We start from the raw sequence: 72,089 nt of genomic DNA on the forward strand, positions 1-72,089 counted from the left end.
GCCCCACAATACAATAAAAATCTTTGAACGTTCCCCATCCCACATAATCAGCACTTGCTAAAGTTACACAAGCACACCAAACCTATGCCAAATTTTCCCAGCACTCTCTCCTGAATAACACAATACACACATTCACCAATTTTTATTTATAAATTAATCACAATATACAGTCTTAGTGTGTGTGCACAACAAGTAGTTAGTCATTGAAGAATGCAGACCTGTTTATTGAAGTAACAAAAACAATGAGTACTTTGTCACAGGAAGTGGAATTTCACAGTAAAAGCCACAATACACAGTTTATTTGTGTATTTATTCTGCATTAGACAGAAAAACAGAAAGTGATTTTGTGTTTTTCATCATAGAGCTCTGCTACAAATGCTTTTATTGTCAGCATATAAGTAATTTCATCTCACTGAGTCAGAGGTAGTTGCGATGTTGTCATGGGAACCTGGGTGTTGATGGTGACTCGCTGCCTGGTTTGACATCGAATCATCCCTATGATGGCTCTTCTGAACCTAAGGGAAATATCATATAAGCACCATCACTAAACCATCACTTCACCCTCGCTACTGCACACAACTGCTCATCACAACCCAGCCAGCATGTTTATGTGGGTCACATTAACATTATATTTGGGCTGACAATATAATATAATATGACAATATATATAATATAAAATACAACACTCACTTGGAACCCATATTGTCAGCCCGAATAATCCTTATGAGGCTTACTTGAGACATGTTTCCACAAAATAGTTCAAATGTTTTTGCACTTCCATTAGGAATATAGAGTGTTACCCCTGTGTTAACCCTAAACCTGCTCGGTCGGCTAGACCCCTCTCAAACAGGACAACACCACTGTCAACTTCAGCCTCCTCAACCGTCACTCACTTACAAGCAAAGGACATCTCATCCAGGATCTCCTTAACTGAAACTGGTCAACAGCCTCAAGATTTCTTCCATCTCAATGATTCCATCCCCACTGGGTTTGTTTACATCTGTCAACCCCGTGGCTCTGGCCGTGGAGTAGGTCTTGCCATAATTCATTGCGAGACGTGGAAAGTCTCGCCAGCATCTGTACATTCCATTCATTCAAATTCATTGTGTGTACACTATATGACCCCACTTCTACCATCGTCGCTTCAGTCTAACGCCCCCCCAAGCGAGAAGCTCTACAGGAAAACTGGACTCACTATTCACAAAGAGATGCACAAATCCCACATACTGCACTACTGCACCAAACTAAACTGTGACAATAAACTGAAAACTTGATCTTCTAGAATCTAAATCCAAAAAATCGAAACAGGGTGTACGAATAATGTGAATACACACTGTGCAGTGCATACCACGCACTGACGATGGACACAAGGAGACAAACGACTTAAGAAGGGAAGAGGGAACCGGGACCAGGGAATTAACACCAGGTGCAGACACTCAGAGAAATTAGACAGGACCAAGGTTAAGACAGCAACAGTGCAGACAAAAAGGGAACGGGAACCCTCACCAAAATAAAACAGGAAATGACAAAAACGTGACTCCAAAAACAAAACATAACTAATAAATTTGCCGATGTGTGACACCACCTTCCTCCCTCACCAACTGTATATCTGAAATAAAAGCCTTGTTCTCTTCAAATTTCTTACAATTGGACGGCAATAAAAGTGAAATCATTCTGATTGGTTTCCAAAATCAACAGTTTTCCCCTCTCAATTGACAACGCATCAATTTCCCTCTCCCCAGGTTAAGAGTCTAGGTGTCATCCTAGATAGCAATACAATATTAGCTACAATATTGCCCCTCCTTACCTGTCTGACCTCCTCCACATCACCATTCACCAATCCCTCAGATCCTCCTCCTCCATCCACCTCACTGTCCCCTCATTCCGCCTTAGTACAATTGGGAGCAGGGCCTTCAGCCACTCTGCTCCCAAACTCTGGAACTCTCTCCCATCTGACATCTGCAACATGATCAATCTCCCTCAGTTCAAAAGATCATTGAAAAAATTTTTTTTAAACTGACTTTTAGTTTGTAATTGTACTGCCTGTTTTTATCAGAATAACTGAATATATATTTATCTTAACTGCACTGACTGCATGTGTTTGTTTTATCTGTAAAAGTGTCCGTTTTTGATGGAAACACGGCTATGGGCATGCTGGCTGGGTTTTCAGGAAAACCACTCACTTTTTGTTGGCAATAACATAAATGCAGGGGTTGTAAAAAGTGGAGGACTTGGCAAAAAGTGGAGCAATGATGGCCATGGGGGCAGGTATGTTCTTGGGGTCACCAAATGATGCCCAGAGGCACACCATGCTGTAGGGAGACCAGGCCACCAGAAACATGACAAGCATCACAATGGACATCTGTGGGAAATGGACACAACAGAGTTTGCATATCAAAGTGGTAGAGGGGGGAAATGACTGTAAGAAACTTTTAATTACATTAAAAGAATATAGGGGTCAGTATTTTTGTTTGGTCTGAAACTTGCTAAAATGAAGAAGGCAGGGTTTATAACTATATAACTATGACATAGTTGGGAATAGTATTTGAAGGTTGTGAGGGAGGCTTTTGTTGGCCACCTTGTACATCATTGGTGTTGTGCGGTAACTTATTAAATCATATAAGTTGAGTATTCCTGATTTGATAAATAATTGATTTGTATGTTCTCTGTAATTGGCATAATGTATAATTCTCAGAGCTCTTTTCTGGAGTATTAGCAGTGGGTGTGTGTTCCCTTTATAAGTGTGTCCCCAGACTTCTGCACAATATTGAAGATGAGGAGAGATTAGTGTGCAGTACAACAGAGCTTTTTGGTTTAGTAGATTTTGTGCCTTCCAAAGTATGGACACACTTCTGGCCAGCTTACTTTTTAAGTGTTTTATGTATGGCTTCCAACTTAAAGTGATAGTTTGGAATTTTGGACATAAGACCTATTTTCCAACTCAGCCGGTGTGATGGAGACGTCTGGAGACGTTTTCAAGAAATTTCATTCAGTTCTTCTAGTTGCTTCGAGTTCGCTGATGCTATGGCTAGCGCTAGTCAATGATACAAGTTAGCATGGCATTAAAAACACTCATACCGACTCCACAGTGCACCCGAGGCAAATCGATTGTAACGGCAGACTATCGATGTACATATCTGTGTTGATAGAATGTTTGAAATAAAACCAACCTTGCAATTTGAAGGATTTATGTCTCAGCAGCAGCAGCAGCGTGTCATACTTCCGGCAGCGGAGGACTGATTCCGCTGCCGGAAGTATAGTGCTGAGAAAGTAGTCCCTCAAAAATTCATGCGATGCGACGTTAGTTTTGTTTCAAATATTATTCTATCAACACAGATATGTACATCGATAGTCTGCCGTTACAATTGATTTGCCTCGGGTGCACTGTGGAGTCGGTATGAGTGTTTTTAATGCTAACTTGTATCATTGACTTGCGCTAGCCATAGTCTCGGCGAACTCGGCAACTAGAAGAACTGAATGAAATTTCTTCAAAACGTCTCCAGACGTCTCCATCACACCGGCTGAGTTGGAAAATAGGTCTTATGTTCAAAATTCCTTACTATCCCTTTAACATTTCATCAATAATCACTCCCAACACTTTGTTCTCACCCTTTCAATTTCCACTCCATTAACTTGAATATTCATTATTGACTGCTTGCACTATTTGATTCAAATCATCCCCAGAGCAGAAGATATTTGTGTCATCTGTGAATAATATTAATTTCAGAATATTTGATACTTTGCATATGTCATTTATATATTGTATAAACAGTTTTGGATCCAGAACTGATCCCCTGTGGGAACCCACAAACTATGTCCAAGCACGTTGATGTGTTATCACCTATTTTAACATATTGGGATCTGTTGTGTAAGTCTTCAGTGGCTCCTTTTCCCGAAAAAAGCCGCATTTTCAACAGTGACCCTGAACCGGAAGTACTACAACATGTTACGCAAAATAACATTCACCAAACATACACCTATGGATGTTAAACACACGGACCGTGCGTCCATGCAATGAGCGACAACCCTGGTCGATTGCGATGTTTTGTGCTTTTATTTTCATGTTTGCGTTCTGAGATAATGTTTTTGTGCTGTCTGCTTTAGTGTTTAGTGTTTTTTGCGGTGGGATTCAAACGGGAGCTACCCGTTGCGTGTATTCAACATGGGGCAGTAGCTCTACTAAGTGAGTTAAAGCTTTGAGTTAATGTTTTCATGTTTTCTGCTTTTGAGTTTGCGTTGTGTGATTTGCGTTTCCATTTTGAGTTAAGGTTTTTGTGTTTTTTGATTTGCGTTTGTGATTTGTGTTTTTGTTTTGCGTTGTTTTTGGTGATTTGCGTTTGTGTTTTGCACCTCAGGGCCACCGTAGGTTCCTGGGTGAGCAGAGGCCAAACATGTTTACCTTTTAAAGAGAAATTCAAGAAATTTGTTTGGGAACCCCAAAAAAATACCAATCTGTGGATCATGACTCAGTGTTTGGGAACCACTGCATTAGGGTATATTACATAGTAGTTCATTAAAATATGGTGTTGTAGAGAGGACAAGTGGTAGTGTGTAAGTATAATTTTTTGTGTATATTCTGGCTAATGTCACAACATTTTTCTAATTATTTATGAAATTGGGGTGGCACAATACCATTTTATTGTGTCTGATATCAGCCTGATCCAATCATTGTAGACCGTTATGAAGTTGTTCTCGGTAACAAATTTGTGCTTTGTGATTTCAAACTATTTCAAAGACATAACTCAACTGTGTAACAAATACAGTATTCCTTTCCTATGAAGAAAAAATAAGCAGCCCAAAATATGACTCAGCTAAAATGCTGTTGCTGATTTTTATTTTTACAGTCTGTGCTTATTGAAGCATGCAATACAGTGGTCTACAAACGTTTGGGAACCCCAGGAAATGTTCATGATTTTCCTTTATAAATCATTGGATGTTTGAATAAGAAATGTCAGTTAAATATATTATATAGGGCAAAAGCACAGTGATATTTGAGAAGTGAAATACATTTTTTTATGATTTACAGAAAGTGTGCAAGAATTATTTAAACAAAATTAGACATGTGCATAAGTTTAGGCACCACAAACGAAACATTTTGTGCATCCTCCTTTTGCAGAAATAACAGCCTCTAAACGCTTCCTATAGCTACCAATTAGTCTGGATTCTGGCGGAACCCCATCTTTAACAAGATTCCCAGTCCCTGCACTGGCCCCACAGCATGATGGAACCACCACCAAATTTTACTATAGGTAGCAAGTGTTTTTCTTGGAATGCTGTGTTATTTTTCCGCCATGCACAACACCCCTTGTTTTGCCCAAATAACTCTATTTTAGTTTCATCAGTTCACAGCACCTTATTCCAAAATGAAGCTGGCTTGTCCTTATGTGCTATACCACACCTCAAGCAACTCTGTTTGTGACGGGTGCAGAGAAAAGGCTTTTTCTGCATTACTCTTCCATACAGCATCTCCTTGTGTAAAGTGCACTGAATAGTTGAAAGATGCCATCACACCATCTGCAGCAAGATGATGTTGTAGGTCTTTGGAGCTGGTCTGTGGGTTGACTGTGACTGTTCTCACCATCCTTCACCTCTGCTTATCTGAGATTTTTCTTGGTCTGCCACTTCGGGCCTTAACTAGAACTGTGCCTGTGGCAGGGGCAACAGCTTCATACAATATATTAAAACCTGTCATGTTTTAATCCATACCGTTTACACAGGGTCGCCGTTTTGCAGGCGTTACGTTACAACACACTACACCAGGGGTCTGCAACCTTTACTATGAAAAGAGCCATTTTTGTCCCCTCTCCACCCAAATAAAATGAATCTGGAGCCGCAAAACCCATTTGACCCATAAAATTAAGATTATATCACATATAACTTTTTTATACAGATATGCTACATACAAAATAATGAGTTTGTTGGATTAAGAACTACAAAAATAAAACCGTTCATATTTCATGGCTGTTTACAGCCAACATTTTATTTAAGTGGAGAAAAAAAAATACTTTGGAATAAAACGCAGAATTCCATTCCGTTCGTGTAAATTAAAATTTTAATTAAAAGTAACTCACTTTGAAATAGATAATGCAATATTTGGAGTACAGTACAGATGCAGTAAATATGTGGGTCCAAAGATGGACAGGACATTGGATGTGATGCAAAAAAATGCACATTTTATCACCTTGATTTCTAAACATTAGGTGTTCACTTTGAAAGAAGAGAATGAATATGAAATAAAAATAAACTTTTTTATTCAAAGTTACTACAAAGGAGCCACAACAGAAGGCTTGAAGAGCCACATGTGGCTCTAGAGCCGCAGGTTGCAGACCCCTGCACTACACCGTTGTAGCTAGATGGATCATTTTGATTTGATTAACTAAGCAGTAGTTGCTGTCAAACCACTTACTGTCACCTATCACAGTTATGAGTTAAACTATGGGCTGAAATATGTGCCACCAGAAACTGAATTTGAATCATTTATATTAGATTATTTATATTGCTAAACCTGAATAATTGCATTAAAAAACTGAATTTGAATCACATAATTTGAATTTGTATTGTTTAATTTGAATTATTGCATTGAAAAACTGAATCTGAATAGTATAATTTGAAATTGAATTTTTCAAATTCAACACTCCATATCTTTCACATTCAGTTCTCACATTTCAAATTCAGTTCTCAAAATTCAGATTCAAATGACTGTGACAGACATCTGGGTAGTTCAAGGATGACGTAAGAACAATCGAGCGCAGATACAGGATAATCTTTTTGGTTTTTCGCCAGAACACAGCAGCAGAGAAAACAAACCTGAAATAAATATTTTTATGTGTCCCAGAACGCGATTTTAAGATCGTTTGAGACGAGAAATGTGTCATTTGGAATTCAAAAATGTGATTTGTGTATTAAGATGTGATGTATTTATAGTTTTGGCAGCGACTTTGTAGGAGGTGATCAGCTCCACCTCAGCGGACGCTCGGTGCGTGCAGTGCCCGGCACAGAGCAGCCTTATCTCGGCCTGCCCTGTTGAAACGATCCGCTGGCTCAGATGGCTCCGTCATTAGATATTTGGTGTGATCGATAGATTTGTTGTTGACGCGTTACTTTCTTTTCTAATGTAAACGTTTTGACCTGACAGTTTGAAAGTCTGTATAGTATAAATGTTTTATTTATTTTAACTTTGAATGTCAGCTGAGATAGGCATAGCACCCCCGCGACCCTACGGTGGAGGATAAGCGATAGATAATGGATGGATGGATGTCAGCTGAGATTGGCACAGCACCTCCGCGACCCTTAACGAGGCTTAGCACTGCCACCCACCATTCAAACAGTACAGCATTGAAGTTATGCTGCTGTTCCAATTGAAGAGACGTGTTGTAGGATGTGCCTTACATATGTACGTACATATGTTCCCCAATCGGGGAGCATCGGACCTTTTTTTAAAAAAAGGGTCCGATGTTCACATACAAATCGGGGAACATAGGACCCTTTGGTTGAACAGCGGGGAACATAGGACCCTTTTTTAGAGAAAGCTTTGTATGTGACCGGGGAACATAGGACCCGGGGAACATAGGACCCGGGAAACATAGGACTCGGGAAACATAGATATGGTCCCGTGCCTTAACACTAAAGGCCACATTATACTTCTCCGACTGCGTAATGCGTTATCCGTCTGCGTCACCACGTAGACCACTCGAGCATTTATACTTCTTCGTCGTGGTGACGGATAGGTGCTGCAATTTCCCGCCCGATCAGTAGGGGTCGCTGCGCAAGGTTGTTGTGCTTTTGGCTACAGTGAGCAATGGCGTCCGAGGGAGAAAGACTGTTGTTGTTGAAACAGTGGCCATTTGTCACTTTTCTGTGTCCCGGAACGCAGTTTTAAGAGAATTTGAGGCGAGAAATTGGCCATTTAGAGTCTAAACATGTGCTGTGTGTGTTAAGATATGACGTATTTATAGTTTGGCAGCGGCGTTATCGGCGGGGATCAGCTCCGCCCTCTGTGGACGTTCGGTGCTCACTGTGAGCCGGCACAGAGCAGCTTAGCTCGGCCTGTCCTGAGGACCAATCGCAGCTCTTGCCGTCTCCGTTGTCCCTTGACGGAGTGACGGACACTTAAAAAATATTCCGTGCAGCCGGAGACGACGAAGAGACTCTACAACTGGTTCTGCGTCGATGCAGAGGACTCTGCGTAGCCTACGCAGAGCACTTTACGCAGGAGTATAAATTGGGCTTAATGTGTAACCCAGACAGCTTTGGGACACGGCGAGTGTGTGAATGTGAGTGAGTGCATGCGAGCAGCCAAGGCGTGGCGCGCAAGTGAGCAAGCTTGCACTTGAGCGGAAGTCTGGTTTTTGTTTACATATGTGCCGGTGAATGAAAAGTGACGCCGACCGGAGCAGATAGTGAGAGTGTTGAATGTCACTGTGCAAAAACGGCCTGTCATGTGTGTGCCATCAGGAGATAAAGCAGACAAATTAATTAATAATGTTTTCGTCTTGATTTCAACCTACAAGAGCTGCCACAAACGACTTCATTAACCACTGGCTGTAGCTCTATCCTACCGGTAAGTTTCACTTTACGCTAGTTTGTTTACTTGACTGGACTTGTTGAGGTGCTACTGGTTAGCAGATGAGAGGCTGACAAACTCTGATCTATCTGGCTGCTTCAGCTAAGGTAACATAAATGTAGTATAACGTTAACTTAGCAATGAGAGATGAGATGAGAGTTTGTCAGCCTCTCATCTGCTAACCAGTAGCACATAAACAAACCCAGTCAAGTAAACAAACTAACATAAACTTAGAGCTACAGCCAGTGGTTAGGAAGCCGTTCGTGGCAGCTGTTATCAACATCAAGCCGGCAGATCCTGTTTCTGTGCTCGATTGTTCTTACTTCATCCTTGAACTACCCGGATGTCTGTCACAGTAATTTAAATCTGAATTTTGAGAACTGAATCTGATATGGAGTGTTGAATTTGAAAACATTTTTTATTTCAAATTATACTATTCAGATTCAGTTTTTCAATGCAATCATTCAAATTAAACAATACAAATTCACATTTTGTGATTCAAATTCAGTTTTTTAAATGCAGTTATTCAAGTTTAGCAATTCAAATTCAAATATAAATTATTAAAATTCAGTTTCTGGTGGCACATATTTCAGCCCATATTAAACCAGGTAACATAATTTACTTTTCTAACTGGGAAAACAAGAAATACAATAGCATTAAGTAATCTAAACATTACTGTTCTGTGTAATAAATATCTTCCGATTTTAGATTTGTTGAAGAGAGCAGAACAATGAAAAGGAGAGCAAAAAGTGGGGATATTGAAAGGGTTTTTAGTAAGAAAAGTGCACCTCAGAAGAGAAGGAGGAACATGAAGGAGAAGGTAGTGAACTGGAGAGATCAGGGGCCTCATGTACAAAGACTTGCATGGATTTCCTACTGAAGCTACGCCAAAACCCAGAAACTGTTGTGTGCACAAATAAATTCAGATGTAACAAAGTGTGCGTACGCATGGATCCAAGCACATTTCTTTTGTACATCCCAAATCAACGTGGAATTGAGCGCACATGCAGAGGTGCCAAACTCCTCCCTGTCCACGCCCACATTTACATATGCAAATCATGTTAAACCATTTACATTTGGGGATTCTTGAGTACTGTCCTGCCATGCCACCCTGTCAAGACCTCTTGGAAACTGAGAATCTCTGAGCTAGCTTTCTGTATCCTTCCCCTAAACCATGATGTTAACAATCATTGTTTTCAAGTCATTTGAGAGTTGTTTTGAGGCTCCCATGTTGCCACTCTTCAGAGAAGATGCAAAGAGGAGAAACACTTACAATTGGCCTCCTTAAATACCCTTTCTCATGATTGTATTCACCTGTGTATGGAGGTCATGGGTCACTGAGGTTACCAAACCAATTTTGAGTTCCAATAATTAGTGCTTAAAGGTATTGAAATCAATAAAATGACAAGGGTGTCTAAATTTAAGCACACACCTAATTTTATTTAAATAATTCTTGCACACTATCTGTAAATCATATAAACTTTATTTCACTTCTCAAATATCACTGTGTTTGTCTCCTATATGATATATTTAACTGAAATTTCTTATCCAAACAACCAATGATTTATAAAGGAAAATCATGAAATTTACAGGGGTGCCCAAACTTTTGCATACCACTGTATTGCATGCTTCAATAAGCACAGAAAATCAGCAACAGCATTTTAGCTGAGTCATATTTTGGGCTGCTTGTTAACGGTACATAGGATCTTTGGATTGTATCGGACTCTCTATGACTCTCTTTGTCATTGTGACCTGCCACCACTGTAATGGCCACAGTTAGATGGTGGAACAAATATGTTACAGAGCTTCTGAGTCAAAGGAAGAGCGAGTTGAGTGTTGCTCAGTTTTCACCTTGGTGACGTCCATCTGATCTGACCAGTCGATATTGATGCTGTCCAGGCAGTTGCCATCCTTGTGTCTTGTCACGGTGACTGACACGTTGTAGTAGCAGTAAAACATGACACACAGAGACAACACAAAGTTCACGGCAATCACTGTCATAGTGTATGAGATGAATGAGCTGTGGAGGAAAAGCAGAGTTGGTATCTGTTGACTGTCCACAGTCAGAGCTGCAGGATCACTGTGCTTGTTCATAGCATCAACCATAGAAGCCACATTGGCTGATTGCAGTTATTTGTCAGTGTCACCTCCATAATGGTTCAAGATAGACAATAATGTAACCAAGGAAATGGGGGAGTTTCCTTATTTTGACATAAAAAGCACAGTCGCATCACATTGTACATCACATTTTTAGGTTTGTAAAGTCCCTAACTGTTGCAAGGTTTAGAGTTTAAAGCGGACCTAGACCAGAAGTTCCAATTAACGCTGTTTTTTAGTGTGTATCTGCGTCATTACCTTGTTTAAGAAGCCCTGAAGGTTCTAAACAAACATTTCAGCCACTGCTGAGAACGCTGTGTTTTATTGTAATCTCGGCTCAGCGAGATCTCTGAAAAAACCTGGTCCGGTTACATAAACACCGGTAGTCCGGGTACATCCGGTTGCGTACATTGAACTGCAGAAGAAGAATAACGTCCGTCATAAAAGGGACTGTGGCGGGGAGTCGTGACGAAGCTATTTTTAAACATTGAAAAAACAATGTTTTGATAATGAGTAGCAGTGCATCCACCGTTCCAGAGGGGGGAGCTGTGCTTCTGAGAGCGGATGTGCTGAATAGCATTGGCCAATCACAAGACTCTGTCTTCTGGGGGTGAGAGTTCACTCTGAAATCTCGCAACTCAGGAGCAGCGTCAGAAAAGAGGATTTCTATCGGCTCATTTACAGCAACTAGGAGGTTTTTGGCCATAAAAACAAGTTAATGTATGTAAGTAGACCTCCATAAGTAACATATATGTGCAACAGGACCACTCTATGGGCCTGATTTACTAAAGCTTTGCGCGTGCAAAAACGTGTGCAAACTGGATTGCACACGCAGATTAGCGTTGATGCTGATCTACTAACAGGGCGCAACGAGGAGAGCATCCCTCAGACGGGCAAAATAGCACCCGCAACCCATTTAGCGTTCTTGCCTTAATGCATATGCAATATGGGGCGTTTACACGCTATTTTGCGTGTGATGGGAGGAGAAAATGTAAATATGTTATTTTAGCACGCGCAAAGTGATTTATCAAAACCTGAAACTGATTGCGGTGTTTATTTTTGCGTCTACATTTAGCACGTTTGAAAGGCAGGTCTTAACTGGCACAGCGGTGCGCGGCGCGCACATGGCTGCGGTTATTTATAGTTATATATATTTGTAAATCAGAAAATTACGCGTTTCCAGAGCATGTTCAACTACGCGTTCACAGATGACGCACATTCATTTCTTATTTGGTATATCTGAATAAATTAAACATAGATATCCAGAGGAGAAATGCGTGTTTGTATTGGTATGGGCTTACCTTGGTCTGCAGTTTGTGGTTCAAGGAGGGCTCGTACCTATGTTCCCCGGGTTAAGACCGGAGGAACGGGGAACCCCGCTTTACCTTAACGGGTCCAGCTCTAACCTGGTCTACACGGCGAAGCGCAGGCGGCACAGTGCGCACACGTCACCAAAACCTCACAGGCAGGTTACCCTAACCCTAACCCTTTCAGTTCCAGGCACATTTAAATGCAATAAATAATCACAACAATCACTATTTAATGTAACTATCTGAATCAGCTATATATATATATCATCTATATCGATTGTCCCGTCGCCTCTGACGTCAGATCAAAGGCTGTTGGCACGCGTAATGGAAATTCAGCCTGACTGAATTAACACAGATGAAACCAGGGACGGACTGGGACTAAAAAGCCGTTCTGATGATCCGCTTTATTTATTTATTTACTTATTGACAAGAAAGTCACTCATCCATTAGATCCATAGAAACAGCAGAACTCGCTCCCTGGCAGCTGTCAGTGAGCTGCAGGTGAGTCAGGAGGAGAGCGCAGCACCTTCTTTTTTTACGTCAGGTAATGATGGAGCTGTCCAAAATACCGACGCAGGATTATAATAATAATAATAATAATGATAATATAAAAAGGTCCTATGGACCCGGGGAACAATATGTCATATATCCCTCGATCCCAGTTATCTGCTCATCGCAGAACGTCACTTTCTGTTCAGTGGCTTCAAATTTAATTCAGCGCTTCCGTTGAGTCTGTGGACAACTCTTGACTCGCGCAAAATCCTCATTTAAATAGGGCGGTCTTAACCACTTCTGCGCCTGTAGTCAATTGCGACCGCAATCTTAGTAGTTCACCCGCAAAACGTAATCCAGTAGCGGGCGCAGTCTTTCTGCTCGCGCAAGCAATTTAGCGCTCTCTATTTGGAATCTTAGTAAATCAGGCCCTATGTGAGCTTTAAATTTGCAAAATTCCCCATTTGAAAGGTCAGCCTGTTTCAGGAAGTTTTCACAGGATTTCACTCATTAATCACACTTGTTTCTGTTTTTCTCTGTTTTTTTTATTTTGAAACTTTGATGCAGTGCTAAACTGGTCAAGTGAAAAACTATGGAACTAGATTTTCGTTCATTTTATTGAATATTTGAATTGTGTATATTGTTTTTTTTTTATATGATTTCATTTTATTTTATTTATAGTAAATATAAATATATATATATATATATAATTATTTTAACAACATTTTTCACAAGCAAGCAACACTTTTCATGAAGCAAACAGCACTTTTCAAGAAACATCAGTATTGATTTAATCATTCTCTTCTTTCTGCTCCCTGATTTGTTATTTGTGCTCCCTCACTTGTTATTTGTGCTCTGTGATTTGTTTTTTGCACTCTCTCACTTGTTCTTTGGATTTAAGATTTCCCCATCAATATCTGATGAAATAATTGTAAATATCTAACGTTTGTCAGATTATACAAACATTAGATACACTTACAATTATTTTGTCGGATGTCAACGGGGAACCACTTCCAGACGGACAGCAACTCCGAGCATGTCAGTGACTTTGCTAGCAATCACTTTTTAGATCCGCTTTGGAGAGCTCAGGAAAACAATAAAACCCTGCGTTCTCAGCAGTGGCTGAACTGGTTGTTATGAAACTTTAAGGCTTCATACGCAGATACACACCCAAAAGCAACGTGAATTGGAGCTTCCGTTCTGCTGCCTATAACACATTGAGTTATAGTCATTGCCAAGTGTAAATTAAATCAGTGTATATGACTCACGCATCATTTTGTCTCCAGTTGATGGTGCATGTAGCGCCAGTGGGGTCAGGGGCATATCTAGCCCAGCCCGCTATAGGCATGGAGGACCAGAATACAGCATTGAGCCATGCTGCCAGAATAAGAAAGTTGTATGATCGCATCGTCATTTTCTGCCCTGGATAAAGAAACAATGAACATCTAGAGAGTCAGGTAACAAGTTTTGGAGATTCAAATTTGAGCCTAATGGACAAAAATATGGAGCAGGACATTACACTAAACAAATTTAAATACAATGGCAAAAGGTTAAAGTGATAGAGGTCAATGGTATGGTAGCATGATTGTTCCATGTGGAAACTCTAACTAAAGTTTGTAAATAGCTCACTCCACAAAAATTAATTTGATAAGTTAATGTCACTCTCTAAATCCAAACAAAGGATTTCACCAAAGTCATATAATGGTGGATCAATCACTGAGCACACATCACACCAATGCTGAAATTGCTGCATTGGCTACCTGTGAGCATTTTAATTGATTTCAAGGTCCTATTATTGGTTTTTAATGCTCTTTATGGTCTTGGCCCTTCATATCTGTCTGGTTGAGCTTATAGGACTAGATAGTACAATCCCTTAGATAATCAGTACTTGGTGTAGAGGTGGGGGTAAAGGGTAAACGCTTCACAGGGGTCTTCAGGTGGGCACCCTCATTCATTGGCGTTTCGTTGACAGGCCCATGACACCTCCAAAGGGCACAAAGGCGACACCTGGCGTCCCAGCTGTGCCCCCCTCTGCTTTTACCCCTTGATGGTCATTTTGCAGCTCAGTTTGGGTACTTTCTCTTGATCCATAGCCAGCTGCTGCTTCGTTCGGCAGCATCTGACAGTGATTTGATGGCTTTTCGCAAGGCCTGTCCTCGCACACCCCATTACTTGAAGAAGCTTGGTTGTGGACATGGTAACAAATCCTCTACACCCAACCTCAACAGGAAGCACCTGGGCATGCCAGCCATGTTGTTCTGCCTTAGTTGCTATGTCGCTTACGTTCATACGCTTCACCAACTGCAGCTTCCCATGGTACAGTTAGTTCCACGATGAAAAGTGACTACTGAGAGGTTGACCACAAGACCAGGTCTGGCTTGACAACGCGTTAAAGTAGGTTTTTAACTCCCGATTATTTCACTCAACACGTTTATATTCAACTATAATTCGCGTGTTCATAACATTTAACAGTAACTTTATGAACCGATAGTGACGATAAGACAAACAGCCTCCCCGGGAATCAGTGGTAAAGTGACCGCAGATCTCAGTGCATCACACAGTCACAGTTCCGTAGTCCACACCGTCATCAGTGTCACGATATCCAGGACTGAACACAGTGATAAAGTGCAGCATGTCAGTCTGCTCTCCTCAATGAACCCACAAAGCAGCTCGTTAATACATCGATAATACGTTTGAAAATAACAACTTAAACCTGCTGAGTGGCCTCAGATGGGATCCATTTCCTCCCAGTTGAGGTTAGTTGTAACGATCTCAGGCGGAAAGGTGAGTCTCTGGTCTAAGTCAACCTGCATTCATTCAGTGTCTCAGAGGGTTGCTTCCACTCTTGCAGATGGCTTTGCTGGGAGTTGTCCTGCTCTTACAAATGGCGTGGTGTTTGTGTGCCTCAGCATTGGGGGAGGGAGGGCATTGTTGGTAGTTCGCGTTCGTTCCAGGGTGATCTGCATTTGTTGTAGTTTGTCTTGGTTGTCACTCCATGTATAGCGGCCTTGAGACAAGCTGGTTTTGCAGCCAGTAAGAATGTGTCTCAATGTTGCAGGGGTTTGACACAGTGCACAAGAAGGATCTCCTCCAAACCATTGGTTTAGGTTTGTGGGTGTGGGAAGAACATCATAGGTGGCTCCATGGATGTATAATATGAACTGGATAGAGCACCGCCCCTTCGCTTCCGTTCATTCCTATGAAGCTGCTCACCCAGCGCATATGCCAAATTTTTTTTTGACTTCCGCGTTTATTTCCGGGTTATGGGGCGCATAGAGCATGCGCAGTAGTGTCCCTACCATAATTCCTCTCGGCTATGTGAACGAGCCGTCCGCGTTATCGACTTGCTCGGCGCGTACATGAACAGCGAAAGGCATGATGGGAGTATGCTAATGACGTGAGCTAGTGGATTTCATGAATACTGCCGTCACGTTAACTTCGGCTTTTAACCATGGATTTGTAAATAAATGCAAAACCAACGATATCGAAGTGAATATAGTAAGCTGAAAAGTACAATGACGTAGTTAAAGATTAAAAAATGGTTTATTTGGGTTAGGACCGTGACTATTACTTTATATGTGTTACAGGAATCATGTTGTTTTTGTCTGATTTCCCTTATATAATTGTATAATTATTATTACGAACAATAACAACGCGTTAAAGTAGGTTTTTAACTCCCGATTATTTCACTCAACACGTTTATATTCAACTATAATTCGCGTGTTCATAACATTTAACAGTAACTTTATGAACCGATAGTGACGATAAGACAAACAGCCTCCCCGGGAATCAGTGGTAAAGTGACCGCAGATCTCAGTGCATCACACAGTCACAGTTCCGTAGTCCACACCGTCATCAGTGTCACGATATCCAGGACTGAACACAGTGATAAAGTGCAGCATGTCAGTCTGCTCTCCTCAATGAACCCACAAAGCAGCTCGTTAATACATCGATAATACGTTTGAAAATAACAACTTAAACCTGCTGAGTGGCCTCAGATGGGATCCATTTCCTCCCAGTTGCCAGTCTGGGAGCAGCCACTCAGATCATGGGTCATGTTTAGCCTCATTTTGGTGCATTTAAACTCCTCTGTGAGGCTAGAGACAGTCAATTCCAGGGCACCGTGTCCATACAAGCCAAAGTTGCTGAGGCAACGCGGGAGACCAAGCCATTTCTTGATGTATGAACTGACTGTCCTCTCCAGCTTCTCGACTGGTCATGGGGATCTCGTAGACCAGAGGTCACTAACAGGTGGACTGCGGTCCGAGTCAGACCCAGACACTGTCCTGTACGGACCTGGACCTACAGTGAATAAATTATTTAAGTATTTTAAATGTTGACGAGGTGATTCTATTTTGACCGGCGCAGCTTCTCTCGACTTCACGTTACTGGTTGAGCGAATCCGGAAATCCACTGACCAATTTCATTCGACTTGAGCCATCCCCCGTGATGCCACTAAAAGCCAATTAAATCGGTGCATCCCGCTAAATAGCCAGTGACAGACAGGGAGACTGAGCGATACAGTGAGAAAAGACGGAGACGAGTGAGCGATACAGGTAGAGAAGAGTGTGCCAGAGAAAAATAATTAACATGGCGTTCTCTAAGAAGAGAAAAGTCAACAGCGAAAATAGAGCTTTCAACCCAGAATGGACAGACTCATTCATGTTCAATCTTCCCCCTGGAAGCACAAAACCAGTATGTCTCATATGTTCAGAGACAGTGACACAACACCACTATGAGACCAAACACAACATTTTTGACCAAACACACCCACTCAAATCTGAACTTAAGTCACAGAAAATAAGCACTCTCAGAGCTCCTTTTCCTTTAAGAGAGAAGAAAATAATACATATGTTCAGTGTTACATCTATATAATTGTATAAAAGTGACAATAAATATTGTCGAAATGTTTTTGAATAGTTCTTTCTGTATTTGATCTGACAGTCAGTTGTTGATTACATGCAGACTACTAGGCTACTTCAGTATATATCCCACTACTAAATAATAACGCAAGTTAGACATTATGACATTCCGGACCTTTGCTTGAGGAAATTTTCTCAAAGTGGACCTATTAGAATTTTAGTTGATTATCCCTTTCGTAGACCCTTAGGCACATCAGGCGGGGGAGCAATCCAAACTGCAGGCACCACAGTTTCAACTTGCCAGAAAGCGCGGTCTTGTCTATGCTGACAAGGCCTTTGATGGTTTCCAGCGCCCAAGGCTATTGACTGGCAGCTCTGATAAGGACTGGGTGTATCCCTGATATGGAACCTCTGGTCCAACAGTTGTCCTTTCACAATGGATATTGTAGGAAAGTCTACTGTTTTTCTGTTGTATTATTTATCTAGCCCATTTTCACGTTTGAGTTTCGTTTTAGTTTGTCCTAGTATGCTTGCCATACCTACATTGCGTCATATCCTCTTAACAATGAGGTACGTTGATTTGGAGATGTGGTGAAACTATGGTGGATGCAAGCCATGTGCGTTCATGCCGAAACGTGAGTTTACCTGCCTTGTTGGACAGTGAATACTGTCACTATAAGTCAATGGTCTTGTTTTCGTGCCGCTTGGCGGTTGTATGTTCGTTAGTTTAACTATGTTGATCCACAAATGCATGTTTAGTTTCACTCATGGTTAAATGCCATCTGGTCGCTGCAGGTACTGCAGTGATTTATTTTGTCCACTAGATGGCGACATTGACCATAACATACTGTGTTTTGGGGAGTTACTGAGGGATGTTTGGTTTATGAGTTATTGAAATGCTTTTAAGGCAAGTTAAACTGGTGATTAACCCAGGATGTTTAAGTCTAATTTAATTTGTATATTTTTGGTGATTATTTCAGATTGATAATCATATGCTGTTAATGTAAACTAATTATTTTATAATTCCTTTTCTTTTTCATTTATTTTAGGACCACACATACCTATTCATGTCCAATGACCCATATGTAACTTCAACAATTGATCATTAAAAGAACATAAGGAACCTCTCTGTGTCCTGCTCTCTGACCGGAGCCCCTGTGCTCAAAGTGCTATCAAGCCAGCACATTCCAGAGTACCCACTCTATCACATGGTCCCCCGAGCCGGATCTAGATAGTCACCAAGAGGACAATATGGAGTTCGAGCAACGTGACATCACCGACATGTCAATGCAGCCAAGAACTCAACGAGAGAGGCATCCCCCAGCCTTCTTAAATGATTATGAAGTTGGTCATCAACTCAGAAGAACTCCACAACCAGCATCAGTAGCAGCAACTGGAGTGACTAGAGATCATGTTTTTACCAGCAAGCGCTCATCTTCTCTACGGTCATATGCTTCAGGTTCTCAACGGAGTAAACCAAGGACCCAGGTTAGTCACCGGTCCACATCAAGCCACTCCATCGTTGATGGATTAACCGACCTTCAAGCAGCAATGTTGGAGGAGAGAGTGAAACACATGGAACTGGAGGAGATGAAACGACAAATAGTGGAGGATAGCAATGTTGAGGAGGAATATCAGCGTTTGGATGCTAAAGCAAGAGAAGCCTTGGCAAGGAGGGAAGAGCTTATCAGGGATCAAGAGAGGTCGAGCCGACAGTTGGACGAGGAGGCGCGTGTAGCTCATGAGACTAGAGCAGCACTTACCAAGCAGATAGTGATGCAACGCCGTCTGAAGGAGAAACAAATTGAACTGGAGAGAGCCTCCCTCATCACAACCTTCCTGAAGGAGCAGGCGGACGATCTAGCCTCCTCTCAACCTCTCAGTGACTGTGATTATGACCTAAGGCTCCAGGTTCACCGCAGTGGTGCATGTACACCAACTGATCCAATGGTGCAGCACACCAACCCAGGGGCAGGAGGATTTCCTCACCACTCCAACCTCAGGGAATGCAGAGTAACATCATTAGCTCCACAAATCCTTCTCTGCCACCGCCAAACCCACCATCTGATGCAAGCAACGGAAGTCTTCCTCCCTCTTCAACCCAGGTACCATCTACATCCATAAGCCAGATTCCTGTACCTTCTCTATTACCTATGACACAGCCTGTTTCCTCACATGTGAATGCTGTCATCACTGCAAATAGTCATAACTATTCACAACAGCTGATAAATCGACAAGCTGCCACTGATCCGTCTCCTGCTCCACCGTGGATACCAGCTGCTCCACCTACAGGACTCAATATCCGTCATGCCCCGTTTGGTACACAACATAATGTGGTCAGCCAGACTCCAGCCCAGCGAGCACCTCCATTGAGTTCATATGCAGCATCCAACCCCACAATGCCATCTACTGACCTACAGCTGAGGCAGTACCATTCGGTCAGTCAGCCAAGTCCAGGTCCTGTCTGCCCACCTATGATACCTCGATCTGTTCTCGGAGCAATGCCTGGTAATAACCTCATGGAGCTGCTCATTGCTACCTCGTATGGAATCCCAAAGCCGGCCTTACCTTATTTCAACAGTGGGAAGGAGTCTGATTCGCCCTACTCAAAATGGCATTAGACAGTCTACTGAGTGGCCATACACATCTTACGGAGCAGTTCAAATACCAAGTGCTTCTCGAGCAGATACAGTTACCCAGTGCATACAAACTAGCACAAGCATATATGCACGACCCGAGACCATATACTGCAGCACTTCAGGCTCTCCAGGATAAATATGGTCAACCCCGTCAACTCGTTCAGAGTGAGCTTGGTGCCATTCTGAACAGTCCACCGATCAAAATAGGTGACCCAGAAGCCTTCGACAACTTTGCTCTGTCAATACACGCCTTAGTAGGAATGCTACAGTCCTTAGAAGGTGAAAATGGCTACGAGCTGAGATGTGGCTCCCATGTCGATAGGCTGCTGAGTAAACTCCCACCAAGTTACCGTGACGGGTTCGTTGAGTACAGTATAAGTCACGGCATCCTGAAAACAGGAACTGACAAGACGAACATACTCCCAGACTTCTCTTCATGGCTGCAGGTAAAATCGCAGGCCAAGCGCATCTCCAGTAGAGCTGTCAACATGTTCCAGGATCAGACGAAGCAGGTTAAGGGAGAGAGGAGAACCCATAGACCTTCCTCTGCTGTGTACTACAACACAGATAGCCGGGTGGATAAAGTCCTTTCTCTGGGTCCTGATCACAGTGTGACTTCCACCAACACGAAGACAAAAATAAAACCGTATTGCCCGTACTGCAACACACGTGATCATTATCTCAGTCTGTGTCCAACATTCAAGAATCTGTCCACAACCGAAATTGCAGAGTGGATTAAGGACAAAGGCTGCTGGAGGTGTGGCAGGAATCATGCACCTGAATCATGCACTCTAAAGAAGCCGTGTAACGTCTGCAAACAACAGCACCTCACTGTTTTACACGAAGTATGTGAACGAGTGCACAAAAGGGTCTTGATGGTTGCTGCTGCTCGGAACACCATTTACATCGACCGCCCAAACCGTCCTCAGAGAGTGATGCTGAAGATCGTCAAAGTCCATCTACACAATGCAGAGTTCTCACTAGAAGCCTACGCTGTACTTGATGATGGATCTGAGCGGACTATTATCCTGCCTCCAGCTGTACAGAGCCTTCACTTAGACAAAGAGTCAGAGACACTCGTATTGAGAACAGTATGCCACGATGTGATCCACCTTAAAGGGGACTCTGTCTCCTTTGAAATATCACCAGCGCATGATCCTGGATCAAGGTACAAAATTCAGCATGCGTTCACAGCTGATGCACTAGGCTTATCTGAACACTCTTACCCTGTGAAAGCGCTAGTACAGAAATACCCACACCTGCAGGGGGTACCACTCACACCAGTGGACAGAGTGCGTCCGTTGGTGCTTGTTGGCTCAGATTTTGCTCACCTGCTAGTCCCAATACAACCGGTAAGAGTCGGTGCTCCTGGAGGTCCGCTAGCAGTCTGTTCACGACTTGGATGGACCCTCCAAGGTCCGGCCCCTTTATCCCATCATCCTGCTGTAGAGCAACAGTGTCTCTTTACCATGTCTCCATCCTCTGTTCTTCCAAGTCATGTGGAAAGGCTGTGGAAAATGGACATATTGCCATATGCTAACACTAAGACTGCTATACGTTCTAAGGAGGATCAACAAGCCCTTCAGCTATTGGAGCAATGCACTGTGAAGATCAACGCGGATGGCATAGAGAGATATGCAACACCACTCCTCTGTCTGAAAGACAGTCCCATCCTTAAGGCACCCAAGACAGCACTACTCCCTCTGCTGCGGAGTACAGAACGTCGGATAGCTAAAGATGAGAAGCAAGTAGCAACGTATTGTCAAGAAGTGCAGAAACTTGAGGTAGCAGGCTATGTCAAACGACTTCCCTCTGAAGCAGTGGATACCTCAAGTGAGTCATGGTATCTACCACACCATTTGGTCCATCACAATGGCAAGGCTAGGCTCGTTTTCAACTGTTCATACCAATATGATGGACAAACTCTGAACAGCCAGCTGTTATCTGGTCCGATCCTGGGACCGTCCCTGCTTGGTGTTCTCCTTCGATCCAGGGAACACAAGGTGGCCATAAGTGGAGACATTAAAGGAATGTTCCACCAAATTTGTCTGCTGCAAGAGGACAAACCCCTACTCCGCTTCCTCTGGAGAGCCATGAATAAGGAAGAGGAACCAATAATTTATGAGTGGCAAGTCCTTCCGTTTGGAACCACATGCAGTCCATGCTGTGCTACTTATGCCCTCCAGAGGCATGTAAAGGACAACAGCCATGGCAATGAAGACATCTCGGACATTATCGAAAGGGCCTTCTATGTTGACAACTGTTTGCACAGTCTCACGTCTGATGATGAAGCGAGGAACCTCATTGACCGAATGCGGGAGTTGCTAGCTGCAGGAGGGTTCGAGATAGGACAGTGGGCCAGCAATCTCCCTTCTGTTGTGGAACACCTCCCTGTGGAAGCCAGAGCCGCCAGCACAGAACTGTGGCTCTCCCAGTGCACTCAGGGCCCCGAGGAACCTGCTTTAGGTCTCCGCTGGAACTGCCTTACCGACCGTCTTGGATACAGACATCGCCCTGTTGAGTACTCCCAGCCGACATTAAGAAATGTCTACAAGGTGATGGCATCACAATATGATCCACTTGGATACCTTATTCCATACTCAACAAGAGCTAAGATTCTTGTTCAAGATCTCTGGAAGGTTTGAGTAAGTTGGGACGATCAAATCCAACCCAATACCTTACTGGAACGATGGAGACAGTGGGAGGCCGAACTGGTAGATCTCCCCCAAGTCGAAATGCCAAGATGCTATGTCCCACCAATGGCAGATACTGACGGAACCAAAAGGGAAGTTCATATTTTTTGTGACGCTTCAGAAAGAGCCTACGGTGCAGTCGCATATCTGCGAACGCAGGATTGTCATGACAACATCCATGTGGCATTTGTGATGGCAAGGTCCCCAGTAAGACCACGTAATCAAATATTGGTGCCCCGCTTAGAGTTATGTGCAGCCCTTGCTGGAGCACAGATATCCAAAGTCCTGTCTACGGAGCTGTCACTTGACCCCTGTCAAGTAACACTGTGGGCCGACTCAACCACAGTTTTGACATGGCTGAAATCCAAGTCATGCCGCTATAAGGTCTTTGTCGGCACCCGAGTTACAGAAATACAAGACCTTACTGAAGGAGCCGATTGGAGATAAGTCAACACCAAGGACAACCCAGCTGACGACCTCACTCGAGGAAAAACCCTTTCTGAACTCAGTCAGCCAAACTGCTGGAGGCAGGGCCCGCACTTTCTTCGTCAGCTCTCAGACACTTGGCCAACTCACCAGCTAGAGGCCCAGGAGGAGGATGTGTCTGAATTAAAGAAGACTGCATTTTGCGGAACTGTCACCAGCAGCAGTTTAAGTGCTATGTCCATCTGCAACATTGACAACTGGGGTGAACTCATTAAGACCACCCATCAGTTCCTTCACGGAGCGGCCAATAGCCAAAGTTCTGCAATGACTGCGGCAGATGCTTTAGCAGCTAAGCTACATCTCCTGAAACAAGCTCAAGAGGATAGCTTCCCAGGAGAGGCACAGACTCTGGCTGCTGGTAAACCCATTCCCGACAAAGTCACTTGTTCATGCTTGCTCCCGAATATGACTCTGCCACAGGACTGATAAGAGTTGGAGGACGACTCCGGAGAGCCGAGGGTTTAGACCCAGATGCCATTCATCCTATAATCCTTGATCCAAAACACCAGGTGACTCGTCTTCTCATCAAAGACTACGATTCCAAACTCCTCCACGCTGGTCCTGAACGAGTGTTTGGTGAGTTACGTAGGAAGTATTGGATTCTGCGGGGAAGGGAATCGGTCAAGAAACACCAGTACAGCTGTGCGGAGTGCCAGAGGTGGCGAGCTAATCCAGAGGTACCAAAGATGGCAGATCTACCCCCTTCACGGCTTCGACTGTACAAGCCACCATTTTGGTCTACTGGAGTAGACTGCTTTGGTCCCTACAACATCAAGATGGGTAGACGCATCGAAAAGCAGTGGGGTATTATCTTCAAATGCATGACTACGAGTTGTGTGCATCTCGATCTGCTGGAGAGTATGGATACTGACGGCGACATAGCCAGATTCTTGCCGACCATTTCTGGTCCAACTTCATTCGGCACCATCTGCCTGACCTCCAGAAACGACAAAAATGGCAGAAGGACACTGACAACTTGACTACTGGACAAGTCGTGATGGTGGATTCTCAGCTACCCCGGGCTTACTGGCTCATCGGCAAGATAGTCAAAGTCTGCCCAGGCGTGGATGGCTGTTTCAGAGCAGAGGAGGTGGAAATCAAAGGGCAAACTTATCTTCGCCCTGTTGCGCGATTGGTGAGATTGCCAGCTTGGGAAGATGATGAAGACACTAACCTATGTACTGAGTAGACTTCCCTTTATGTTGTACAAATTTAATGTTTAAATTTTGGGGCGGCTTTGTAGGAAAGTCTACTGTTTTTCTGTTGTATTATTTATCTAGCCCATTTACACCTTTGAGTTTCGTTTTGGTTTGTCCTAGTATGCTTGCCATACCTACATTGCGTCATATCCTCTTAACAATGAGGTACGTTGATTTGGAGATGTGGTGAAACTATGGTGGATGCCAGCCGTGTGCGTTCATGCCGAAACGTGAGTTTACCTGCCTTGTTGGACAGTGAATACTGTCACTATAAGTCAATGGTCTTGTTTTCTTGACGCATGGCGGTTGTATGTTCGTTAGTTTAACTATGTTGATCCACAAATGCATGTTTAGTTTCACTCGCGGCTAAATACCATCTGGTCGCCGCAGGTACTGCAGTGATTTATTTTGTCCACTAGATGGCGACATTGACCATAACATACTGTGTTTTGGGGAGTTACTGAGGGATGTTTGGTTTATGAGTTATTGAAATGCTTTTAAGGCAAGTTAAACTGGTGATTAACCCAGGATGTTTAAGTCTAATTTAATTTGTATATTTTTGGTGATTATTTCAGATTGATAATCATATGCTGTTAATGTAAACTAATTATTTTATAATTCCTTTTCTTTTTCAGTTATTTTAGGACCACACATACCTATACATGTCCAATGACCCATATGTAACTTCAACAATTGATCATTAAAAGAACATAAGGAACCTCTCTGTGTCATGCTCTCTGACCGGAGCCCCTGTCCTCAAAGTGCTATCAAGCCAGCACATTCCAGAGTACCCACTCTATCACAGATATGCTCCTGGATTTACTGGGTTTAAACTTCATGCATGCCCTTGCGATGTTGGCCTGAAGCTTTCCCAGTTGATGTTTGGTGCATGCAACGTTGAGGTCAAGGTGGTCATGTCATCCATGTAGGCACAAATAGGAGGGAGACGATGTCCAGATCGCAGACTTTCTCCTCCCACAACCCACTTGTAAGCTTGAATAATCACTTCCATTGCCATGGTGAAAGTTAGAGGGGAGATGGTACATCCAGCCATTATTCCCACTTCCAAAGATTGCCATGATGTTGTGTATTCTGTTGTTTGGATACAGAATTGCAGATCTTGGAAGTAGTTTCTCACCAGGTTTGTGATGGTATTTGGCATGAGGAAGAAGTTAAAGGCCGTCCAGTTGAGAGAATGGGGGACGGATCCGAAGGCGCTGGCTCGGTCCAGGAATAATACGTGCAGGTCTCTTCCTTCCTTTTGGCAGATTGGACTTGGTGTCATATTATGCTTGTATGCTCAAAGCATCCTGAGAACCTAGGTATGCCGGCTTTCTGCACAGATGTGTCAATCAAGTTGATTTTACCCTGTGAGACATCAGGTCCTCTAGTTGCGGCCTTTTAATCATCCCAGGAGTAAAAACTAGACTCTTAGAGCCGGCTCTTTGAAGTGAACAACGGGAGCCGGCTCTTTCTTGGGAGCAGTGTTTTTTTTTGTTTTTTTTTTGTCACTCACTCACTCTCACTCTCTCTCTCTCACACTTTTTTTTCTCTTCGCACCGCACGTGATTGGTCAATATGCGTGAGTGTCTTGTGTTTGCGCTGAGCAGCGGGGGGAGGGGCGGTAGTTACACTTGCAGCAGTAACACACGAACAGAGCAGGAGGGAGAAAGAAGAGACAACATCGACACATTAGAAAAGGTATAGTAGATACCTTTACCATAGTAAGAAAATGAGTGACACCAGGAAAAGAAGCAAAATCTGGAACCATTTCAATTTTGTTGACAACACAGTGGCAGAGTGTAGAGTCTGCAAGAAAAGAATATCCTACAGAGCCGGCTCCACAAACAACCTGCACAGCTGAGGCACTTGGTATTTCTTAATGCCAACCTCGACCTTAATCAAAGATCTGGGTGTTCATTTTTTTTCTTTTTGTTTTGCATATTTTAATCTATATTTAATTATGTTGTGGTTTGCAGTGTTTTGTGTTTCACTTTAAATTTGTTTAAAAGGAAAAAGTTGAAAATTGAAATAGTTAAAAGTTGAATTGCAAATAGTTGTTTTTGTATTTTATAATTTATTTTTTACATTTTATGTGGAGTGTATAAATAAAAGCATATTTATATAATAAACCTAAATAAAAATACACGTTTTTTTACTTTAGTAATTAATTTTGTGCATAATTTTATATTGTTGTTGATAAATTAATGAAAGCAATAAAACAACCTTAAGAGCCGCTTGGGAGCAGAAAGAGCCGGTTCTTTTTAGTGAGCCGAGCCGAAAGAGCCGGTTCTCTAAAAAGAGCCGGAATTCCCATCACTAATTCAACTACAATTAAAAATCCTGTGTTTGTGGATTTTCTCCCGGTTGTCCGGTTTCATGAAATCAGGGGTGTCCAAACTTTTTGCAAAGAGGGCCAGATTTGGTAAGGTGAAAATGTGTGTGGGCCGACCATCCAGCCTGACATTCTTTGAACCAATAACTGGCTCGCTGCACTGCCGTAACGCACCCCGTGGGGATTGACGCTGGGTAGAGGACGTCGCAAAACCGTGGTGCTGTTGCGCCCGGTGGAAATTAGATCTCATCTCATATCCATAATACATTAAACCATACCAAAGTAGAGCAAATAAAGCTGCATAGCTGCAACATCCCGAAACAGCCTGGAAACGGCGGTCCTCGCTGTCAATTTTACTTTTTTTATGTACAGTTGCCATGTGAGAAATGGGCTGGGTTGAAATTATCACAAAAGGCCAAGTGTCACGGCGGCAAGGGTGTGGCCACAAGGCTACACCATCCTCTGGTGAAATATAAAATAGTTGTTTTTTGTACACATGGATTTAATACTCAGGTTAACAGTGCTGGCCACATATCACTAATTTTATAACAGAGGCTGCAAGCCGGTGAAAATTTGAACATGGGCCCCAATTGGCTCCCGGGCCAGACTTTGGACATGCCTGGTTTAGAACTATGCATGTGAAAGCAAACTGTTTGCTACATTGTAACATTTTTCTGACCGGTACGAACCAAAGCAAAAAGGGACTTTCACCTGCTTGATGTCTTGCACATTTAAGAAAACTGTTTTTGAGCCAGAACTGGACTACATACTGCAGTCAAGATCTCAGTATCACCCTTCACATTAGTGCAGACATGATGTGTTTAGTCCTCTGAGGTGAATACATTTTAGAATACAATTTACAATTTAGAAGTTTACAGTGAGAATTTAATAGTAAATAATATGTAATATTTCAAATGAACTTAGATATGTTTAATATTCGCTAAAGTGTTTCTTTCCAGACAGACTTCTTCTTCATTTTATGTGGTCTTCAAATACGAAAGGCAGAGTTCATCCATCATCTACTGCTTTATCCTCCACCAGAGGGTCGCGGGGGGTGCTGTGCCTATCTCAGCAGACATTGGGCGATAGTTGGGGTACACCCTGGACAGTTCGCCAGTCCATCACAGGGCCACATATAGAGACAAACAACCATTCACGCACACCTTCGGTCAGTTTAGAGTGACAAATTCTCCTAGTCCCCATATTGCATGTTTTTGGACTGTGGGAGGAAGCCGGAGAACCCAGAGGAAACCCACGCACACACGGGGAGAACATGCAAACTCCTTGCAGAAAGGCCCTTGTTCCAAAGATGTTCCAAACGGGGCTCAAACCCAGGAACCCGGATCTTCTTGCTGCAAAGGCAAGAGTGCTAACCACTACACCAACCGTGGGCCCCGAAAGGCAGAGTGATTTTGGTAAAAATCTAATGGATGTAATTTGCAATAAAAATTTCATAAAATAGATCATTTGGATTTAATGTTACTGGTTCAAAGAATGTCAGGCTGAATGGTTGGCCCCCACACATTTTCACCTTACCAAATCTGGCCCTCGTTGCAAAAAATTTGGACACCCCGCAAAGACCATCGTCACCGGAACCAGGCTAACCCCCGATTTCCACCGGGCATGTCAACCGCTGATCCGCGGTTGCACTGCCGTAACGCGCCCCGTGGGGATTGATGCTGGGCAGAGGACAGCGTAAAGCCGTGGCGCTGACGTTCCACGCCGCTGATGCGGCGGTAGAAATTAGGGGTAATCCCGTATCTCATCTCATATCCATAATACATTAAACTATACCATTTCATTGCTTTCACACCAGAGGAACCGTACCAAAGTAGAGCAAATTCTATTAGCTTTACTTATAAAACTGTGAAAATATGTGTTCCTATTTCTACAATATGTACATGCAGTACAGCAGAAGAGTGCTAAAGATACCTATGTCTGGTCTGCAGATGGTGAGATAGCGGTCGATGGCCACCACAGTCAACAGACCAATACTGGCCATGCCAAAGAAGATGTTCAGTGCGGCATAGATCTGGAGACAGAAACAGACAAAGTGGATTGATTGTACATGTTAATGATCTGCTCGGACATTGTTCTGTAGATAAATCACTAAAATGACCTGAGCCAAAACTCAAATTCTTCACTGTTGTTCACCGCATAGATTAGTGAGCAGTGGCGGTAGTAGAATGTGTTTGTTACCGTTTGATAACTGATGTAAAAAGGCTTTCTTTGTGCATAAACAAACAGAAAGTAAGTAAGGGTAAGTATAAGTATAAGTAAATCATAATAATGCAGTGCATAAACATGTCACATAATTGAAGAGCCAACTCCTTCAACTATGGATCTACTTACATCTGTAAAAATAATAATTTATTATTATTATTTATTTATTTTTTATTTTTTTATTACAAATTATATTATTTTTGATGGTGAGATGGTTCATTAACACCTACACCTTACACTCAGGTGAAAATAACCTCACACTGGGTAAGGAGGTGAATTACCTTAATTTTTTCCACATAGCGATTACAGCTTTCCTTCACTCAAAAAAAGTGAAAGGGAAGGTTTACAAGAAGGAATGAAAATGAAAATGAAAATGAAATACAGCTAATTTGCATCTGTGGTCCATGGGCAGGAAACTAAAATACAATACAAGAACACAGAACAAGCATTGTGAGAGTACTGAAACTCTATTTTTGGAAGAAGAAAAAATCAAACTGAGAAAGAAAATAACTCTATCGGAAAATGATAGATGTTTCTATAGTATCTTTAATATTTTGTGCCAAAATAGCTCTATTGGGCGAGTAATCTGGGCAGCCCAAGGAAAGGAATTGGGCTTGTAACTATAGAGTTGCTGGGTCAAGGGCTGGAGTTCCCCACATGTTTAACACTGTTTCACCCACCTGACAACCAGTATAGCCAAATTTCCAGCTGCCATGGATGTCTGATGCAGCTGACATAGGATAGCCAATTCCAGCCACTCCAATGTCGGTGAAAGCCAGGTTGATTATGATGAAGTTGGTGGCAGTGCGGAGCTCCTTGAACTTCACAAACATGAGCAGCACCACAATGTTGCTTGTCAAACTTATCACACCTGAGAAGAGGGAACAGAGTGTGGAGTTCAGTGTCTCTGTGGAGGACATTTCTTATTCAAGACCCTATTGAGACCTGATATTAATGTCTGTCTTGAGTGATCTGAACTGATCATACAGTACATATTAGGGGTTAGGGATGGGGCCGATCCGATCCAGTATCGGTATCGGGTTCCGATTCAGACGTAATTGACGGATTGGAGAGATTTCCGATCCGTCTGTGCTTTAATGTTGTATGCTGAAATGTCTCCACAAGTGATTCCCTGACTGCTCTGTAAAACATCTACAGTTCAGTCAGGTTTGATGGTTTCTGAGCATGGACAGTCCACTTTAAATCACAGCACAAATTTTCACTAATATTCAGGTCTGGGGACTGAGATGGCCATTCCAGAACATTGTATTTGTTCCTCTGCATGAATGCCTAGTAGATTTTGAGCAGTGTAGGGTCCCTGTCTTGTTGAAAGATCCAGCCCTGGCACAACTTCAACTTTGTCACTGATTCCTGGACATTGTTCTTCAGAATCTGCTGATATTGAGTGGAATCCATGCGACCCCAACTTTAACAAGCTTTCCAGTCCCTGTACAGGCCACACAGCCCCACAGAAGGATGGAACCACCACCAAATTTTACTGTAGCTAACAAGTGTTTTTCTTGTAATGCTGTGTTCTTTTTCCGCCATGCATGACGCCCCTTGTTTTGCCCAAATAACTCTATTTTAGTTTCATCAGTCCACAGCACCTTATTCCAAATGTGCTTTAGCATACCTCAAGCGACTCCGTTTGTGGCAGGTGCAGGGAGCGGCTTTTTCTGCATTACTCTTCCATACAGCATCTCTTGTGTAAAGTGTGCTGAATAGTTGAATGATTTTTCTTGGTCTGCCACTTCGGCCTTAACTAGAACTGTCCTTGTGGTATTCCAATTCCTCAAAATGATCCTCACAGTTGAAACTGAGAGCTTAAAATTGGCCTCCTTACCCTTTCTCATGATTAGATTCATCTGTGTATGGAGGTCAAGGGTCACTGAGGTTACCAAACCAATTTTGAGTTCCAATAATTAGTGGAACCTTTAGCAATACCTTTAGCATTGAAATCAATAATTTCAATGCGAAAGGTATTGAAATCAATAAAATGACATGGTGCCTAAATTTTTGGACATGCCTAATTCTGTTTAAATAACTCTTGCACACTTTCTGTAAACCCTATAACCTTTATTTCACTTCTCAAATACCACTGTGTTTGTCTCCTATTTAACTGAAATTTATTATCCAAACAACCAATGCGAGTAAACGTGCTGAAATCGAGGTGTTGCCACAGGTAGCCTACCTGCCGCTATCGGTTTTGGAGTCTCGGCTCGGCAGGTACCATTCCGGTCCCATTCCGGTTCCCTGTGTAACATTTTTTGTGCCATCTTATCACTGGGAATCTGTCCGGTTGCTGTGGCTGCCTGCTGTCAGCAATAGTCCAGGCTGTGGCCTAAGCTGACCCAACAGGTGTTTTCTCCCCCGACGCGCTTCAGGTGGTCTATCGCTGTGGGTCGTGAATTGCTGGGAGTCGCTTCTGCTGCTGACCTCCGGCGTCTCTGGACGTGTTGGAGTGTTCATTGCCGGATCCCGATCTTTCGATCTACCTGTTGGCCCTGGATGTTGGGTTGGATCCTCCCGGGATTGGAAGCCACCGTTTCACCGGTAGACAGGTAATCGGCTGTCGGTAGCTGATCAGAGAAGCTAGGCTGCTGGTGTCTGATAGCTGCAGGCGGATAGGTCACGTACCACTGCCGATCGGGAGATCTGCCGAAACATATCTGCCTGTTTTGCCGCTGACAGCTATAGTCACTGTCAGCCGATTGCCGATGGAACCTGCTTAGCCGCTGGTTTCTGCTAAGCTGTACGCTGCTCGCCGCCGGAGCCTGTTAGCCGCAGGCAGCTAGCTGGCCGCAAGCAGCTAACTTCCAGAGCCTGTTGGCCGCTGAAACAAAGCTGTTTGTCTCCAAGACGTCTTATTGTTGTTGTTGTTGCTTTGTTTTCCTCCCATTCTCTTATCAATATATCTGGAGTCAGTAACGATGAAGCTCATTTTCGCCATGTTTGTTGTGTTTGTCTCCCGTGGCTCTGTGTTGTCGAGCTGTGGTGGTGGTGTGCGCAGACACGCCCCCTGTCCACCTTCGGATCTTTCCAGGTCAGCAACATGCACCTGGTCATCAGCTGTTGATAAACTGGCACTGCATCCGTTGCTGTCCTACTATACGCCAGGACAAATGCATGTACATTTTCTTCATTTGATGTGTTTATCTGTCTTACAGGGCAGTGTCATACACACAGAAATTTCACTTATTGACCTGGTAGACCCAAATATTGATGACAAGGTGTCAAATTCTAATGTAAAACCAAAATGTTTTATCCTTCTACTTCTTTTATTATCAGGCAATGTTCAGCCTAACCCTGGCCCCTTTCAGAAAAATATTAGTACTAATTAGTACTAATGATTTTAGAGCCAGATCAGGCCTTGGTATAAGCTTAATAATAAGTGTTAATTTTGTATTTTTTTAGATAAATGTTGGCAACCTGGCTTAAAAAGGAAATGTGATTTGGATGACGTCACGATCAGCTGTTGATCAGCTATCCGCTGCTGTTTTGTCTCTCCATTGTCTCTCCGGCTTTATCTCATCCTAAATTCTGCCGCGTCTCAGCGTGACTTCTGCTCCTCAGTGTCGTTCACTGCCGTTTCCATGTACTGCATGGGACTGTCGTGTGCCAGCTTGTCTTAGTTTGATGCCTTAGTTTAGGTTTATTTCTTTATTTTGTTTATTAACTTGGTTTTGTTTGTTCACTTGTCCTTTTGTTTTGATTCCCAATATTTATTTTGGTTGGATTGATCTGATTTATTTCTTATTTTTTTGTTACAGATATTTGTTTAGGTCATATGTTTAAGATTTAGGTATTATATTGGTTATTTCTTTTCTTTAATTATTGTTTAATTAATTTGGGCAATCTTATGTAGTTCAGTTGGCATAATTTGCCCAGTCGTTATTGTAATTATTTTGTTTAATTTGTTTATTAATTTTCTTTATATTATTATATTTCTGTGCAATTTATATGTTGTATAATTTGCCCAGTCTTTGTGAGAATCTTGAGTTTGTTTTCTGTGTGATTCATTTCTTTATCTTGTTTTAGTTGCCGAGACCGGTGGTGGTGGTGCTGGTGACCTGGGTGGCGGTGTTCGTTTTCCCTGTGTGCTGTGGTCCCTTGGGATTTGGGTATTCACTGTGTGTGTGTGCGTGTGTGTCTGTCACATATCTGGGTGATTGAGTTAAATTTAATTTGGACTCCTCCCCTCACTAGCCCCATTTCACCCCAAGCCTCAGTTTAAAACATTTTCTTTTTTTTTGGTGTGAATGGTTAAATTGTGTTTTTAAAAAAGGATTTAAACAATAAATTGTATTTTTTTACATTTCTGAGCCACGTCTCTTGCATCCTGAGTAGAATTTACGCAACGTCCTTCATTGGGGTAAATCTTTGGGTGAAAGTCCCAAGGTGGCGTTGTCAGTCTCCAGTAGGCTACGAACAGGACCTTGTTAGTCCTAATAACTTTAGCTTTAGCAATTGTAGCGCTCCCGTCAGTAATCATAATGAAAAGGGAGGGCTTTTGGGTTCTTCAAATATATTTAACTATTTTTTAACCCTGATTAACTCAGTTTAAATGTTTGTGTTGGATCTCTTTTTTAATATGTCACTCAGATCTATGTCTCTCTCAAAATCAAATTATTTCCTTGTTTAAGGTAAACGGGTTAGTTAATAAAATACACAACACAATGTTTTAGAAAAATAAACTCTCAATTATTTACTATAATCAACTGGTTAGACAATGTGAAAATAAAATAAAACAGAATGGTCTTTCCTTTTGTTAAATCACCAAATGAAATTCCCTCTACTTTAAGTTGAATTATAACTTAACTAAAGATTCCCTTTTTTCAGGTAAATACCTTAAATCAAATATCCTTGGTTGTATTTCTGAACCACCATACATATAAACATCAACACACACAATTTGTGGGCCCACACAACTAATTACTAAAGCCGGCACTCTTACGAATTTACTGAAATAATTTGGGGTACCCCTTTAACTAATCGGCGCAGGCCTGTGTGTAGCTTGGGTTCGTTGAAGCCTAAAACAATATGGCTGCTTCACCCTAACCGGGCCACAGAAAGAAAACGGTACCTTACTGACCAGTGATGTATCCACAAACACACGGGCTGATGGCTGGAGAAGAGGTGAGTTGAGGTATCCACACCCACGGACTGATGGCTGGAGTAGAGGTGAGTTGAGGTACCCACACACGGACTGATGACTGGAGAAAAGGTTGCAAGAAGAAAATCCGTCCCGACGAAACGATGACCCGTCACTCCCAATGTCGCAGTGTTCGCTCGGCGTCTACAGCTCCTTGCTTCTCCCCCACAGGCTCTGCTGCACAGGTAGCTTGCTGCTAGCTTAGCACAGACACAGACACTTTCTGCCAGACGGTCAAGAACTTTAAGAAGTCTTTCCTCGTGTTCTTCTAATGTTCGACCAAATGCAATCAGGTCATCGAGGTAGACAAGGACTTCGAGCAGGTTCATTTCACCCACAGCCTTCTCCATTAATCTCTGAAAGGTGGCTGGGGCTCCAGTTATCCCCTGTGGCATCCTCTCAAACTGGAAAAACCCCAGTGGGCAGATGAATGCCGTCTTTTCCTTATCTCCTCAGCCATAGCGATTTGGTAATAACCGCTCCGCAGATCTAAAACAGAGAACCTCTTGCTCCCAGTCATTGAATCCAACACATCATCAATACAAGGTGTTGTGTACTGATCAGGGATGGTTCGACTGTTCAACAATCGGTAGTCAATGCACATTTTCACTGCTCCATTTTTTTTCCCGAACAATCACGATTGGGGATGCATAAGGGCTACGAGACTCTTTAATGATTCCCGCACTCAGCAGTTCTTGGAGGTGCTTTCTCACGTCCTCCAGGTCAGCTGGAGCCAGGCAACGAGAGCGATCCCTGAATGGCCGTGAGTCGGACATTCGGATAGTGTGCTCTACTCCCTTTGCCAATCCGACATCCCATTTGTGAAACGAGAACACCTGGGACCTGGTGGATAGTCTCTGACGAAGTCTCTGTTTCCACTCCTCCGAGACAGGCGAGTCTCCAAAACTGATCAGGTTTGGATCAAAGTCATTATCAGCTGTCTTGGATGAAGAGAGGTTAGTAACTGCATCCATCAAATACATATGCCCAACAACTGTTCCCACTGGTATGACTGTCTCTGTCAATGACTCATTTTGGACCAATATTCTGAAATGGCTGATATTTACTTCTTCACTGGGCACCACCATTGGCTGAAGTAGCACACCAGCTGGCAGTGAAGATAGAGGAGACGAGTCAATCATCAGGATTTCTTTGTCGACCTGGTGCTTGTATTCTACTTTACAGACTGCACTACAGTCACCAACAGGGGGCAGAGTCAGTGGGCCAGGGCCTTGCCATAACACACAGCCGATATCATCTTTCTCTTCCACGCCTGTGGCGGGGCTAGTCGATGTTATGCGGTTGTCTCTGTAACACTGTATCCCTAATGTCTGTGTGATGTCGTTGCCATTGTCCTTACATTTCTGCACAAGAGGTCTGATGTGACTGGCATTGGTCCCCACAATGACAGGAGTCTGGTCTGCAGTTCTGGGCTGAGGACAGATAAGAGCGAGGACGGTCACGGTCTGATCAGCACCTGCAACCTTTGCTGGATATTCAACATCGACCACTACGTACCCACGGTAGGGACAACTTCTCTCAGATTCGCTTAGTCCCCACAGAGCTAACCCAGACACGGGGTGTATGGGAACATCAGACAGGTATGTTTGATACCAAGACTCAAAGATAATGGTGACCTGTGAGCCACTATCAAACAAGGCATCACAGCAATGTCCATTTACCTTCATAGGTACGATGCTAGGTGGACCAATCAAGCCTTCAGGGATGCCAGCCAGCTCCGATGAGGTAACAGAACGTTTCTTGACCCCACAGACTGCTGTTTGTCTTTTGTTAACTTCAAAGCATGAATTAGCTTTCTGATGACCTTGGCTTGATTTTCAGGATTGTGGCACTTAGTAGAAAAATGTCCACTCTCCCCACACCTATAGCAGAAATTCTCCTCTGACTTTTTAGGGGCTCCTTTTGGAGAGTTGGAGGCTTGTTTTGAAACCTCCATGGTTGAAACTGCAGCACCTTGCTCACACATCTTGTTGCCAGTTTTCTGCTTTAGTCGTTTCAGTTGTTTTTTCAACGCAGCCAGCTCTGCGTCTTGCCGGTTGTCGGAGCCAGGCAGTGCATTGATGGGTGTAGCCTCCCTGTAATCCTCTTTGACGGAAGTGGATTGGGTCACTACTGATGCATTGATTGACTTCAGTTCTTTAATTTCTGCTTTTAAGCTCTGAATATCTGCTTGCCTTGTATCTGCTTCTTGATTAGCATGTACCTGGTGTACTGAGGCGCTGAGCTTCTTTCTAGAAGTTTCATACTCCTCCTCAGCACAAATCTCAGTCAAAAGCTGTAGGAAGTTTGGCGGTGCAGCCTTTCTTTCTCTTAAGCGCAGCTGGATCATCATCAGGTCGGAAACGATAGCACCCCTTAGCAGTTGCTCCAGTCGGGCTCGATCCATGCAGCTAGCAGGAAGACCACCTCGTTGAATCACCTTAGCTAGAGACCTCTCTAGACGTCGAAGGAAATCTGATAATTTCTCTCCTTTTTGCTGTTGCGTCAATCGGAAAGCAAAATAGAGATCATCACCGGACTCAGCACTTCCAAAAGCACCTTCAAGGGCTTCCAAGAACTCTTTTGGGCTGGCGTCAGGATTGGCGTGCCGCACTGCTTTCACAATTTCTAGTGCGGGCCCCTTTAAACTTCCAATAAGTCTCCTTCTTTTTTCTCTGTCCGAGCATTCAGTCTCCTCCACCATAAGCGATGCTTGCTCTAGCCAAAGATCAAATGGTTCCTCACCTGGCGGCGTTGGTAGGGCTCCCGAGAACATGCGTAGTCGACCATAACTTCCACCATCAGCTGGTTTTGTTGTCTTGTCCAACAGATCTCCAACAGCGGCCAGGATGGATTCAGTGGAGTTAGAGGGCGGGGGTGTACTGGAGAATAATGATTTGAGGTCCTCCATTCTTTTTCCTTCAGCCTGCAGCAACCCTTTCAGTTTACTATTAAACTCTTCAGCCGATGCCTGTGCCTTTCCAATGATGATAATAGGCCACGCCTCTCCATTATCAATTGCCACAACTTCAGGAGGAACACTCTCTTCATTCACAGTCTCTTTGCACTCACACAAAACCATCCGTCGGTTTAGTCTTGCACTGTAGTTTCTCCCACGGACACGCACCCCTCCCAAAGACTTGATAGACTCCAGTGTTTCTTCCACATCACTGATATCTACCTCTTCTGCGACAATGGTCATTATCCATTAATGCCGTTTGTAAATTAGGTTAGCACTTTAATTATTTACCTTTACTCTTTATGTTTGATTTTTTCCCTTAAACTAAGAAATCCAACACAATCCCAGCGGTGCCTCCATTTTATGTAGCACTCCCGTCAGTAATCATAATGAAAAGGGAGGGCTTTTGGGTTCTTCAAATATATTTAACTATTTGTTAACCCTGATTAACTCAGTTTTAATCTTTGTGTTGGATCTCTTTTTTAATCTGTCACTCAGATCTATGTCTCTCTCAAAATCAAATGATTTCCTTGTTTAAGGTAAACAATAAAATACACAACACAATGTTTTAGAAAAATAAACTCTCAATTATTTACTATAATCAACTGGTTAGACAATGTGAAAATTAAATAAAACAGAATGGTCTTTCCTTTTGTTAAATCACCAAATTCCCTCTACTTTAAGTAGAATTATAACTTAACTAAAGATTCCATTTTTTCAGGTAAATACCTTAAATCAAATATCCTTGGTTGTATTTCTGAACCACCAATACATATAAACATCAACACACACAATTTGTGGGCCCACACACCTAATTACTAAAGCCGGCACTTTACTGAAATAAATTGGGGTACCCCTTTAACTAATCGGCGCAGGCCTGTGTGTAGCTTGGGTTCGTTGAAGCCTAAAACAATATGGCTGCTTCACCCTAACCGGGCCACAGAAAGAAAACGGTACCTTACTGACCAGTGATGTATCCACAAACACACGGGCTGATGGCTGGAGAAGAGGTGAGTTGAGGTATCCACACCCACGGACTGATGGCTGGAGTAGAGGGGAGTTGAGGTATCCACACACGGACTGATGACTGGAGAAAAGGTGCGTCTAGAAGAAAATCCGTCCCGACGAAACGATGACCCGTCACTCCCGATGTCGCGGTGTTCGCTCGGCGTCTACAGCTCCTCGCTTCTCCCCCATAGGCTCTGCTGCACAGGTAGCCTGCTGCTAGCTTAGCACAGACACTGCAATCTTCTAGCTACTGAATTAGCTGCTAGCTCCACGTCGTCCTCACAGAATGAGTAATCCACTCGCACGAACCTGAACGTCGCTACAAAGTCCTTTGGAGAGTTCGGATTGAACGCCTACACAAACTTGTTTGCAAACTCAACAGTCTCTCTTCGTTACTGTTTTCTATACGTGTATCATCTTCATTTACACGCGGCTCTCTCTCTCTTCCCGTCTCTCGGTTTCTCCCGCTCTACCTCTGTCCTCCTTGTTTTTGTGTCCGACTGCCAACACCTCAGATCTAACGTTCCGGCCGATCACCATTAACCCCATAAATGCTGATACATACTGTTTTCATCGATACATTAAAAAAACAAAAACATATAATATACATTTTTAAACTGCTTTTAACAACATGACATTTACATGAATTTCAACCTTATAACCACTATTTATATGCTTGAATGCAATGATATTAATAGTTTAACCGGGTTACACAATATTACGTTACTTTGTTTGGTTCCTCCTTACACTCGCCACAGTTACAATGTTTTTTGCTGTGATCGTCCCAGGAAAGGTGGAGGTGTAGCCATTTATATCAAAAACAAGTTTCATGCTACTCTCCTCTCCTCTTTATCTATTAGCAAACAGTTTGAATTTCACGCATTAAAACTTCAGTTTAAACAAGGACAGTCCCTTACAGTCATAGGATGTTATAGACCGCCCTCAGCCTGCAGTGAGGCTCTAAATTCCCTAAATAACTGTGTCTCAGGGTTAAACTCTGGTGAGTTTGTTTTAGCAGGAGATCTAAACCTTGATTGGCTGTCCTCAGCCTCAGACGGCCTGAAATCTATATGTGACTCAATAAATCTAAGTCAACTAATAGATAGCCCAACTCGCCCTAATGTTAAATGCCCCTCTAGATAGTCACTCCTTGATCTAATAATAACAAATGCCCCCCACAAATATACTGATGTCGGTGTTTTTGGGAACAATCTGAGTGACCATTGTGCCATTGAAGTGGTCAGAAATGCCAAACTCTCCAAAACTAAACAACAAATTCTACTCAAAAGAGATTTTAAACATTTTCATGAGCAGGCTTTTTTGCACGATCTGTCTATTGTTCAGTGGAAACGAATCTCCCTCTTTGAAGATGTTGAGTTGGCATGGAGTTTTTTTCACTCCGAATTCTTGAAGCTGATAAATAAACATGCTCCATTACGAAAATTCAGGATTAAGGGGCGAAATAATCCTTGGTTTTCCACTGATATTGGAAACATCCTCAAAGAAAGAGATCATGCCTGGGTCAGAGCACGGAAAACCAAGAAAGAGGCTGACTGGATAACGTTTCGTCAGCTCTGCAATAAATGTACCTTCCTCATTAAGAAGGCGAAATCTGAAATGTATTTATCAGAAACTAACAAAAACCTGAATGATCCCAAGAAATTTTGGAATGGTGTGAGAGGTGTTTCTGGTGCTGCGTCTTCTAATGAGCTGCCACCTTTTTTGGTCAAAGACTCTGACTGATAAATGTGCCATGCTAAATTATTTTAATGAACATTTTAGCAGAGCAGGGCACTTGTTTGATTCTTTAAATTGTGATTTTAAAAACACTGTTTTAAATAACAATCCTACTCCAGTAAGCCGTCCCCCTGTTGATTGCGCTTTTAATTTTGAAAACTGTCTATTGTTTTGTTGTTACTGTCTAATAATGTCTATTTCTGAGGTCTGTAGTGCACTGAAAAAATTGGATTCCAAAAAATCAGCTGGTCCTGATAGTTTGGATCCATTTTTTCTAAAGCTGACTGCTGATTTAATTGCTGAGCCTCTGACTTGTAATTTTAACTTAAACCTCAGCAGAAACAAACTTCCTAAAATTTGGAAATCTGCATTTGTCCTCCCATTGCTTAAAGGAGACGAACCCTCAAACGCGAACAATTATAGACCTATTTCTAAATTATGTATTCTGGCGAAGGTTTTTGAAAAATTGGTTTGAGAGCAATTCAAGGAATTTTTGGAACCCAACAACATTCTAAACTCTCTTCAGTCGGGTTTTAGGAAGCAACACAGCACTGCCACGGCTACTCTAAACGTTTTAAATAATATGTTTCAGGTATTGGACTCAAAAAAGTTTTGTGTAGCCCTGTTCATTGACCTGTCCAAGGCATTTGACACTGTGGATCACAATATCTTGCTAGATATTCTCATCAAAAATGGCATCTCCACACAAGCTACTTGGTTTAAAGATTATTTGGCAAATAGGACACAATGTGTTCAGATGGCTGGAGTTAGTTCCACCTTTCTTGAGGTCACAAAAGGTGTACCTCAAGGCTCAGTCCTTGGACCCGTTTTGTTTACAATTTACATTAACGATCTGTGTGCAAACTTGTCTAATGCCTCACACCATTTTTATGCTGATGATACCGTCATTTACTGCTTTTCACATTCAATTGCACAAGCATTCACATTTCTGCAATCAGCCTTTGATACAGTGCAGACAAATCTGGAGAAATTGAAACTGGTTTTAAATGCTGAAAAATCCAAAATAATGCTTTTTTCAAACTCATCTGTTCCCATGGAAAAAATCCCCTCAATTACAACTTCCCATGGCAGAGCTCTTGAGCTGACCAGTTATAAGTATCTGGGATTTGTTATTGATGGGGAGCTATCTTTCAAAGAGCATGTTAGAAATCTTGTTTCTAAATTGAGGGTGAAGCTCGGCTTCTTTTATAGAAACAAGTGTTGTTTCTCCCTCAGATGTAGGAAGCTCCTGATATCTGCAACGTTCTTACCACTACTTGATTATGGCGATGTTGTGTATATGTGTGCCTCTAACAGCTGTCTACGGACTTTGACACCAGTCTATCATTGTGCTCTGAGGTTCATCACTGGCTGTAGCCGCCTCACCCATCACTGTGAACTGTATGCTAATGCTTCCAAGTCTTCTCTGTCTGTAAGACGCTACACACACTGGATGACTCTGGTCTATAAGGCTCTTCTCGGCTTGGTCCCTGCTTATTTAAGCACTTTTCTTCAGAGAACCAGAAGCCACTACGCCTTGCGTTCAAATGACATTTTGCACTTGTCTGCTCCACGTGTTCTGACCGAAATGGGGAAAAAAGCTTTCAGTTTCTCTGCCACCGCTGCTTGGAATACTCTACAAACTGAACTTAAAATGCCAGCATTTATTACATTAGGAGCTTTCCACCCCATCTTAAAAGACAGACAACAGGAATCCTTTGAACAGTGTATATGTTCTTAAATTGTTACTGTGATCACAACTCCTGCACTTTATGTTTATCTAGTTGCAATTTTATATTTCAATGTTTTGTTTTGTAAATGTTGCATTTCCTGCTTCTTATTTAACTTTTGATGTGTGCTGCTGCCTTTCTTGGCCAGGTCACCCTTGTGAAAGAGATCTTGATCTCAATGGGTCTTTTATCTGGTTAAATAAAGGTTAAATAAAATAAAATAAAAACCAATGATTTATAAAGGAAAATCATGAAAATTGACAGGGGTGCCCAAACCTTTGCATACCATTGTATATATGTGTTATGTTTGATATGTATCAAATGCAGTGATTTATTTTGTGTGAGAGTGAGTGAAGAAACCTTTATTTTTACGCCGCGCTCTGTCTCCTCTCTGCCTGTGAGTACTTTGGGAGGGGACAGGGTTCCAGCAGCACCCACTGCTTGTTGAGCATGTCATGAGTATAGTTAAATAATAACTCCATTACCCAGCATGCCAAGGTAGTCATGAGCATGCGCAGGAGCCCCGCCTGCACGTCAGTGGTGGGTTTGTTGACGTGGATAAGCCAGGAATATATACAAAGAAACCGTCTGCTTATTACCGTACAGAGCCAGACAATACATGATGTCAGAAGTGGCCGTGAGCAGCTACGACGGAAGATTTGCCACGGTCGAGCCACGGAAGAGAAAAAGAAAAGTCTCCGGTCGCGTGAGTGCAATGTGCTAATAAAGCAACATGCTAATAGCGTTTGCTTAGTGAAGAGCAAAATTCATCCTGTAAAAACAAAAGTGACTGGATACACTGGAGAACGCATTCCTGTTAAAGGTGGATGCATCGCAACCTTCAAACATAAGGGTCGGCAGATAAGAGCACAGCTACTGATTGTGGATATGAGTGTACAACCAATCCTAGTACTCAGTGCGTGTACAAAGCTCAATCTGGTCAAAAGAGTGTTTGTAGTGACATCACCAGGTACTGCAATGATCATGACTCACTCATGGAGGAGTATAAAGACTGTTTCGAAGGACTTGGATGTTTACCTGGAAAACACAAGATACGTGTGGATCAAAGTGTGTCTCCTGTTGTGCATCCCTGCAGGAAAGTCCCATTCGCACTGCAGGTTAAAACTGAACGAGGAACTAGCACGCATGGAAAAATTAGAGGTCATCAAGAAAATAGCTTGCTGGTTATTGTGCAAAAGAAAACAGGTGCTCTGAGAATGTGCTTGGATCCAAGAGATTTAAACAAAGGAATCAAAAGAGAACACTAAGTTACCAACTAGAAAGAAATCATGGCACAGTTTGGTGGAGCTAAATGGTTCAGTAAACTAGATGCTTCTTCAGGTTTCTGGCAGCTGAGGCTGAACGAGCAGAGTTCGAGACTGTGTACGTTCAACACGCCGGATGGCAGGTACAGGTTTCTTCGTCTGCTGTACGGTATCTTGTCAGTGCCTGAAGTATACCATAAAACTATTCATATGATTTTTGAGCACATTCCAGGAGTAGAGACAATGATGGACGACATTATTGTCTGGGGGGCTACTCGAAAAGAACACGACGAAAGACTGAGACAAGTGCTAGACAAGACAAGAGAAGTCAATTCGAAGATAAATGTGAGTTCTGTGTGAAAACACTTACCTTTGTGGGAGATGTTCTCAGTGAAGAGGGGGTTAAGCCAGACCTGAGAAAAACATCAGCGATCAACAACATGGAAAGACCAAACAATAAAGATGAGGTCAGACACTTTCTAGGGATGGTCACCTATCTCGCCGAGTCTGTCCCAAAGCTGTCAACACGGTCGGCACCTCTCAGGAGTCATCTCGAACAAAAGAATGAATGGACCTGGTCCCATGAGCAAGAACAATGTTTTCTGAAACTGAAAGAGACTCTGACACCAGGATCTCAGCAGACGCGTCACAGTACGGCCTGGGAGCGGTGCTGCTGCAGCGACAAGACGAGCGGTGGCTACCTGTCGCTTGTGGTCAATCTTTTGAAGTAGAAACTGACCATTAACCTTTGGTGTCCATCATGGCCAAACCTCTAAATGACTGTCCTGTACGGATACAGCGCATGCTAATCAGGCTGCAAAAATATGACGTGCACATGATATACACACAAGGAAAGTACACTGCCGACACCTTGTCTAGAGCAGTGGATAAGGAGGAACGTGCTGACTGTGAGAACAGCACAGAAATACAGGCATATGCAGACATGATTGTGACGTCTCTGCCAGTAACTGCAGACAGAACAGCAAAAATACGGATGGAGACTAATGCAGATGAAATAATGAAAGAACTCAAACACACAGTACAGAGAGGATGGCCTGAAAACAAGAAGGATTGCCCTTTGAAAATACAGGACTACTGGAATTGTAGGGTAGAGCTGACGATGGTGGATGACATAGTGTTGAAAGGGAGCAAATTTGTTATTCCATCCTCACTACGTAAACAAATGCTCCAAAAGATACACGAAGGCCACCTCGAAGAAGTCAAGTGTAAACGCAGGGCTAGAGAAGTAATGTACTGGCCGAGAATCAATTTAGATATCAGCCAGACAACAGCGTCATGTGAACTTTGTCGCACCCACAGGCCAAAACAACAAGCTGAGCCACTGATGATGCATCCGGTTCCCCAGAGACCCTATTACAAGGTTGGCACTGACCTGTTTGACTGTGATGGAAAGAGTTACATAGTGGTCACTGACTACTTCTCAAACTATCCCAAAGTTGGAACGCTGCAGTCAACATCGAGCAAAGCAGTCATCAGCTACCTCAAGACTGACTTCGCTAGACATGGTGTCCCATGTCAACTGTTTTCTGATAATGGGCCTCAGTTTTCTAGCTGCGAGTTTGCTGCCTTTGCCAAAGAATGGGGGTTTCAACATTGTTGAAACCCCCATTCTTTTCTACATTGAGTCCAACCTATCCAAAGTCCAACGGCTTGGCAGAAAGCTCTGTAAAGACAGTAAAAAACAAAATGAAAAAGGCGCAGGACAGAGATGACTTTCAGAAAAGCTTACTGATCTACCGGAGTGCACCTTTACAGAATGGACTGTCACCAGCCCAAATGCTGATGGGTACATGCATTCACTCCAACCTACCAGTGAATGAGGACATGCTGACGCAAAAAATGCACACAAAGTTAGAAATGCAAGGGAAGAACAAAAAGTGAAACAAAAACAGGTGCATGATAGGACGGCAAAACACCTGCCTATGGTGAAGCTTGGGGACATGGTGCGACTCAGGGACATCTCTACAGGTACATGGAGACAAAAGGGACAGGTGGAGGAGGAAGTTGCCCCACGCTCCTACAGGATCCAGATGGAGAGTGGAATGTCTCTGAGAAGGAACCGCACGGATCTTCAACAACAGCTGACTGCAAAGGACACTGCCGTTCAGGAGATGGTTCAGCAGGACATGGCTGAACCTACAGAGCCATCTAACAGTGGGACTGACCACACTGACTGTGGTCTGAAAGCAGCGTCTGCATCACCACCCGCTGCGAGACTTTACAGACTGTCGCCAACTGTTGAAGGACTGTCTCGACCTAAAAGACATGTTCAGCCACCTAAGAGGCTGATCGAGAGTTGGTAAGGACTCTTATACAAGTTGCTGAACAAAGAAGCAACAATGACCTCTCAGTTCGCCAAAAATAAATGAATGTTAAAAAAAAAAAAAAAAGTTTGCCGTAAAAGAAGAATGTTAAAATGATTCTAGCTGTGTTTTGATGCTTAGAAAGTTTACACTTTATTATTTGTGTATTGCAGACTGTAAATGACAGAAGATTCTTTTAGGCTGTCACCTTAGTTTTCCTTTGTTTTTTTTTGTTTGTTGAGTCAGTAAATGACCTAATACTGACATCTGGTGGCCAGTCTTTGTGGAGGGTAACAAGGTATAAGAGGGAAGAGACTATTGACGCCTGTAATCCTCACCTGTGCACATTCCCCCTCCTGAGTCTTTGTCTCCTCTGTGCTGGCATGGTGCATGTGCTGCTGAGTCTCTCCTTTGTCTGATTAATTGTGGCTTTCCATGTAAGTTTTATTCTAAAACCATTTATTGTAATCCTCATGTTGATTTGGTGCTGTGGTCCGCTTTAAGTTTGTTTTATTGTTGTTAGGAGGCAGATGGTTTCCCCCGACGGCACCTTTGAATCAAACAATTAGCTCCCTTGGTATAGTGGAACGAGGTATGTGGACCTCAGTTTCTGAATTATTTTTATCCTTGGGATGTCTAGATTCAGTTAATTCTGAGGAATGTGCACATTGTTTGATATGGTCCGATTGAGTTTTAACAATGATTCTGAACATGATTTAATAAATGTATATTTTAATCTTTTTATTGAACAGAAATAAATGTATTGATGTGTATAAATGAAATATTTCTCTGATGTATTTAATCTAATTTCCTATTTTTCCTTTCTGTATTTCCTCTTTATAGTTTTCACGGTGCAATGCCAACTAATAAAATTTAAGCACCCGTTGATTCTCTCCGCCTTATTTGTGAACGCCAAGGGCCCGCTACAGTGAAAACTCAACCATCACTTCCGAGCCATGGTTCTTCCTCACCTGATGTCAGCAGCAACACAGCCTACAACCTTGGCACATGGACAAGACCAGTAAAAGAACAATGTGCAACCTTTAAAGGTACAGTCAAAATCCAGTGAGAGACGCTGGACTGAAACAACAAAGAAATTTGAGAAAGAAAGAAAATGGAGCAACGCTCTTCATGTCGCCTTTGAGTTAAAGGTTAAGATTTTTTAAAACTTACAGTTATCTATCAAGGGTTTAAGAGTTAAATGTCCAGTAAAGGTTACAGTAGCCCACGTATTTCCCATCCTTGAATGACACATGTACATTGTCTCTCTAAATGAAAATGTTGAAAGGGTAAAGTGCAATATAACCCTTTATGCTTATAGAAATTTTGCTTTCATTCTGGTTATACAGTTTATGATACACTTTGTCAAATTTGTGAATGTGTGAAGGGGTTACTTTGTGAACTAAAAGAATCATAACCTAGAATTTTGAATACAAACTTTTAATTAAACAAGCATTCAAAATGTCACTTAAGTCACAAGGGATGGACAACATCAATGGTCAACCATCTAGGTCCAGCTCCCGTGAAAGAACTTTAACCGACAAGGGTCGGGAGCTGGGGGAAGAGAGGGCTAAACAATACGAGAAAAACTTCAGTAAGGCTTATAACTCTTGGAAGCAAACGGCAAGGGACTCTAGAACGGAAATGAAGGCATTTTGTACACTGGATGACCTTGAAAATATTCAACAAACCATAAAAACCAGACATGACACAGTGTGTGAACTCTATCAGCCTATTAGACGTAACTGCACCTCCACCCCAGAAATTACTAAGAAAATGGATGCCTGCATCTCCCTCACAGTTGAGATCTGTGGCCTTGTGTGTAAAAGAAAAGAAACTATTGAAGAGACGTTTAATGATGAATTGGAGAAAGAGAGGGTGAGGGAAATACTAAACAAAAATAATCATGGCTCCATTTTTGGATATACAAACACAGAGACAGTAGTCTCAGAAGCATCCTCAGTCTATTCCTCTACTCATTCCAAACGAGCTGAGGCCAAAGCAGGGCCACCACTGAAACTGGAAAAGGTAAAGGCTAAGCAGAAAACAGAGACATCTTCAATCCACTCTTCTCTCTCAATGGTTTCTAGCAAACGAGCCGAGGCCGAAGCAGAGCTTGTTGTAAAACTGGAAAAGGTGAAGGCAATGCAGAAAATTCAAGCTCAACAAGCAAAATTGTGTCAAATGGAAAATGAATGGAAACAAAGTGAAGCAAAGATGTTGGCAGAAATAAAACAGAAAGAAGCTGAAATGCATTTAAAACAAGAAAAAGAGAAGTTGAGGCTAAAACAGCTGGAAGTGGAAAACGAGGTGGAAGTAGCAGCAGCCCGGGTGAGAGCCTATAAACGTCTTGAAGGCAATGTGCAGGATCATGGAGAAGAGAGTGAGTCTCGTGAGATCCCCTCTGTGCACGAAATGGTGGAGTCCAACTATTCATTAAACCCACAGGCTGTGCCGTTCCAATCTCAGACACCTCCTGAAATAATAAGTCAAGAGACAGCCAACTTAGCCCAAGCCATTGCAAGCTCTTTAAGTATAAGCAGGCTGACTCCCCCTGAACCAATAACATTTTCTGGTGACCCTTTAACATTTATCGACTGGAAGATTTCCTTCATGGCCCTTATTGACCAGAAGCCCCTCCCCGCTTGTGAAAAGATGCTTTATCTTAAACACTATCTCACAGGAGAAGCACGCAAGGCTGTGGAGGGATTCTTTTACAGGAATTCTGAAGATGCCTATTACAGCGCTTTGGCATTATTACAGGAAAGATATGGAAATCCCTTCATTGTTCAAAAGGCCTTTCGTGATAAACTAATAAAATGGGCCAAAATCAGTGGAAGTGACCCTCCAATCCCTCAGAGAATTCGCAGACTTCTTAAAAGGCTGTGCTGAGGCTATGCCTCATGTTAAAGGGTTAGCCATCTTAGATGACTGTGAGGAAAACCATAAATTACTTAAGAAATTACCAGACTGGATTATGCGCCGATGGAGCAGGATTGTTGTCGATAAGTTGGATGCATCTGGTGATTATCCAAGCTTCTCACAGTTTACAGATTTCATACAAAAGGAAGCCCGGATAGTATGCAATCCCATCGCCTCCCCGTTTCTGATGAACTCCAAAGTCATGGATGACAGATTACCTAAAAGAGCAAATATTCTAAATACAAGCATCCAGTCTAATAACCCCCCTGCTGCGATGCATAGAACAACTTATTTTAAGTCAAAACCACCTTGCCCAGTCTGTAAGGACGAAATGCATGGCGTAGCTAAGTGCCCTACCTTTGCAGAAAATTCCATTGAAGATAAAAGAGCATTCATTCGAGAAAACCAACTTTGCTTTGGCTGCCTGTGGAAGGGTCATGTTATAAAGGACTGCAAAAGGCGACACACATGTGGTACATGTGGCCAACGTCATCCAACCTGCCTCCATGTGGAGAAGGGGAATGAATCTATGGCAGCCCTGGAACAAAATCTCACGTCCACAAAGGATAGCAGAAGTCAGGAAGTCCACAATGTATTGTCCCATGTTGTGACTCAAAGATCTTCCTCCACCTCCAATATTGTACCTGTATTTTTGTCAACAGTGGAAGAGCCACGCCGAGAGCTGCTCACTTATGCTTTACTTGATACACAGAGTGATTCAACCTTTATTTTGGAAGATTTGCTCAAAGAACTTAATGTGAATGTGTCATCTGTTCAGTTAAAGCTAAGCACGATGACGGCTGTCAATACTATCATAGCCAGCAAAATTGTACACGGGTTGCAAATTAGAGGAATCGGCTCTGAAACCCACATTCAGCTACATAAGGCTTACTCTAGGGATTTTATCCCTGTGGACAGATCTCATATCCCAACCGATAAGACAGCGCTGCAGTGGCCACACCTGAGACACCTGGCTGATAAACTTTCACCACGGCAAGACTGCGAAGTGGGATTTGTGATTGGATATGATTGACCATTAGCATTAGCACCCCTGGAGGTCATCAGAGGTGAGGGAAATTAACCTTTCGCACAGAGAACTGAGCTTGGGTGGAGTATAACAGGATCATCTAATCCTCATCTCGACAGACTAGGAAGCCAGAGTTTTGTACACAGAGTTGCAGTGAAGGAAATGCCAACTCCATCGGCCGCTGACATTCTTAAAATTCTTGAGTCAGATTTTAATGAGAAGGGATACGAAGACAAGTATGTGTCACGAGACGATGTTCGCTTCATCCAACATCTTAGTGACAACATAAAGCAGAGAGAAGACGGACATTATGAGCTCCTTCTCCCCTTCAAGAGTAGTACTCTGCCCTCACTGCCAAATAACAAAAGGCTGGCCATTGTTCGTCTGCAACATTTGAGGAGGAAGCTACAGACCAATAAGCGGTATCATGATCATTATAAGACCTTTATGGAGGAAATTATCAGCAGAGGTGATGCAGAGCCAGCCCCACCCCCAGGGAGAGATTGTGTGGTATATACCTCATCATGGTGTATACCATTCGCAAAAACCTGATAAGTTGAGAGTGGTTTTCAATTGCTCTGCAAAGTTCCGTGGAGTCTCCCTTAATGACACTCTCCTGACTGGTCCAGACCTAATTAACTCACTGGTGGGAGTCCTTTGTCGCTTCCGAAAAGAAGCTGTGGCTGTGGTATGTGATATTGAAAGGATGTTTCATCAGTTTTTTGTTCCACCCAGAGTACGGAACTATCTGAGGTTTCTTTGGTGGGAGCATGGAGATTTGGAAACAGACCCCCAAGAATATCAGATGGCCGTTCACCTTTTTGGTGCTGCTTCATCCCCTGGTTGTGCCAACTTCGGCCTTAAGTATTTAGCACAGCAACACAAGTCTTCCTATTCTTCAGCCTCAGCCTTTGTTGAGAAGAACTTTTTATGTAGATGATGACCAGTGTTTCTTCGATTGAAGAAGCCAAGGACTTAATTGCTGAAGCTCAATTGTGTGTAAAAGGGGAGGTTTGCGTTTGCATAAGTTTAACTCAAACAAGCAAGAAGTTCTCAGCTGTGTTGATCCCTCAGAAAGGGCGACGACCACAAAATCCCATGATCTCGGTCTAAATGCGACATCAGTAGGATGTGCACTTGGCATTCAGTGGTCAATGGAAGATGACACCTTCAGTTTTAATGTCAACTTTAAGGACCAACCTGCTACACGCCGTGGTATTCTTTCAGTTGTTGCCTCCTTGTATGACCCATTGGGCCTTGTTTCTCCTTTCACCTTGCGTGGAAAGTGCATTTTACAGGAATTGTGTCGCATGGGCAAGGGATGGGATGAGCCCCTTCCTGAGGACGTATGTTCACGGTGGGAGGAGTGGAAAAATGGTCTCCAGAAGCTGAGAGATGTCACGATACCCAGATGTTATCATCCACACAACTTTGGCAACATCATGAGGACAGAACTGCACCACTTCTCGGATGCCAGTAATATTGGGTATGGTGCATGTTCTTATGTGAGGTACATCAACGACAGAAATGAAATCTACTGCAGCCTTGTGATGGCCAAGGCGAGAGTAGCGCCCAAAAAATGATGACCATTCCAAGACTGGAACTTTCTGCTGCTGTAGTCTCTGCCAGGACAAGTGCTATGTTGAAAGCTGAGTTGGAATTGAAAATTGATGAGGAGTTCTTTTGGACGGACTCTCAAGTTGTGCTAGCATATATCCATAATGACTCAAGAAGGTTTCACGTGTTTGTTGCAAATCGCCTCCAAGTGATAAAGGAAAAGACAGATCCTGGTCAGTGGCATTATGTTGACACATTGGAAAACCCAGCCGACCATGCCTCTAGAGGCCTTCATGTCTCTGATATCTCCTCAACAAGCTGGATGTCGGGACCTAAATTCCTGTGGGAGCAAGAAGTGAAATCTAGATCTAACTTCTCTACTGAACTGCTGGTTGGCGACCCTGAAGTTAGAACAGTTCAAGTGAATGTAGCCACCACCACTACCAGTGACTCCAACAACATTCTCAGAAGTTTGTGCCGATTTTCATCTTGGATTAGACTCCTCAAGGTTGTTGCGAGAATTAAGAGGCTGGCATCCAAGAGAAGACATCAAAGTAATCATGTGACTGTCGAAGAACGAGAGAGAGCCGCTGAGGTGGTCATTAAGCTCGCTCAGCAGCAAGCATTTCCCCAAGAGATGAAAATACTTGAAAGAGGAGGTAGTCTCCCTAGTTCCAGTCCTCTTTTCCACCTTGACCCTATTGTGGATAAGGGCCTGCTCCGTATTGGTGGGAGGCTAAAGCAATCATCTCTCAGTTGGGAACTAAAACACCCAGTCATCCTGCCAAAGACCTTGCACCTTACTAAGCTCATTCTGACCCATTATCATGAGAGCATTTGTCATCAAGGTCGAAGTCAAACTCAAATGGAGCTCAGAGCCAATGGGTTTTGGCTTATTGGTGGAAGTAAATCTGTCTCTAAGTTGATATACAACTGTGTGAGGTGCAGGAAACTCCGACGCCCAGTAGAGGAACAACGTATGGCTGAGCTTCCAAGGGAACGAGTGGAGGTGTCTGCACCATTCACATATTGTGGTATGGATGTTTTTGGCCCGTTCATCATTAAAAGAGCACGCAAGGAATATAAAAGGTATGGATTGATGCTAACTTGCCTCTCTTCCCGAGCTGTTCACATTGAAATGTTGGAGGATCTGTCAACAGACACATTTATCAATGCTTTGAGGTGCTTCATTAGTCTCAGGGGAGCGGTACGTCAACTTCATTGTGATCATGGCACAAATTTTGTTGGAGCCAGGAATGAGCTCAGGGAGGCACTCAAGCAGTGTGACGTCACTCAACTCGAGGTTTACCTGGCTGATAAACAATGCAAGTTCATTTTCAATGCCCCTGCAGCAAGTCATGCTGGTGGTGTTTGGGAACGTCAAATCCGGACTGTAAGAAATGTGTTGAACACCACTCTTTCTCTCTGTCCTGGTAGACTTGATGATGCTTCACTTCGAACTTTGTTCTATGAAGCTATGGCCATTGTTAACAGCCGCCCGCTGAAAACAGATGGAATCAATGATCCCACATCACTAGAGCCCTTAACGCCAAACCATCTTATTCTGATGAAGTCCAAGGTTGCTCTCCCGCCTCCTGGGAAATTTGTAAAGGAAGACATGTATGCAACAAAACGATGGTGTCGAGTGCAATATTTGGTTGAACAGTTTTGGAGTCGCTGGAGGAAGGAATACCTTTTGAATATCTCTATACGACAGAAGTGGCATGTGCCTCGGCGTAACCTTAAAGTTAATGATGTCGTCATTATCAAGGATTACTTTCTCCCCAGAAACCAGTGGCAGTTGGGAAGGGTGGTTGAATCCATTCAAGGGAGTGATGATCTAGTTCGTAAGGTCAAAGTGCAAGTGGGAGATCGAAGATTGTCAGGGAAGCGTTCAGTTGTTGAAAGACCCATCCAGAAATTGGTGCTCCTTTTAGAGAATGAGTGACTTGGTGTTTGCTATTATGTTTACCTGTTAATATTGTGGTTAAATACAAGGGGGTCAAAGTTATGAATCTGAGCCTTTAAATTGTTTTGTCATTCTTTATTTAAAATCATGTATGATTCTTTGAGTATTAAATTCATCATAAAATGATTGGTGGGAGTGTAAATGACAGAAGATTCTTTTAGGCTGTCACCTTAGTTTTCCTTTGTTTTTTTTTGTTTGTTGAGTCAGTAAATGACCTAATACTGACATCTGGTGGCCAATCTTTGTGGAGGGTAACAAGGTATAAGAGGGAAGAGACTATTGACGCCTGTAATCCTCACCTGTGCACATTCCCCCTCCTGAGTCTTTGTCTCCTCTGTGCTGGCATGGTGCATGTGCTGCTGAGTCTCTCCTTTGTCTGATTAATTGTGGCTTTCCATGTAAGTTTTATTCTAAAACCATTTATTGTAATCCTCATGTTGATTTGGTGCTGTGGTCCGCTTTAAGTTTGTTTTATTGTTGTTAGGAGGCAGATGGTTTCCCCCGACGGCACCTTTGAATCAAACAATTAGCTCCCTTGGTATAGTGGAACGAGGTATGTGGACCTCAGTTTCTGAATTATTTTTATCCTTGGGATGTCTAGATTCAGTTAATTCTGAGGAATGTGCACATTGTTTGATATGGTCCGATTGAGTTTTAACAATGATTCTGAACATGATTTAATAAATGTATATTTTAATCTTTTTATTGAACAGAAATAAATGTATTGATGTGTATAAATGAAATATTTCTCTGATGTATTTAATCTAATTTCCTATTTTTCCTTTCTGTATTTCCTCTTTATAGTTTTCACGGTGCAATGCCAACTAATAAAATTTAAGCACCCGTTGATTCTCTCCGCCTTATTTGTGAACGCCAAGGGCCCGCTACACAGACAAAGTGTTCAAATATAAAAGTTGTTTACAAGTAAAGTTACAATGCTTATTGGTAATTGCTCTGGTAAAGAAAAAGCATGGCTTTGTTTTAAGGGGTACATATTATTTCCTCATAGGGGGGAAGATGTGGTGTCATGAGTATACTTAAATAAGAACTCCATTACCAAGCATGCCAAGGGAGTCATGAGCATGCGCAGGAGCCCCGCCTGCACGTCAGTGGTGGGTAGCCATGCACGTAGCACTGGGTTTGTTGACATATGGATAAGCCAGGAATAAATATAAAGAAACCAGCTATCACGCCTCGTCTGTTTATTACCGTACAGAGCCAGACAATACAATATGTGCTTTCACGTGAGAGTTTCCAAACACCACAAAAGTCTCCAATAACACCAGAAAAAGTCGGGAGATTTGTCGCTAGTCGCTTTCGACAAAAAAAGTCGCTAGGAGGAGGAGGAGGCAAGTTGGCAACACTGCTACAGCAGCTGCTGCTTCGTCTTTCCTCACTGTCTCTTTCCTCTTTACAGAGGGCGTGGATTCAAGTGACTACACACGCTGTACATGTTCGAGTGTCTTAAAGTGACATGAACATACCGGTAGCCTGCCTACCTACACACACAGCCAAAAACAACTTTTCATTTGTTTTCTTTTTTTAAAATTATCGAATATATATATAACTGCAAAATGACTTTGATTATCGTCGTAAATTTCGATAATGATAAAGTTCCGATATATCACCCAGCACTAGTCCCATGTCTCTCTTGACTTTGTCACCGGAGTGCCTCCTTCAGAAGGTAACACTACCATTCTTACCAGTGTGGATAGATTTTCTAAATTATCCCAGTTCATCCCATTGCCCAAACTACCAGCTGCTAAAGAAACTGCCGAACTCATGCTGCACCATGTTTTCCGTCTGCACGGCCTCCCCTGAGACATTGTCTCAGACTGGGGGCCACAATTCACATCTCATTCCTGGACAGAGTTTGCCAGCTGTTGGGGGCCACAGTCAGCTTGTCTTCTGGTTACCATCCTCACTCCAACGGACAGACTGAAAGGATGAACCAAGAACTGAAGACTGCCTTGCGCTGCATTGCATCCCAGAACCCATCTACCTGGTCCAAGCAACTTCTATGGGTAGGATACGCAGGTCAGCGGGATAAAAACAATGAAAATCACACTCACATCGAGTGTGTGAGTCGACATATTTAATAAAATGGAAATGTACTTTTATTCTCATAAATCTGCGTCGACGACTTCTGGTCCATTCAGATGTCACTCAAAAATCAGCAGACTGCTTCCAAAGGCCAATCCACAAACCAAAAACCATGGAGCAACACTTCAGGGAGCGCAAAGAACACTTATGTGAGCACAAAGTACAAATGTATTTTCAAAAAAAGCTCACATAGAGTGGTCCTGTTGCACATATATGTTAGTTATGGAGGTCTACTTACATACATGAACTTGTTTTTATGGTCAAAAACCTCCTAGTTGCTGTAAACGAGTCAATAGAAATCGTCTTTTCTGACGGTGTTTCCCAGCAGCGAGACTTAAAACTCAAATCTCTCAACCCAGAAGTGACATAATCAGCACATCCGCTCTCAGAAGCACAGCTTCCCCCTCTGGAACGGTGGATGCACTGATACTCATTATCAAAACATTGTTTTAACAGTGTTAAATAGCTTCTTCACGACTCCCCGCCGCAGTCCCTTTTATGACTTTGACTCGGAGTCAGACCCAGAGTCAGAAGACACTGTCGCTCGTGAAACACCTTCACAACGGACGTTATTCTTCTTTTGCGGTTCAATGTACGCAACCGGATGTGCCCGGACTAGTGCCCGGAGGTGGAGGATCTGCTGTTCAGGAGAACCGGTGTTTGAATGAATGAATGAATGAATCGTTTATTTCGGGCATGACAAGTAATCAACATCTGCATACATCAGCATTTACATTCATACACATGACCGAAAGGGACAGCGGGAGAAGCAAAGCTTATCTAGTCCCGCCCCCATTACCCATACAATTTTATTACTTCTTTTTTTTTTTTTTTTTCATGTTAACTTTCGACATTTTGGACGTCGCAGCAACAATAGCATAAGGCTGCAGTTCATCTCAAGTCAGTCAACAGACTACATGCACGGCCGTACATGTGTCCCTGTCGAACCATCACGAGCGATCACAGTCTCAAGTTGTTGCCTCGGTTCCGCCGATTTATTCATCCCTCTCTCGCATAGCTCTCACCACGCTTAGTTTCACCAGCTCATCTCGTTTGGCTGCATCCACTCCCATCTGCACCACGCAGTCTCGAATTGCGGAGTTGTCGGTGCGCAACCCCATCACGGCATTCTTAATCGTGGCGATGTCCACCCTCGTCTCTAGCTGCTCCATGGAGGCCTTTCTCTGCTTCCGAATTTGGATGTACATTCCACATGCCAAGGATAACATTCCAATTATCATGAATGTGAATATGTACACATCTTCGACATCCTCTATGTCTAGTGCAGCCAGGCATGAGACTTGCCATTTCCCCCATGCATCTCTAGTGTAACCAGCCGGGAATGTCCCTCCAGGACATTCAGGTTCATCAGAGCCCGCTTTTCGCGTAGAAAAGATCCGGTCTATTGCGTTCAGTGACCAGCTCAGCAGTTCCATTGCAAGTTAGGGCAGCGTTGTAATGTTTGAATGGTTCGGTTTTGGAACACAGCTTTATACTTCACATGTTACATAAGGCATCCATCATAACATCTCAGTATAGTGTCAACAGACATTTGACCATGACTTCATCCACAGTCTGGTTGGGACGCCCTGTACCCAGCCACAATCATGTTTACATACTTTTTTTTAAACATTCTCAGTGTAGCTGAGGTTTTGACCTCATCATCAAGATTGTTCCACAGCTTAACCCCAGTGACCGACATTTTACGTAACTATAACGGGATTTTCAGAGATCTCGCTGAGCCCGAGATTACAATAAAACACAGCGTTCTCAGCAGTGGCTGAACTGTTTGTTTAGAACCTTCAGGGCTTCATAAACAAGGTAATGACGCAGATACACACTAAAAAACAGCGTTAATTGGAACTTCGGGTCTAGTTCCGCTTTAAAATAATATATTTTTGCTTCTGAAAAAGTGATGCTTGCTTTGTGAAAAGTGCTGTTTGAATCAGGAAAATATTAGTGTTGTTTGATTCGTGAAAACCAAGGAAAGAAACAATGATCTAAATCATTTGCAATGAAAATAGCAGAGTTTGTGATGAGTTGTTTATACTCCACATCATGGCAATAGTTGTTGTTGAACGTGTTGTTCCTGTTGCCATAATATTTTTGTTTGGTGTCACATAGTGTACATGTTGTTTTTGTCCATCTCACTTCTTCCCCATACTTCCCAATAGAAGGCATGTACACTTTAGCAATAGCTCATGTTCAGCCAGCTTTGCTAAAGCTTACGAGGTGACGCACACATTTACACTGGTAGGTAGGTGCCTATCAGCTGTCAATTACACTGGTGCCCTCCTTCACTGTCTACTTTCCACGAAAATGGAAAATTATATTTTTCTTTTTCATTTCAACTACTGAAATGAAAAAAAACTTGCAATTGAGAGCATTAAGTCTTCAGGAAAATATTTGCTAACATTACAAATAAATGACAATTAGACTCCAGGAGGAAACTGGGAACTTTTTTGTGATTTTTTTTTGTTTGTTGTTGTGTAGAAATGGTACAGAAAACAACATCAAATTCACAGAAGCACAAAGTGAGCATAAAGGGTATTGAAAAACCTGAATTGTTTGTTTTCCCATTTTTATTCTCCACCTGCACATGCTAGGGAAAAATGCCCTCTTAAGCAACAGCTGATGAGCAATCCGCATGTACATTCAGAATCTGCATGAGAGGAATTTCAACCTGCTGAATTGGCCATAGAATCATCAATAGTGCTCCAGTCAAAAAATACCACACATTCAACCCTAGCCAGAACTAAGGACGATCATTTACTGACCACTGGATAACCATTGCAGCTGTCCCAGGTTTCTCAGGGTGAGTTTAATGCCACTGACCATTGATAGTTGCATTAATATTATTACTTAATAGTACAATATGGAAATTAAGGGAAACTACACTGAAACATTTATCACAATTAAACATATCTCTTGAAAATGCCATTGGCTTCTGTTTGTTACCTGCAGTAATAAGATATCCAGCCACTATGTTGTGTTCCAGTTGGGTAAAGGCACTTTTTCCCCCATATGGTACAGCATCATCTGAAACATTAACTCCAGAGTCAATCCCCATTTCCTGAGATAAAAATATAATACTTTCCAGCAGTATTGAATGAAATGAAAGGGACAGAAATGAGCCAGTGTTTGTGCCTAAAGTCTCTATGGACTTGGGTCTTGGGGAGTGACTATGAAGGGGATTATTACATTCCACTGCTCCTCTGTCCCCAATAAGATGGAGGCAGCCTGACAGGGGCTACAGGGGCAGCACAAAACTGGATTATGTGAACTCACATGTAGCTGCATGTGGGTTCAGCTGTGGCCTGTGAGCAACATTAAAAAACTCAAAGGAAATTTAGTTTTGCTCACTTCACAGAACTTCAAAGTTTCTAAAAAACTACCAACAAAAATATTATTTTCCATATAATAAATAGCAGGGGGATGGGATATTTGTGGTGATTAGAGGCTTGGATATGTCAAAGACTATCAACAAAAGTGATTTGTTTGCATTGCACACACTTTGTTCAACACTAACTCTGGATTATCATCTGACAAATGCTGCATCCTCACATTGTGGCTTCATGGGATAGTTCAGTTTTTTTTGAGCCAGTCTCACTAAAAGTATGGCCACTAGAGGAAACACAAGAGAAGGCAAGATTTTAGATTTGAACAAAAGACTCACTAAATGCATGGGAGTTAGTTATAATTAATGCTGCTGACACCATTAGTGTGCAATTTCACTGCAATAAATAAGCTCATATTGTACAATATGCAGCAACACAAGCTGAGAGCAGAGAACCGGGGCACGTACCCATGTACATGGGTCAGACCAAATTTTGTTACCACTAAAGCTACAGCAAAACAGTAATCATTTTTTTAAATGTCCATGTCTGCAGATGATATCTTTGTAAGATAACCATTCCTGATTGGCAGCTGAGTCACAGTACCCAGCTCATGATATGGAACAACTCTTCCATAAATTGCATGCGTGTGTCTGTGAGAAATACATTTTAAAGCAATCAATTCATCAATGTGAACATTTTGTATGTAAACTGCAACAACATTGAGAACTTCAACAACAAAAGTGAACACAATATAGAACATATGAATTAACCAAATTTGTCCTCTGTGGAGGACATATGTAAACCTGAATATCTCCCACCCACTGCATACTACTGAATGAACTCAGTTTGCTATATACAGATGACATTTAGGGCTTTTCAATTATACCAAATGTGAAGGTGTGTTTTTTTTTCCTGGTAGTCAGGCGGACATGAACACATTTGAAACAAATAGAGTTGTTGCAGTTTGCACAATAAATATTCACATTGATGAATCAGACACACACACACAAATTCAGCAGCCAGCCTACATGGGAAAATGGTTGAATTTGGTGGAATACAGTAAACATGTCAAATTTCACTACTTTTTTTCAAAGTGAAATGCTGACATTAGAGAATGCATGGTTTTAAACTGAAATAGCAGTCAGGTTATAAAAGTGGTTGTAATAAAAGTCAATGAGGCATTTTTGGCCAGAAAGGTGTGAGTATCTGGCAGTATCTTTTTTTTTTTTTTTTTAAGTCTGAAAAATATTGATGTATGTTGTATGTGTACATGTTTGCCACAAAAGTGTCCAGCTGGTGTAAAATGCATCAATGGAGTATAAAAAAAAATACAATTAAAAATTTTTACTAAAAAGAATGATCTCACCGACCGATCAAAACGGTCCGTGTACGTTTTGATCGTTTGTTTTTTCATTGAAAACAACGATCCGGAAGCGGAAGTGAGTCGTTAAAACTTCAAAATTTTATTTTGAAGTTTATTTTAGACCGTTCTATTTTATACACCAGTATGTAGTACATTTATTTTTGGTTAGTGAAGCTTTAACAGCTGGTTGTTTGGAAGAAGGAGATGTAGGCTATAATTATTTTAACTAAGTATGTGAATGCATATTGTTGAAAACTTTTAACCTGCCTAAATAAAGAGCAGCAGCAGGGGTCCCCACACACAGTCAAGACTGACACGGCTTAAAAGAAAGATAGATAGATAGATAGATAGATAGATAGATAGATAGATAGATAGATAGATAGATAGATAGATAGATAGATAGATAGATAGATAGATAGATAGATAGATAGATAGATAGAGTGTAGAATTCAGCACCCACTGCTGAATGCATGCAGTGCACCCCACCATGCTCCTGCAGCAGGGTGCAACGACGATGCCATTCATCGTTCCTGCAGGCAAAAAAATATTAAGTATTAGTTTCAAGTATTTAGAATAGTTTTGATCATTGTTTTTTACCTGCTAATTGCCCCAAACCCAAACTTAATAAATTATGACATATATCCCTGTGTGCCTCTTTCCTTATTTGGACATACAAAGAGGACAATCTGGAACTAACACCTGACCCTGGGCAAAGGCAGCACATACAGAAAATATATAGATTCAATTTAATCATTTTATTAATTGAATAGTTACTGCGAACTGTCCAGGGTGTACCCCGCCTATCGCCCTATGTCAGCTGAGATAGGCACAGCACCCCCCGCGACCCATGGTGGAGGATGAAGCGGTAGATAATGGATGGATGGATGGATGAATAGTTACTGAGGATGTGCCTAATCTGCCTATAATGATGAGCCACCCATGCTTTCAAATGAAAAGTGGAACAAAAAGGTGTCAGTGTGTTATGAACCCAAACACAGTTTTAAGGGGGAAAACTGTGGAAGGTGCATTTTAACAATACAGAGTATGTAGACGACAAACCTCTGCAGATAAGGCACCGGAAGGTCGCCTTCATTGAGTGAGCTTGGTCCTCTGTCAAGGCCACTGTCAGTCTTCTGTTTGCTGCGGCCAGCTCCGCCATGTCTCGCATAGTTTGAGTGATTGCTGGCAGTTCCTGGGCAGCCAGGACTTCCGTGTCATCCCTGAAACGACTGTGGGAATAAGCAAAAGTACAATGAAAAACACCAAGAATTTGTCTGTTATTGTGTCTACATAATTATTATTTTTTTTTAGAAGAATGATTACCTGCGGTTGTATGCTAGTGTACTTTAATCCAAAAATAATTGTTTTGATTTAGGCTGAAAAGCTTTCCTTTAACATTGACAATCAACCAAAAGAGAAAGAGATTTCAGAAGGATAATTCATCATCTGAGCTTATTGTTAAATATTATTATTATTATATTATTATTCATTTTGTATTTATTTTTATATACACTAGGGCATTCAGCACCAGACCAGGTATTGGGTATTGATGAAGATAGTGACAGGTAAGGCACCAGAAGGGACACAGTTTTTTTTACCAGAGCAACAGAGAGGCAGCATAAAATGTTTGTTTGCTTTAAACTGGAAATTAAATTAACCAAAACGTGAATCCTGCCTTGAAAATGGAGTTCTTTTGCCTGAGTACATCCTAATGGAACTTGTGCATCATTGGCCTTTTGTGCAAATTACAAAATTGAAAGAACTCTTTTACAAATAGCCACTACATTCATCTTGTTGTTTGCTCAGCACAATAGCAAGTCATAGCGAGTGTTAAAATATGTACAATTGTGTATGAAATAAAAAAAAATTAGTTTACTTAGACAATTTCTCAATATTTAAAAAAAAAATATAATAAAACAATACCTTGACCTCCTTGTCCTCTGTAATTCATTGAACTTAGACCTGTGTAGGGCAACAATCCTTCTAGCATTTTGTTGCCAAAATTCCAGTCCTACAGAGAGAGTATATCCGTGTTTAAAGACAGTAAGGCTAGCCTAACCATCGAAGAAATCCTCTTGGAGTTGATTTTGTAAATACTCTACAGAATGTCCTACCTGTTGTCCCTGACCCCTCCAACAGCTGATTTCCTTGCCCATCGCAAATAATAATGTCCTCCTGTGACTGTAGGTCAGCCTTGACTTTTTCACTAAAATATATCACAGTGGCGTCCCTCTCAGTGAAATCAATAATCATTGTGGCCCCGTCAGTAGAAAGGTGTCCTCCCTCCACCCTTCCTAACTAGATGGACCTTGAAACAGAGATTGATAGAGGACAGAGAGGAGAGAAATAGACAAGAGAGGAAAAGAAAGATTTTAGTTTTTACATTGGAGATAACATAAACTTTATTTTAGGGCTGGATAATAATAATAATTATTATTATTATTATAAGTAAATATATTGTTTATTAGACTGTCAGATCCAGTCAGATTTAGCTAGGATCAACTTTGTTTCCCTGCACTTTATCTATCTGGAAAGTGTTACATTGAAATGTTTGATCACATTCACATTACAAAATCTCTTTCGAACAAACCTTGAGTAACCTCTTGGTCTGGACGCTTGTGGTGCTGGCAGTCCTGGACGGACAAGTGTGGCAACAGGGCTGGAGCTCTGTTGCTGTTGATTCTGTGGAGTATTTACAATGCAGCCTCTCACCAACGCCTGCTGATCTCGCTGATATGGCTTCCAATCTTACACCATACGTGTCAGATATTGAAAAGACGATAAAAAATGGTTATAGCGATGAACAAATTCAGAACCACTTGATCTTTGAATGTGGCCTGAAAAGAGGAGCGTCTACAGCAAATATTTGGTGTTTTTGTCGAGACCAGGGATTGAAAAGACAGCGAGTTACAGACCTGCAACTGGAAACAGCGGTCCTCAAATCCATACAGGAGGTAGGTCTACAGTTTTATGTCAATATTGTTCGGCGTAGTAATTCATACAAAATTTTTTTTAGACATTTTATGGAAGATCCAATCATCCTAAAGCCATATTGACAGTTGTTGGTGCGTGGATCATTCTCAACATGATAAAACTATTCATAAAGTCCTAACATTTTATCATGTACAAGCTATGTAAACTCACTGGTGGTAACCTTTGAAACAAGCTGCAACTTTGCGCTCTGGTAATAATACAACGCCTCTGTGTGTTTGCGTGTCACTCTTTAACAGAATTGAAATCATATATAACGGTTTTTTTTTCTTAAAGACTGGTCCGACCTATGGTCGAAAAATGATGACAGGCTACCTTGCAGCCGCCGGAGTCCATGCATCGGAGGGTCGTGTAGGACAAGTGTTAAGCCATATTAATAAACCATATCATAGGGCACAATGTCAGGTAGGTCTTGTCAATTGTAGCTTAATTATTACCTATTAAGCAGTTGGATGTAACATTAAAAAGACGAGTTATTAAGGCCTATCAAATCCAGCCTAGATTATTTACATTATTATACACTAATATCACTTCAATCTTAACAATGATGTATCCAAATTAACACAACCCAAGTTAAATTCATACTCATTAATGATTTGAATTTGGTACAGCACTTGAGTTATTTTTTACACATTTAGTGTGTAAAGACAATAACACACTGCCTGTGTAAGACAGTTTAAGAAATTGATGTGTAATAAGGTATGTGTTACATGAAATAATGTACAGATATTAACACATAGATGTGGTGTGAAAATTACATTAATCAGAAATGTCATTTATAATACAATGAATAAATATGCCACCATATTTATTTTAAGAAATTTATTTTTATTAACATATTGACATTTAGTCAACATTTCAATTTGAATTCATAACACACAAAACATCAGGACTACAGAAGTTTATATCTTGGGTTGATATACATCTCCTTTTCCCTGAAAGATGTATAAAAATAGTGGTCTAGAATCAGACAAATCCCAAGGTCACTTATACCAATTTGGCATGACCCCGTAGATGCCATAGAAGTTTCCTGATCAGCCTTCCCGACTCCGTTGGTGTAACTTGCAGCATACAGTGGCAAAGCTTACTGGCAAAATGATTTTTACATTAAGACTAATTCCATTTAAATCATAATAGGGTACAACAAAGTAGGACAGCAAGGAAGTCATAACATCTAAACTATCTACCACAATTCTGTTATCAAGTTTGATCCAACAAGGAGGACACTCCACGTTTCTCCAAAATGGCGGTAGCAAAACCAATGCAGTATCTGAAATATATAATAATGGCATATGGTCAGCAGTCAGCCATTTTATTATTATTATTTTTTAATCAATACTCTTTTTCAAAGAGGTAATATTATATCTGGCCTTGTCCAAATATATTCCCCACACAAATTATTAGATAGCAGGTCTAAAACAAGTCTAAAAACATTTAACATCGCCTTGTAAGAGGAACATTGTGCTGTGACTGACACTATCAAGAACTACTAAAAATACAAATTTCAGTATCAACGGACGTACCGTTACCAAACAAAACACTGAAACCACAAAGGGGCAGGGGCCATTGTCAATTTCAATATGAACTACTCCGACAAAATAAAACTCTGCTTGGCTTACAGATGAAAGTTCAAGTCAACTTTATATCACCAGTCCTTCATTTTGACTTTTTCAAAGGATTGCTAGTTACTAGAAAACAGATATAACATCCTTTTAATATTCACTAAGTGACATTAGCCATTAAAGCTATTTAGCCTGTTCGGTATCATTCCCAATAGTCAGTCACGTTAGCGTTGCGGCTTTCTGTCGGCCCAAAGTGACTCGCCTAAGGTTAGCTAGACAGTGGTGTTACTTAGCATGTCCAAAAAATACCAACCCAAAGACTCTCCTGTGTATTAACGGGACACTGTGTAGTATTTATGGGTTTATATAACCCAAAATCCACTTTTGTATACATATTATGTGCTCCTGTATTGTCTTGTCGCTGCATAATAGTTTTTGTTTCATTTTCGTAGTGTTTCAAAAAGTCATGTAAAATAACATGGTCACGGGCCGTGGTTGCATTGCCACTGTTAGCAGCGAGACGCCATGTTTCTACCGGAGCCTGTAAGGACAAACGCGAGAGAACAAATCAAGCGTCTCTTTACTTGTAGCAGAAGTCCCGCCTCCATTCTCTCCGCTTCATCTGCTACGGCCGTGGTAGCTCGCCCTCTCCCTCGCCTCACGAACCTCATCTGCTGACACGGAGAAAGATAACGAGGACGACATTTGACCGGCTGCGGATACCGTAGCGCTCAGGGAAGGGAGGGGGTGAGCAGAGGAGCAGTTCTTTGTTGTAAATTTCAGCCTCTCCTCTAGATGGCACTATAAACTACTCACTTCACCTTTAATTGAAAACAACAAGTCATTGCTAGCTAAAGCTACGTTAACGGTCATTAGCTCATTACACAGCATTCACTACAACCAGCAGCCACAAGGACCATGTTTGCATCACTTCCAAACATCATATGGCTACGAGTGATAACGTAAAATACAAAAAACAACAGTTTAAATTCAGTTGTACCTGTTCATCACTTCTTCAGCGGGCACTTGCCGGTTAATCCAAGAAGACGTCTGTCTGCCGAGCTGGTAGCCGTGTAAAATGCTGATGTCAGATACGCAATCTGATTGGCCAATAATGTAACACATTCCGGTGTGTTCAAGAGGGTGCCAAGTGCAACACATGATGTGCATAAAACGGCGCAAAATGTGTTATTTTTTAATAAAGAGTTAAATTCAAATCATTCAGATACATAATTTCAATGCATAAATATTCAGTACTAGAAATTCAATGGCTTTTTAATTTCAAAATCTGATGACAGAGATTTACTTCCATGTTAAACTTTTCCCTGTAGGGCAACTACTCAAATGTTGTGGCCCTTACGGTAAAGCGTTAGAATGTATGGTTTATCATGTAATTATGTATTTTTTTATCTGTCTTTAAGGGAGCAAGGAACCTTAACCCGGTTCCATATAATGCCGCATATATGGGTCACAAAATCCATATTGACCAAAATGAGAAGCTGCTCATGTTTGGGGTCACTCACGTGCTGGCCATTGATGGTTTCTCTAGCAAGATTGTGGGGCATTCGACAATGCCTGTGAAGAACAACCTCACAATTTACATGATGTGTCACACACTCTCCTTACACAAAACACCTACAGTATTCTGCCTGAACAACTACCAGCAGGCAGTGCAGTCTTTATACAGAAACCTTTCTAACCATTTAATACATTTTAGGCTTTAAATTATCCGTCTTGAATAACATTTAGACTGATGAAACATTAAAAGCCTAATTAAAAATACATTTGATTATGTGGGATTATGTGGGATGAATTTGTTTTGATCATGCTGCAACAAATTCACAAAATGAAACTGAAATTGTGAAGCCCGAATAGCTGTAGGCGCACTAGTGATGGTGGTGGGTGGGAAATCCTTCATACTGTTTTTTTCAGTGTTAATGTGAAAGGGGTCTTAAATTGCATTCACAATTCATTTGAAAAAGTTTTGCATATCCACAACTTTGCACTTTTCCTAAAGTCCTTCAATATATTGTCTTGAGAGTGTTATTATGTTTAATTGCAGGAGAGCAATCATGGAAAATGGTATGTGGGACCAGGTCAGAGTGGATCACGGGAGAGAGTTTGATTTAACTCTCTTCATGCAGGAGAGGTTGGCCAGCCACCGCCACAACACGGAGAGGCCACCATATCGCCAAACACCATCCACAAAGGTTATTCAGTTATAATACCAACTTGGACTGTATACACTAAAGATAAGACATGTACACCCCAAGATTATAATTTATAGTATTGATGATTTTAAAGTCAATCAAAAAGGAATGTATTCATTTATTCATGCTTTAAATATGTGAAAGAAGGTCTGTTTAAATAATCAGACAATATGTTTTATATCTTGCTATTACAGAATCACACAATTGAAAGAATTTGGCCTGAAGTTAATAACCGGGTTAACTACCCATTGAAGGTGCCACTGATTAAACTGGTCGATCAGAGTTGGATATGGAGGACAGCATGGTTAAATTCTGTGTGTCAAACTTGACATGCCAGTTGGCCCGGCTAGGAGTGCACCGTGTGGTGCGAGCATGGAATGCACACAGGATTCCAGGTTTGAGTTAGGGTTTGTCTATCAAGCAAAGATGTGATATATGCCTCACGCCTCATGTCTGCTCACATTCCAAATAACTTTAACAACCAATTGTACATGAGTAAAGTCATGAGTGTTTTTAGCAGTTTTTATTAATGAGAATGTTGGTCTATTTTATACACTATTTTATTAAATGTTAGTTTTATTTTGAGAATGTTTCTGAAACACAGTTAACAGAACACTAAATTGTGTAGCAATTAATTGCATGGATGTAAACACAGGAATAAGCTCTAGGTGAGTTCCTATTAGTCATCATTGAGCTACCAAACTGTAACATAATCCCTCCTATCTACCAGTAGGTGGCAGTTTGTGAGTATTTAACTGTGTGCCTGGTTTGCTCATAGGCCTATAATTTTCCAGGTTATTGACACAGATCTATTGAACGATGTTCATTTCATCTGGGTTTTTTGCAACCTTTTAGGCTTGTATACACCATATGTTTTATCTATATTATATATTTTTTTCCATTTCAGAACCACCCATACCTCCATGAAGGGATGAGGATGTGTAGCAATACATAAGGACTGTTAAAAAAGTAAAGAGTCATGTGGTGTCTTCTTAACAAACACCCTTTAGTAGCTCTGGCTTCACTTACCACACAGTCACCGCACCACCAGTGCTCGTTTTTGAACTTCATCACTGTATCATCATCATCATCATCCTCATCATCATCATCCACTCTCAACTCAGACATAAACCTGCATGTTCTTCTGGCCTAACTCTGCTGTCATGTGCAAGCATCTTTGACAGCTCAGATTGGTATATCTAATGTAACCTAAGCTATTCAGTCAAACAAATCACACTGTGCTATATACTGAGTGAACACTGTTTTAGGAGAGAACTATGGCATTTTATCAGCCTGAAACGTGGAGCGCTCAGCTACTCACAAGATATTTCTCTATTCTTTACACTCCAATGTATTATAAGACAAAACACAACATGAGATGTTATACAATGTGTATACTTTCAGTGGCATGAATACACTTTATAATGTTAACATAATCATAGCCTCGCACAAATGAAATCAACATAAACATAAATGAAGCTAGGGCTGCAGAACACTTTGAAGGAAAAGGGCAGGCCAAGGCTTTTCCAAGGCCTAAATTAAAGTAAAACAGGCTTCAAATCCATCTGAGCACTGCAACGTAAAAACAATGGAAGTGAAATCCAAGTCTCCAAATATATTGTGAGCTGATCCCCAAAAAACATTTCCACTGTGACAGCAATAGCTTCTGTACAATGTAACGTTTGTGAGTAATTTAATTTGTGTTTAATCCAGTGCTTTCAACACCATCCAGCCAGCATTTCTGAAGGACAAGCTGGAGCATGCAGGAGTTGATCCTCACCTCACATCCTGGATTGTGGATTATTTGACTGATCGACCCCAGTATGTGAGGACTCGGGATTGTGTGTCGGACATGGCTGTCTGCAGTACAGGGGCCCCACAGGGAACAGTTCTGGCTCCGTTCCTCTTCACCCTGTACACTGCAGACTTCTCCTACAGCTCCCCCTCCTGTCACCTGCAGAAGTTCTCTGACGACTCTAACATTGTCGGCCTCATCACAGACGATGATGACAGAGAGTACAGAGAACTTGTTCAGGATTTTGTGGACTGGTCCCTGCGGAACCGCCTCCAGCTCAACGCGGGGAAAACTAAGGAGCTGGTGGTGGATTTCCGCAGAAGACGTCACTCTCCTCCATCGCCGGTGTGCATCCAGGAAAAGGACATAGAGATGGTGACATCTTACAAATACCTGGGTGTTCACCTTAACAACAAACTGGACTGGTCTGATCATGCTGCTGCGCTCTACAGGAAGGGTCAGAGCAGACTCTACCTGTTGAGGAAACTAAGGTCTTTTGGAGTTCAGGGAGAACTCCTGAAGACCTTCTACGACTCAGTAGTGGCATCAGCCATTTTTTACGCAGTGGTCTGCTGGGGCAGTGGCATCACAGCCGCAGACAGGAAGAGGCTGGACAGGCTGATTAAGAAAGCCAGCTCTGTCCTTGGATGTCCCCTGGAACCAGTGGAGGTGGTGGGAGAGAGGAGAATGGCTACCAAGCTATCATCTCTGATGGACAACCTCTCCCACCCCCTGCAGAACACCATCGCAGCACTGGGCAGCTCCTTCAGTCACAGACTAAAACATCCAAAATGTCTGAAGGAGCGTTATCGCAGGTCGTTCCTCCCTGCAGCTGTTAGACTGTACAACAAGTACTGCTCTAAGTAGACCCCACACACACACACACACACACACTCCACTCTCCATGTGCAATATACTGTTAATTTTTCATTGGTGTAATATACTGTATATATTTTTTCATAATGTAAATTTTTTTTAAGTGCAATATATTGTCATTTTTCATACTGTAGTTTTCTCATCAGTGCAATATCCATATCCTTATTTAATATCCTTATTTAATAGCTCAGCCTTGTTTCATTACACTATAAATACCATGTGCATACTGTGTATATTCTGCAGACCGGTTGTAATGTACATTCTACATTCTATTTTTAAACCTATTTGTATAGTCAGTGTTAATATCTTTATATATTGTACTTTATAGATTCTATTTCTTTTTGGTAATGCATGTTTATTATTTATTATCCTTATCCTTATTGTCTTTCTGCTGTAACACTGTAAATTTCCCCACTGCGGGACGAATAAAGGACTTCTTATCTTATCTAATTTATTTTTGCAAACTTCCATGATCACAGCAACCCATAAGTTATAAAAAGGTGTGTTTAATAGGCCTACACTTTTTGAATGTCTTATTAGTCTGTTTGACAGAAAAAGTATTAGAACTATAAAAGTCTACTTGTTCTGTTTTTACACTCCCATGAGGTACAACCATGAAATCACTCAACATAGCTTTCTACAAAATCAACAATAAACTAAACTATTGCTGATTACGTCACTAAGGAGTTGTTACCTATTTCCAGGTAGATATGTGAAACACTGGTATCTGAATCAAACACAGTTGGACTTCAGTGGCTATTTTGACGAATGAAGTCATACAAAAGCTCTGAAACACTTGATTCTGCACAGAAAGTTGTATAACTTTCAAAAACATGTCCAAAAACATGCAGATTTGGGGATTAGGTGAATTGGCCATCGGTGTGAGAGTGTGAGTGAACGGTTGTTTGTCTCTTTAAGTGGCCCTGTGATGGACTGGTGAACTGTCCAGGGTGTACCCCGCCTATCCCCTATGTCAGCTGAGATAGGCACAGCACCCCCTGCGACCCTCCAGTGGAGGATAAAGCGGTAGATAATGGATGAATGGATGGATGGACCACACATCCAAAGTCTGCAGGTGAGTAGCTCTATTCAACAGTGTCAGTAACATCAAACAGATATCAACATGAGTACACACTATTGGGACAACAGGGCCAGCCACGTATAGTTGTAACGCACTGACAGCCAATGAAATTGCAGCACCTATTGAAGGGGTGGGGTCCAGCCACTGTCCATGATTCTGAATTGACCTGTCCCTGTCCAAGGTATTAAACAACTGCAACGCTTTTCAAATTTCTCACAACAGATAGGTTAAAAGCAACATTTCAGTCTAAAATGTGCACCACATTCTTTTTATAGACATTTGTATCAAGGAAGGCCTTAAAAATATATAATATATAAATAGCCTTGTAATATATGTAAACAAAACTACATTACACTACAAAAATCACATTTGTAATCAAGTTAACATTCAGTTGCAATTGAAAAACCATCCATTTGACATACTATTCATATTGAAAATAAACTGACCATGGGAAATCAAGACAAACAACACATTTACTTAAACTTAAACAGTTTATTAAACACACTTAAACATATACCTTCCACAGAACTTGGATTTCTGCAGCTATTTCTTCCTCTCTGCTGCCCAACTCTCCTTTTCCAGGAGGCCTTAAATTCCCCCCAAGACATTTCTCGTGTGAGGCCTAGGAATGTGCATACTGTTTGGCCCTTGCTTGAGTTCAGTTCCCTGAGTTGGTGGATTCTCTGACAGTTTCTGCTTTTTCTTCGCTGCTTTTCCCCCCACTCTCTGCTTTATGAGGTCTAGTTCCCGACAAAAGAAATCTGTTTGTGCAAATTCTGCAAAGGGCGTGGACGGATTAGTCAGTCCCTCTGCAGAATATGCTTAGAAGACCTTTGTGAAGCAGTAATGATATCAAATGGGCCCTTGTTGATTAAAGTGCTGGACTGAAGAGCCATCACTTATGTAGCAGGACTTGGGTTTGCCACATGAGAGGCATGTGTTTGTTTGCTGGGGTTTTTGTTCCTGTTGCTGCTGCACCAATGTTTCCTGTGCAGTTTTCTGTAACGTCTGCTGGGGGACAGGACATGTGTCTGGTGGTTTTACAATTGCAGGTGGCAGTCGTTCTCTCTGTTAAACTTTGCCACAGCTTTTGTCGTAGTAGTAGTCATGAAAACATCTTACTGGGTGCTGGCTGTGGTGTATGAGGGGCTGGTCTGAGTACTGGTGGGGGAACAACAGCAGAAGAACAAGGATCAAAAATGAGAAGTCTATAAGTGATGAGTCATATTTACAGTTTTAATTGTTCTTATTAAAGACTGTACACAGAACAAGCACATCATTATTTAAGAAAAGAGCTACACCATGCATTTATTCACTTACTTACTATATTTGTTGCCAGTGCACAGTGTGGACACTGCTTAGGAGAAAAATAAAACTGCATATGTATATCGTGTGACACACACCTGGTGCAGACACTGTTGGCTGAGGACCAGTCAGCTTTTTCACCAAAAAGTGTAGCTCAGAAGGAAGAGGTAAAGGTCTCTTCAATGTGGGTGTTGTAGAAACTATAAGGACAGATGACAAGAAAACATACAGTAAATGGTGAATGATATTTCCAGTACATACAACTTATTAACATGAGTGTATTCATGGAGACAAATGATTCATTACCATCTTCTAGTGACTTGTGCTGTTCACTTTGGGTGTCAGCAAGTGGTCTGGACAGGTAAGCAGATGATCCTGGAATAGACATTTTGTCAGTAAGAAACACAAACAAATTAATGGTGGTAAAAGCACATATTGCTGAAATATTACTTCACCTGCTATGGCTTATACATCCAAATGATTCTGTTGTGAACCTGAACAGATCATTTGGATTTGCTCTTTCCAGCTCCTCATCATCATCCATCACTGTGACACAAAGGAATTAGAGTACACATTGTCCTATATACTTTATTATTTTGGAATAGAATAAGCATATCTTCCATGATTTTGTTGTATTTGAATGTCAATAAATGCAGGCAGAAAAAAGCCCACAATCAGTGCATACTGAAAAAAGTTACTAATGAGCAGCAAACTGTCCTTGTTGTGGCCCTCAGACATGCAAACTCCTGCAGCCTCTTCTCTCTCTCTCTGCATGATGAGGTACAGTGTGTAGCCTACATCATTCTCCAAAAGCCACCTGAAGGATTTCCCCTTATATTTCCCCCAGCACCTCTGTGACGTCTGAGACATCTCCTCCTCTCTGACGGACAACAGTCAGGGCATTTTGTTTCAATGC

At 42.0% G+C, this 72,089-nt stretch overlaps 1 protein-coding gene across 1 annotated transcript; it reads right to left on the bottom strand.

The window, feature by feature from the left end:
* Nucleotides 1-409: 409 nt before the first annotated feature.
* rrh (retinal pigment epithelium-derived rhodopsin homolog) lies at nucleotides 410-57,722 on the bottom strand (the record flags this gene model as incomplete). The annotated part of the gene is made up of 7 exons (XM_083907893.1): nucleotides 410-515; nucleotides 2,184-2,362; nucleotides 10,415-10,583; nucleotides 13,731-13,884; nucleotides 28,609-28,708; nucleotides 29,580-29,770; nucleotides 57,611-57,722. 7 exons carry the CDS (start codon nucleotides 57,720-57,722, stop codon nucleotides 410-412), a joined length of 1,011 nt encoding a protein of 336 aa, XP_083764019.1.
* Between the last annotated feature and the right edge of the window lie 14,367 nt (nucleotides 57,723-72,089).

Source organism: Microchirus variegatus, assembly GCF_963457635.1.
Source record: "Microchirus variegatus genome assembly, chromosome: 21".
NCBI classification, from domain to species: Eukaryota; Metazoa; Chordata; class Actinopteri; order Pleuronectiformes; family Soleidae; genus Microchirus; species Microchirus variegatus.